General features: G+C 34.9%; 1 protein-coding gene across 1 annotated transcript; it reads left to right on the top strand.

The window, feature by feature from the left end:
* The first annotated feature begins 49,748 nt into the window (after positions 1-49,748).
* Positions 49,749-68,994, top strand: LOC127554926 (macrophage metalloelastase-like). The gene is made up of 10 exons (XM_051986884.1): positions 49,749-49,851; positions 51,590-51,834; positions 56,641-56,789; positions 56,893-57,018; positions 59,162-59,323; positions 59,884-60,019; positions 61,922-62,055; positions 63,022-63,181; positions 65,233-65,336; positions 67,834-68,994. The coding sequence occupies exons 1-10, from the start codon at positions 49,771-49,773 to the stop codon at positions 67,932-67,934; spliced, it is 1,398 nt and encodes a 465-aa protein (XP_051842844.1). The 5' UTR covers positions 49,749-49,770; the 3' UTR covers positions 67,935-68,994.
* Positions 68,995-72,089: the final 3,095 nt, after the last annotated feature.

The following is a 72,089-nucleotide window of genomic DNA, read 5'->3' as shown; positions in this document are numbered from 1 at the left end:
TGATCATCATATAGTCAGTCTTGCTATTGCTATGTACAATGATCTCCAGGTTCTGCTTATTTCACTTAGCATCAGTTCATGTAAGTTGCTCTGAAATCATCCTGCTGGTCATTTCTTACAGAACAATAATATTCCATAACATTCATATGCCACAATTTATTCAGCCATTCTCCAATTGATGGGCATCCATTCAGTTTCCAGTTTCTGACCACTACAAAAAGGGCTGCTGGAAACATTTTTGCAAACATGGGTCCCTTTCCCTTCTTTAAGATTTCTTTGGGATATAAGCCCAGTAGAGCCACTGCTGGATCAAAGGGTATGAACAGTTTAATAGCCCTTTGGGCATCAAACTCAAGTCTTTTGACTTAAAGTTCTGTGCTCTTCTGTAGACTCTCCAACCTATCCCTTACATATTTGTCATTCTCTACTTTCTTTGAATTCGAGCATTGATCTGCTGTACTTTATGTTAGCTCCTTATGGTGCAGACCATGTGTTCTTACAATAATGCAGACCTTCATGGATGCTAATGATAATGAGCTCAGAACAACATAAATTATAAGTGCTAATTGAATAACAAGATTATTGACAAAATGATAGTTCCAATTACTATTAGAATATATAAACAACTTGACTAGGTTAAAACTAGGGGTGACAAGATCAGAAAAGTAGTAATCCATTCAGGAACCATCACAGCATCATTTGATTAGCCAATTTCTAGTAGTTCCTACGAAATGTGGTTCAGCTGTGTTACTCTGGGGAAGTTATTTGATGGGCTTCAGTTTTCTCCTTTGTAAAATGAAGCTGAACAAAATATTCTCTGAGAGTCTTTCTAGTTTGGGATATGATCCTACAAAATTACATAATCCACTTTTATATTTTTTAACCAATTTTGCAACTTATAAGTGATAGGATTTTGTGCATGGAAGTATTCTTGTCATACAGAAAGGTTGGGTTACCTCTTATGGGAAAGCATACAAGAGATTCTGTGAAGCCAGGAGAGCAAAATGGAAAAGAATTAATGTCATGAGTCATGCCTGGCTGTGTTTTTATAGCATAATACAGTAATGAGAACACATCTATTACACAATAAAACGCACCCTGGGATTATATGGAATTAGCTATATTATGATTAATCATTTTACTAGAAAAAAAACCATCCTATCTGATGTGTTTATCCAATATCTGAATAACTAACATTTAGATTTTATTGTATATTTAATATAATTTAATCTTATTATGTATGTTTAACATTCTTCTGTAGATATAATTCTGTCTAAATCATTGGCACTATGTTTCAAGAAATTTTCAGGTATGGTGGAATTTTTCTTGAAAGGCAGATTTAAATTTGTGTATTTTTACCATTAGTGACTTAATTATTAATAACTGAATTTTGAATAATATCTTATTCTATTACTGTTACTGCCTCCAGGCTTCCTGAACCTCATACTTAAGTTATATGTGTCCATCAACTAATTGAAGGGGAGAAATTTTGTTATTATTTGGGTTATTTAATTCACTCTTATCCAACACAAAAACCATTAATTAAGTGCAGATGGCATATAAGATGTCTTGCTTGCTGGTGGGGATGCAAATACAAAATGGAAGACAATATTTTTCCTCAGTGATTTTATATTCCACTGGAGACACATAATCAATCAGGCAGTTAATTAATATTAAAAACATAATTTATGTGCTCAATCAAGAAGATCAATTTTTTGGGAAGTGGAAGAGAAAAATGCAAATAATTAGATATATGAAAGCTATATATAGTCTAGATGGAAATCAGTCTAAGAAGGGAAGACAGCAGAAGCTGAGAAGACTGGGAAGGTTCTTTTGCAGAAAGGAAGATGAGCTGAATCTTGAAAGAAACAGGCAAGTCAAGAGTTGGCAAGTGTAAGCATAGCAGGCAGCCTATTACTACTAACATGGAAACTTGTTGAATAGGAGGTAAAATGGTCAGATCTAAAAAATATGAATAATCTATCTTTTTGTAGTAGCAAAAAACTTCTGGAAACTAAGGGGTACTCATCAATTGATAAATGGCTCAATATAGTAGTATATGAATGGGATAGAATATTATTGAGCTATAAGAAATGAGAAAATAGATTTCAAATAGACAAAAAAGTCATCCAGGTGATGCAGTAGCCAAAGCTCCAGAGTCAAGAAGACCTGAGTTCAAATGCAGTCTTAGACATTTGAAACTAGTAGCTCTGTGACCTTAGACAAGTTTCTTAACTCCAATTGCCTCACAAAAAAACCCCAATCAAGCACATGGAAAGACTTATATGAACTGAAGCAGAATAGACAGAGCCAAAGAACAACTTGTACTTTAACAGCTATTATGAAAATGAACAATTTTTAGGAATTTTATAAACTTTTGAAGAATGAACAGATCATACAATATCATCTTAAAAAAACAAACAACTTTGAAAGCTATAGGAAGTGTGGGTACTACAATTCATGATTCTGGAGGACCAGTGATGAAACCTGCTATTCATTACAGAGAGAAGATTTATTTAGGGAACAGAATAAGTCATATATTTTTGTGTACAGCCATTAAAGGAATTTTTTTTGCTTGTCTATGATTTTTTTTGTCAAAAGAAATTTTTTTCCCCTCCTTCCTCAGGGTAAGGAGTTGGGAAGAAAAAAGAAATAAATTTCTGTTAATTTTAAACAAACACAAAAAATAGAAGTGAACTCTTTTATTTTATTACAAGAAATGAGAATAGGGGGAACCTAGAGGATGCAGTGGATAGAGCACTAGCCCTGAAGTCAGGAAGATCTGAGTTCAAATCTGCTGTCAGACACTTAACCTGGGCAAGTCACTTAACCCCAATAACCTCACCAAAAAAGAAAAGAAAAGAAATGATAATAACTTGTAAAATTTTGTAATGTAAAACATAGAACACCAATAAAACTAGAAAGAAAAGGCATCTTGGCAGCTGAGTAGAAGAAATTCAAAGTAGGGAGACCAACAAGATGGTTAATGCAGTAATAATTCAGGTGAGAGGTTGAGAGCCTGAACTAGGGTCTGAATTGAGAGAAGGGATCAATCATATGTAAGAGATGCTGAAAATGTAGCATCAATAGGATTTGGCAATGAATTGGATATAGAGAGTGAGGATGACACTGGGTTACTAAAAGGATGATCATGCCCTTGATAGTAATAGAGAGGTTTGGAATTGGGCAAAGTTTGGGGAAAAGATAATGTATTTTCTTTTGGACATGCTGAGCTTGTAACATCTATAGAACATCCAATTAGAGATGTTCAAGAGGGAAAGGGAGGAGAGGAATGTGAATGAGCATTTCTACAGCCAGGTATAATACTAAACACTTTTTTTATTTTCACAAATATCTCATTTGATCATCATAACAAGTCTTCAAGGTGAATGCTATATCTCCATTTTATAGCTGCATCTAAGAGGCAGTTATTGATGCGTGACTTGTGGCTCAGAAAACAGACTAGGACTATATCTATGTATCTTTACATATCTGAGAATCATTAACACAGATAGCTAAGGTAATATAAAATGGGGGGGGGGGAAGGGTCCAGGACAGAACCTTGGGAATCACTTGTGGTTAATGGGAAGAATAAGTAATGGAGCCAGAGAAAGTTTACTTGGATGGGTTACAGAAGGAGTAGGTGAAAGTGATGTTACAAAAACCTAGAGAGGAGAGTAAGTAAGAGGAGCAGGTGACTGACAATGTCAAATACTGTAGAGACATCAAGAAGGATGAGGACTGAGAAAACGTCATTAGATTTGGTAAGAGAGCATCGGCTACTTTGGACAGCACAGCAATTGAATGATAAAATTGAAAGCAAAGGGTTTAGAAGACGGCAAGAAAGAGGAAGTAGAAGCAGCCAGTGTAGATAGCTTTCTCTAGGTATTCAACAATGAATAAGAGGGGGATAATAGTTAAAAAGGATGGTAGTATCAAGTGAGGATTTACATCACAATTTGAGAAGAGAGAAAGAGAGAGAGAGAGAGAGAGAGAGAGAGAGAGAGAGAGAGAGAGAGAGAGAGAGAGAGAGAGAGAGATTGAGAGAGAGAGCTCTAACACCCTGGGGAATGAGGAAAAGATATTTCTTAGGAAATTTGAGAAGAGAGGGAGAGAGCTCTAACACCTTGGGGAATGAGGAAAAGGTATTTCTTAGGAAATGGCCGCAGAACTGCTAGCTACCTCCACAACCTTAGGTAAGCCATCTAGTATCCCCGAGTCCCATTTTCTTTCTCATGAAATAAATTGGAGTAAGGTCCCTTCCAGCGCTAAGTCAATGATCCTATGATTTTGTGATCCTATGAACTGGGCCTTAAGAAAACTAATGATGGATGTAATGATGGATTCTCAGCAGAAGCTGAGCATGGCTCTTTTTATGCAAACATTTTATTTTATTACTTATTTTATTAATTTATTTTTTCAAAACATATGAATAGATAACTCTGCAACATTAGCCCTTGCAAAACCTTGTGTTCCAGTTTTTCTCCCCCTTTTCCCACCCCTCTCCACTAGATGGCAAGTAGTCCAATATATGTTAAACATGGTAGAAATAGTTACATATGCATACATATTTATATAATTATCTTGCTGTACAAGAAAAATCAAATCAAACCAAAAAAGAAAATGATGAAGAAATTAAAATGCAAATAACAACAAAAGGAGTGAGAATGCTTTGTTGTGAACCACACTCAATTCCCACAGTCCTCTCTCTGGATGTAGATGGCTTTTTTGATCACAAGATCATTGGAAGTGGCCTGAATCATCTCATTGTTGAAGAGAGCCGCATCCATCAGAACTGATCATCATATAGTCTTAATGTTGCCATGTATAATGATCTCCTAGTTCTGTTCCTTTCACTTAGCATCAGTTTATGTAACTCTTTCCAGACCTTTCTGAAACCATTCTGCTGATTCTTTCTTATGGAAAAATAATATTCCATAACATTCATATACCATAATTTATTCAGTCATTCTCCAACTGAGGGGCATCCACTCAGTTTCCAGTTTCTGGCCATTACACAAAGGGCTGCCACAAATATTTTTGCACATGTGGGTCTCTTTCCCTACTTTAAAATCTCTTTGGGATATAAGTCCAGTAGAAACACTGCTGGGTCAAAGGGTATGCAGTTTGATAACTCTTTAGGCACAGGTCCAAATTGTTCTCTAGAATGGTTGGATTAAGCATGTCTCTTTAGCAAAAAAAAAAAAAAAAAAAAAAAAAAAAAACCTGGAAATTAAGGAAAAAGGCATCTTTTGGCAAATAACCAAACAAATTATTGTATAGTTACCACTCTGTAATAAATGATGAAAGGTTGGTTTCAGAGAAATCTGAGAAGACATGTATTAATTGATGAAGAATAAATTGAGCAGAATCAGAACAATGTATAAAACAATAACATTATAATATCAACTTGAAAATCCTTGAAAACTGATAAATGATTTGATTCTAGACGACCGATGATGAAATGGGCTCTTCAGAGGTTAACTCTTCAAAGAGAACAGATTCAAGATGAAAAATTAGACTTACTTTTGGAGGGTATAGAAAATGTAAGAATTTATCTTGCTTAACTATGAATGTTTCTTATAAAGGCTTTGTTTTTCTTTTTTCCTTTTCAATGGAATATTGTTAGGGTAAAGAGAAAGGATGTAATGAGCATAGCAAAAAAGGAAAAGAGAGTCATTGAAACATCCTTTTAAAAAACATAGAAAATAAATCAGAAGGAGGAAGGCTAGAAAGAAGTACAGAGAAGTAGAAGAGCTTTAAAAGCTGCAAGTTGAACTTTTACACTTTAAAAGAAAATCAAGTAAACAATAGATATCTTCATTTTCATATATGATACTCATTTTTTTGTTCTGAATATATTGAGATTACCATTTTATGTGATGTTTAAGTTCAGAATTAAAATAAAATTTGAAAACAAAAAACTGATGTGTAACATCTGAGTGCTCTCATAATGCTCCTGTACCCACTAGAATCCTTTATCCTGGTATTGTACATATTTTTTTGTTCATTCATGTATATATAATTCAAGTTCTATGAAGTCAGGAATTGTTTCATTTTTTTTCCCTTGTCTAACAGACTACTTGATGCCCAGTGGTAGCTTAACAAATATTTGTTGAATGAATGAATAAATAAATGATTCTTTTAAAGGGACTTTATGAAGTCATTCTTTCAGATTTAGAGTTTATTGTGGTTTGAGGGTTTTGTTTCTTTCTTTCCTTTTTTTTTTTTTTTTTTGATTCATCAATATTTACATTGTGTTTATAACATAGCTACAGGAACTTCTCTTATTTTCAGCTTAGCTGTACTGACTAATGAAAATGCACTTTATCTTCCTCTTTATGTTAAATATTCTAAAAAAATTTGAGAAAAAATTATTTCATAACACATAAATACTCCATCTATTTCAGTATAGATTACAAATCTATGGACAATACAAAATTCTGCCTGGCTCCCTTGTTTGGTTTCTGTGGAAATCATTCGCTCTCAAAGAGATTGAACTATACTTTTATCCTAAACTGCTTTAAGACTCTTGGCTCAAATCTTGGGTTGTCCAGGGTAAAACAGGATGATGGTTTAGGAATGAAAGTGTAGGGTTTTAAAGCTATTATCTGCCTTTAGAATGTATTATGAGTCAAGAGGGAAAAAAGTGATGGTCAGAAGACAATTTTACCTTACTAGTAGTTTTCTTTGTGGTAAAGGAGTCATGTTAATCAATTGAGAAGTATTTATTAGGTACCTACTGTTTTTTTCTTTTCTGTTTTGGTCAGAAATCATGCTAAACACTTGGGGAAACAAAGACAGAGTCACTTATATTCCCTGAATTCTGAAGACATTATTATTGGAAACCAAAAATGAAACAATCCCTGCCCTCACAGAGCTTGCATTATATTGGATTATATATGGGAATGAACAAAAAATATGTACAAGGTAATACCAGGATGAAGGATTATAGCAGCTATGGAAGCATTATGAGAGGCCTTAGCTCAACATCAGCTTTTTGTTTTCCACTTTTATTTTAATTCTGAACTTAAACATCAACTATTAAGGAAAAATTGGGTTAAAATAAAAATCAAACCGAGACTGAGTTCTTTAACCTGACCAATCCAAAGTAAGAACAAGGATATGGTAACTCAGGTATGAGGTTTGAATACTGAACCGAAAAAGGACCATAATATGAAAGAGGTAACATGGCTAGAGGACAGGCTACTTACTACCTGGGTCCCTCCGAGAATTGAGCCACTAAGACTCTCTAAACAAAAATCTTGTACATTTTTCAACTTTTTTTTTAAAAACAATATTCTTATTTCTGTCTATGCAACATGATCAAACAAGCTGAGCTGGTGCACAAGAACTTAATTTTTTCTATCTGCCTGAAGATTGGATCAACTATTAAGAATTTTTATTGGCTTCAATGATAGTTAAGGACACTGAATCAATTGTGCTGTGTGCTAATATTTTTCATAAATCATAGATATAGCCACATTCTCTTTAGATGGAGAACACTCAAGCTGAAGCATTACAATGCTTCTCACAGTAACAGAGATTATATAGAACCTATCAATGTCTCTCACTCTTAACACTTCACTCAGCTCTTCCCTCTATTTGCTCTCAATTCTAGGAAAATTAAAAGCTATTTCCCTTGTGGGAAAGAAGGAAAACAATTCTGGGTGTTTGTTCATTCTGTTGTGGAGTCATGGATGATTCCCTCATTAGTTAAGAAGAATTCAAACTCCAAGACCTATGGGGCAATAACACACCCTGTGGAACAGTTTTTTAACAGGTGACCTATATGTTACCAACAGGAAGCAACAAGAACCAGTGCCTGAGTCAAACTTGAGAAAACACTCAGGTGCCTTGGGAAATTAATTCCTTCCCACAGTTTAGTATGATGAAGTCCCTGAAGTCAAATTTTCTCTGTACATTGCCCCAGGTTTTGGAAAGGAATAAGATCAGCATGTGGACAGTTTTCCAAATTTCCTAGGTTTAAATTTTTAAAAACCCTATGGGATGTAGGAATCTACATTACCTAATTAGTAACTTAATGTCCCTCACCCATGGGATTAGTGTATTTTCATATATTCTGAGAAAATAATTAGTTAAGTTTGATTTAACAAACACTGAGTGCTTAATTGTTACAAAGTGCTGATATGCAATGAGGAAGATGGGGAAGATACAGACTATTAGTAAAATAGAGATTTGTTCTATTGGTGTAGTAGGGAGTTATTTTTTTTTCCAGTTATGTCCAACTCTCTGGGATCTCATTTGGGGTTTTCTTGGCAAAGATATTAATTTCCAATTCCTTTTCTAGCTCATTCTCCAGATAAGGAATTGAGGCTAATAGGATTAAGCTATTTGCCCAGGGTCAAATAGCTATGGAGTCCAAGGCCAAATTTGTACTTAGAAAGATTAGTCTTCTTGGTTTTTAGCCCAGGGCTCTATCCATATAAACTAGTTATTCTAGTAGGGAGATAAGAGACACAAATCCAGATGACTACAATGCACAAGGTGATGAGAACATTAGAACACTACAAAACAACACAGATGAGCCCCACTAACTTATTACTAACAGGAAAGATTAGGGAAGACTATAGAAAAGTGGAATAAAAATAATGGACTTTAAAGGAGAGGAAAATGAGACAAATGAGACTTAGATGACTTTTTCTGGATCATACTGCTAATATAATAAGTATTTGAGGCCAGAATTGAACTTTGGTTTTCCTGACTCCATGCCTGGTGCGCTCTCCATTGTACCAGCTAGGCACCCCACAAAGGCAGAATAGATACTCATTATATATTGTATAGTGAATTATTTTTCATGGGTAAGTGGGACAAGATGTCCACTGTGGTAATCTCTAACTCTTAAATTCTGTTATATTGCCAATGGAGTGTAAGGAAAGAAAGCTTATTACTCAGTGAGAAATAGACATATGATTTGAGTTTGAAACTTGGCTTGCTAATTTAGTCAGATCCCCTCTCATTCTAAGAAATGAGGAAATTGAGGTTCGACAACTTTAAATAGCTTGTCCAAGTTCATAGAATATATAGAAACAAATAGAGCAGAGCTCAAATTCAGTTTTACTTGTTTCTCAAGTTATGGGTATCAAGGACTAATTTATTAGGATTTTTGTAAGGATAGGATAGGATAGGAGCAGCTACTTGAGCAGCCAATATGGACAGGAGTGACAGGCTACTACTGAACATCCTCTCTCCACTCCTCACCTCAAAGATCAGAAATTCAGATTATATAACAGCTGGTAATTGTTGTTCAGTCTTTTCAGACTCTTTGTGACCTCATTTGAAATATTCTTTTTTTTTCCCTGAGGTAATTGGGATTAAGTGACTTGCCCAGGGTCACAGAGCCAGGAAATGTTAAGTCTCTGAGGTCTGATTTGAATTCAGGTCTTCCTGACTTCAAGACTGGTACACTATCCACTATACCAACTAGCTGCCCTCCCTTTTTTTTTTAAGTTAACAGTTCATTATAATTTATTTTATTTAATAATTTAGGAAGTTCGTAGCCATCAGCAATTCCAGTGCAATTTAAGGTGCAATTGGAAATTCAGGAGTCTCTATAGAACTGTTAATGTAGTGAATCTTGTAGGTAAAATTAAAAATAGATATTCTTGACAAAGATACTAGAGTGATAAGCCATTTCCTTCTCCAGCTCATTTTACAAATGAGGAAACTGAGGCACACTGGATTAAATGATTTACACAGGGTCACACAACTATTAAGTGCCTGAGGTATGATTTGAATTCAGATTCCTTACTCCACACCTTACTGCACCATTTAGCTGCCCTTATCTAATAAATGCTAGCATTTATATAGCACCTTAATCTGCCAATTTGACAAATATTATTTCATTTTATTCTCATATTAAACCTGGAAGGTAAAGCTGTTATTATCCATGTTTTACTAATGAGTAAACTGTTTGGGCAGAGTTTAAGTGACTAAGTAACTAGCAGCACAATGCTAGTAAGTGTCTCAGGTTGGATTTGAATTCAAGTCTTCTTGATTCCAGATCCAAAATTCTATGCTAGCTGCCTTGTTTTCTGGAGCAGTATAGTTATTCTGGATTGGAGGATTGCAGATTCCAGGAAAGCAAAAGGGCTTTTCTCCAACCAAATCCCATTTTTTCTTCTCTATGGTTAACAATTTCTTCCTCATGCCTCTTGACAAAGGCATATGATCCTAAACTCTTCCCTTTCCTCTTCCAATTCTCCAAGGAGTTTTCTTATGATCATTTTATCCACAATGAGAAGATGATTATGATGACACATTATTAAGAGTACTACTGTATTCACCCTATAGAAAATTCTAGCTATTCAGCATCAGGGAATAGTCATACTGAATAAGAAGCTTCTCTAGATAAGCATTACATGCATATTTTTACTCCAAAACTACAGGCCCAGCCTAAAAATATGACAAAAGTGAGCTTACTCACCACGAATTGTGGATTCCAAAGGATCCAGTTAGGACAAAAGTGAACACAATCTCCTATTCTTTTATGACTTTTCTTAATATTTAGAATCATAAAATCCCAAGCTCATAGCATTTTTAGCTAAAAAGAACAACAGAGACTATCTAATTTTGTTCCTTGGTTTTACAGTTTCATAGTTGAATACACAAGTTATATTAAATAATACACACACACACACACACACACACACACCCCTCTGAAATATATTAGCTGGCACAAGACAAATAGATTATAGACAGAAAGTTCTTACATTCCTTATAGCATAATTGTCTATCTAAGATTTGGGAGTATCAGTCAATCAGCAAGCATTTATTAAGTTCTGACTATGTGACAGAAATTGTGGTAAGCATTGAGGATACAAAAAAAGGGGAAAAAATAAACAAATAAAAATTCTTGTCTTCAAGGAACTCACTTTCTAATGGGAGACAACATTTAAATAAGTAGGTCCATACAAGATATTAACATAAAGAATATAAGGAAACAAAATTTATATTAGAATCCACTGGCAGCAGGGATAAAGGAAGAACAGGAAGGTTTACTATAGAAAGTGGAATTTTAGCTGAGCCTTCAAAAAACGCATTTCCACATTTATTAGTGCACAAAAAAAATTCAGATGAAAACGGAGAAAATGAGAAAGAAAGAAAACAAGCAAGCAAACAACAAACATAACAAAAAAGGTGAAAATGCTATGTTATGATCCACATTCACTCCTATAATCCTCTTTCTGGATGCATTTGGCTCTCTCCATCACAAGTCTATTGGAATTAGCCTGAATCACCTCATTATTGAAAAGAGCCAAATCTGTCACTGTTGATCACTACATAATCTAGGGAAGCTGAGGGACAGAGGGGAGGTATGATCTATCATGCTCCTCAGGTAACAACAGAAGGTGAGAATGGTGTGGGTCAAGATGGAGTTCTATGCATAACAGCTGGAGACATTATTCCAGGGTACCTCTGTGAGTTCAGTTCCCAAATCCCCCAATACAATTTGATAGATATGGATGGTTCAGAGATGACAAGTATGGATGGTGTCTATTTTTCAGGACTTCCATATTATTAATATTATTATTAAATATTATTAAAATGGGGTCACTGACCCCATTTGGGGTTTTCTTGGAAAGGTACAGAAGTGGTTTGCCATTTCTTCCTCCAGCTCATTTTATAGATGAAGAAACTGAGGCAAATGGGGTTAAGTGACTTTCCTAAGATTACATTGCTGATAGATGTCTGAGGCTGACTTTGAACTCAGATCTTCCTGACTCTAGGTCTAGTGCTCTATCCACTGCGACAGTAGTAACAACTTTGCTTTTGTTATTTAATGCTTAATATGGCTCCTGGAGCATATCAATAAACATGCTCAAGAAGCCATTTGTGAGAAATACTTATATTTGTAAAGAATATGAGACATCAATCAGTGCCTAAGGACCTCACTTTGGCCTGGAATTAGATAATCTGTCCTTTTGTGTGACTATGACATTTATTCTACGTGTAGACATGTGAGTATAGTGAGTGCATTGTTACTATAAAGTACCAGGTCATACTTGCTAGGCCACATTTATGTAGGAAATAGAAAATGGGACTGATCTAATAGGACACTAGGGGATGTACCCTTCCAGAGTTACATCCTGTCTGTTCCTTCTGCTTCATGAAAAATCTCCATTGGCTTACAAAGGAATGCAAAGCAAGAGAGGCTATCTAGGGACAAAAGGAATAATACCACAGAAATGTCCAGAAATACTTCATTGTGTGGTAATGATGGCTTTGTTGCTAATGAAGCTTTGGTTTGTTTATAGAGATACTTTACAACAAAATGCACTCATGATTTATGTATCTTCCCGACGTCAGTCATTATAAATCCCACACAAGATTCAGCTTGTTCTAAGTCTGTATTCTTGGGTAGGATGCCTGACTTTTTCTCCTCAACTTTGTACCTGTTTTGTTGTCATTTTGGTGGCAGAATTCTATTTTTTTTTACTATTTAGATTTAGACACCTGTATTTCTAAATAGATTTAGTTATCTATCATGTGTAGCAAAGTCAATAGTGTAAAAATGAAAAAATATTTAAAGGTTTATGCAATAGAAGAAAAAGCAAATTACTTTCATACGTATGAAACTCTGGACAATTTTCATTTTATAGTAAAGTCAGGTTTAGATAACTATTTGATGTACCTTTACTTATTATCTATCAGAATTTTATTTTTTAATCTTTCTAAATGACATCTATATTCCTTCATAGCTCTAAAATGTTATAGATCTATGATTCTTGAGTTTAAATTTGGAAAAATATAAATTGATACTTTTAGGGAAACAGAATTACAATGATATTTATAAACTTTTTTAGTCTAGAAAAGACTTGTGAGAATATGATGGTTTTTTTCTTTCAAGTAATTGAAGAACCATCTTATGAAAGAGGGCCCCAGAGGTCAGAACTGGGAGAAATGGGTAGAAATAGGAAAAAGGCAGATTTAGGTTTTGATATAAGAAAAAAAAAAATCCAAACAACTTCCTGATAATCATCATTGTTCATTTGCTTTCAGTTGTGTCTAGCTCTTTATGACTTCAATTGAAGTTTTCTTGGCAAAGATACTAGAGTGGTTTGCCATTTCCTTCTCAAGCTGAGGAGGATGAGGAACTAAGCAAGCAGAATTGAGTGACCAAAACCCAGGGTCACACAGCTATGTGTTTGAGGCCAGATTTGGATTCTGGAAGATGTCTTTCTCTTTCCTAGTCTAGCACTGTTGTCTACTGAGCCACCTACTTGCCCCTTCCTCACAGTTAGTGATACCTAAAGGTAGAATGTACTACTTTTGGTAGAAATTGGGTTCTTTTTCATGAGAGATTTTCAAGCATAGCATGATGGCTACTTTTTGGATGTGATAGAAAAGGAATTCTTTTTCTATGAGTTAGGATGGCTTCTGAGGTCCATTCCAAATCTGAAATTCTATTGTATGAATCCAAGTTTTAGTTCAGGAAAGCAACCTAGGAATTATTGCAGAATTGTTCATGAACACTTTGGTCCAATGTGCTTCCATGGTCAAAAAGAGATCAGCAACATGTAAGGAGTTTGTGAATTATTGTAGCTCTTTTCAAGGTCACCAAGATCATTAAATCCAGTGAGTTTGTCCTGCTTCCCTTCCTTTTCTTCACTAACATCAACTGCCACTTTTGACATTAGAGAATATTAGAAATATCAAATAATTATCAAAAGATTACCTAGTATATCAAAGATTACCTAGTATAACATTGTCACCTTACATATGAGAAAATGGAGCCCTAAAAGAGAAGTGAGTTGTCCAAAGTCGCACTGCTAATCTATCGCAGAGCCAGGACTAGAAGAATCAGATCTCCTGAATTTCATTACAGTGATCTTTCTGATATTCCTTTGTAAAATCTCTATCCTTTTTTGGTTTCTTTGGCATAGTTCTTTCTTCCTGCTATGATTACTTTTTTTTCCAATGTAGTGCATTTTAGAGTCAATGGACATGGATTCAAATTCCAAGTCTATAAGTGGCTACTTATATAGCTAACTTTTCTGGGCCTCCGGTTCTTCAAGGAAGGACTTACCCGACTCTAAGGTTTCTTCTCGTTCTATGATGTTACAATTCTATCTCTGGCATCTAGGACATTCTGTCCTTAACTTTCCTAGCTTTCCTCTCAGTATGCTTTCCTCCTTAAATATTTTACCTAATTCCTGGTATAATTTGAATCAACAAAAAATATATTGTGCTTTCTATGGACAAAGGACTGCTCCAGGTACTAAGAGATATAAAATGATTTACACCTGAGATAATGTTCTTGACCTCAAGGAGTTATAGTTTAGTAGAGAGAAACAAAACATAACTGTTAGATTGACTTAGTGACCTATTTGTCCAGTTCTGGCCTCTTCCAGGCTCCTGTATTGTAGTTCCAATACTTGATGGACATCTATAGTAGGAAGATTCTGCCCAGGGGCAATCTATAGCAATTAGAAGGAAGCAGATTTAATTTCCATATAAGGAAAATGTCCTCACTTCAACTGCTGTCCTATTAAATCCTTAAATGGGCTGCTTTATTTCATAATCCAGGCAAATCTGGTCACCTCAGCATCATTTCTTATACTTTTGCCTTTAAGAGAACTGAACTAAAATTGTTGATAGTAAATAACTCAGCATAAGAGGCTAATTGAAATCAGAATCATAAGCACAAGTGCCTGACTCATAGTAAACGTTTAAAAATGTTTGTTGATTAATGGATTGAAGAGTTAGATCTGAGAAGGACATTAAATATAATAGGATCATGGCATTTAGAAATAGAGTGGATTGTAAAAGTAATACCATCTAACCCTTTCTTTCTTCTTCTTCTTCTTTTTTTTTTAAGATGTACAAACTGAAGTCTGTATTGTGGAGTTATTTACTTGTGGTCACACATCAAGTTGGTGGCAAAAACAGATCTAGAACCAAGATCTCCAGACTCCAATACAATTCAATAAGTATTTAAGTGCCTATTATGTACAGGAAACTGTTGGTAGTAGGAATGCAAAGACAAAATGAAAAATAATCCTGCTCTTGCTAGGTTTACATTCTAGTTAGGAAATAGATAGTATAAAAAAGAGATGTTTGTCTCTGTGTGTACATACATATATGTGTGTGCACATATACATACATATATTTGTATAGTAATTTTTAAAAAGGGAGAAGTCAAACAAATGGAAGGATCAAGAGAAGCTTCCCAAAGGAGATGATTTATGATCTGAGCTTTAAAGGAAGCCAAGGTTCCATGAAGTAGAGGTGAGAAGGGAACATTTTTAGGTGAATAACAAATGTTTTCCCTTTATTCTAGCCCCCCAGTTGTGCTTTTAACTGTATTTTTAAAGTAGATTTTTTAAAGCTGATTAAATTACTACAATTACAACAATAATGTCGCAGCTATCTCAGAGTAGGACTGACTATCTCAGAAAGTGACAACTTCTCTCTTCCTGGAAATCTTCAAACAAAGCTTGGCTGATTACTTGTGTGTAGGCTGAACCCTAGAACACAGCTCCATTATGAGAAGATAGAACTCAGGGGCAACTTAAGGAATTCACACTTTATTTTTTAATGGTAAAGGTATCACTTGGGACATGGGAGTGGAGGAAGACCAGGTAGTTAGGTTCCTATTTAAATGATCCTACTAACTAAGTGTTAGGGTAAATTCTAAATTTCAGTACCCTGGGACCTTTTAGGTACTGTGTTTGATATTAGGGATACAAACACAAAGAATGAAATAATTTCTACTTAAAATGAGCTTATATCTAACAGGAAAGATAAATACACACACACACACACACACAAATATATAGATAAAGTCTAGGTAGTTGAGAAGGAGAACACTAGTATTTAAGAGATCTGGAAAGATTTCCTGAAAAAAAAATGGTATCTGAGCTTGTGTTAAAGGAACATAAGAACTCTAAGACAGAAGGAAGGATAAAATGCATTTCAGGTATGAGAGACCGCTGATGCAAAGGTGCAAAGATGGGAGCTTTGTATGTAATGTACATACAATGGAATCACAGAGTGTGGCTAAGGGAGTAATTTCCAATAAGATGAGAAAAGTGAGATTGAGGCTTAATTGTATATGAGTTTAAAAGAAAAACAGAGGAATTTATACTTGATCTTAGAGATCAAAGAAGTCTTTGGAGTTAGTTGAATCACATGCTCAGATCCACACTAAATGAAAATGATTTGGTAGAAGTGTGGAATGGACTCTAATAGGAAGAGTTGGACCTGTGGGATGAAGAGAAAAACAGGAATCCAGGATAATTCTGAGGTAACAAACCAAAGACATTGGAAAGATGGTGATGGTACTTTTGACAGGGATTAGAAATTAGGGAAAAGATAAATTCAGTTTATATATATATTGAGTTTTAAATAGAGACAACAGCCTTTAAGACATTTCTAGGAAATAAAATTTGAAATGTTATATCAGTATTTGTCAATACAACATAGGTAATTACAAAAAAAAATATCAACAGAGAAGAGAAGAAAGCCCAGTACAGAATTTTGGAGAGCAACATTGGGAGACATGATATGGATGATGAACCAACAAAAGACAGCTAGAAGTCAGAAAGGTAGGAAAAAATACCAATCAGGAGATATGAAGGTATGAAGGCATATAAAGAATGAAAAGGTTAAGTGACTTGCTTAACTTGTAAATGTCTAAGACAGGATTTCAAAGCAGATCTCCTAATGCCAAGTTTAGTATTCTGTTCACCATAATGTTCTGCCTCCTTATGGATTTACATTTTTGTCTTTCCAATTAGATCATATAATAATTGCCATCTCTTATTCTTTTACGTCTCCACAAAATCTAGCTCGGTATTCTGGACAAGTGAATACTATTATGATGAAAAGTAATGGCGGGGGGGGGGGAAGCAATGGAAATTTTTAAAAAGCAAACAAATATAAAATCCCACCAATGAACATATCCAAGATGACATTATGGGATTGAGTGAGGATGATCTATCTTCCTGTTTTGTTTTTAAAACAACCACTAGAAGATGCGGAAGATATGTCAGCTTTTATGTGATGACTCACCCTCTTCCTGCCCACTTCTTCCTTAAAAAGGATATGATATTTTAAATATTATCTTAGAAAACATTTAAAAACCATAGCTTATCTTAAGAAGATAGCCATAAAAGTCCATGATGATTCTTCACACTAATTATTTTCTGTGGAAAATCAAACTGTTTGAATTGAGACTTTTCTGGGATCCCTATTCCAATGATTAGTTATATATTTATGATAATTCCACTTCCCATTTATGTGTAACACAAATGATAACATCAGTCATACATCTGGTCTACCCAAGGTCAGTTTTTTAGCCAGATTTGGGAGGGAAATGAAAGAGAATTCAGACCTTTGCCTGGAATGAAATTCACAAGAAGAGGGCATTTGATGGAAAGATGCTATTTCTCCAGATCAGACAGGGGCCCAGGAATGAAAGACTAAAGAGTCTCTGATGTCTCATTTGGTCTCAGTTGATTCTATGATCTCATGAAGCCTAGCAAAGACAAGAGAGCAGTGAAGGGGGCCAGGCCTGAGCTCAGACAGAGAATATATGGGGAATTACCTGGTTTCTTCTTCCCACTCTGGAGGTCATGGCTTCACTCCTTCAACCAAAATATCTTGTGGTAGCAAGAAAACAGCTCAAACCAGCTTAATCTCAGACCAATGCTCTAGAAATTCTTCCTTTCGGGTAATCCCTTCCAAACTTCCTTGTTCCCAACTTGCCAGTTCACCATCCTCCTAGTCATGCAGACAAGTTCATAGTTTTGGTATCATCCTCTCCCATATAACCAATTTTCAAATTTTATCAAATCTTCCTTTACAGAATCTCTTCTATAATATCTTCTTTTTCCTTAAAACTAATTTAGGATCTCATTACCTCTTGCTTGAACTATTATGATAGCCTTCATTCTATCTCTCTTCCTCAAGTTTCTCCCCATTCCAGTCACTTTCTATTAAGCTGTCCAAATTTTCCTAAATCACATGTTAGCTCTCCACTCAGTAAGTTCTAATAGTTCTCATGGAGTGATGGAGTCAGGATGTAGTATTCTCTATGGTTCACAGGGAGAGCATAATTGATCCTTTTATCAACTTCTTCTCAAACTCCTCCAAGGAAGTTTGATTAGTACCAGGAATGGGGCAGAAATTGGTCCCTCTGTTCTCTTTAGAGAGAGGGGGTATTGGTCTAGAGTTATACCTATTTGGTTCTTTATTTGCCTCCTTATAGCCAAAGAAGTTTTATTACTTCTGGGGAAAATAGCTAATGTCCTTATATTATAAACATGCAGCATGATATAAAGTCAGAATAATAAAGCCTTTATTCCAAAATCTAAAGAAAAATAGCCCCAGATTTCAGAAGCCTAAACCAAAAAGTTCACATGATTTTTGTCACATTTGCCCTGGGAACCAAGAACTTCTGTGTCTGTTTCCTGCCCATTCTCAAAGCCACAAACAACCTTCTTCGTCATTGAATCTGTCTTAGGGATCCTGATTGCTTTATCCTCAAACCTCCCATTGCTTGTGATCTCTCTCCAACCTGGAAGGTATAATGGAATTATATGTGTAATCCATGCCAGTCATTAAATAGTCAATTAATAAATTGATTAAGTGTATGTCATATGTGAAATACTGTGCTGTTCACTAAGAATTCAAAAGATAAAGAATTGAAATTATCCCTGCCCTCAAGTATCTTGTGTTCTTATATACACATATAAGAAAATACAAAATGTTTCCAAAGCAATATGATGTAAAATACAAGAGAGGCACTAACATCTGGGAAGATACAGACAGGCCTAATCATGAAGGATGTTGTTTCTTGAGTCAAATTTTAATGGGAGATAGGGAATCTAAAAGCCAATCAAACAATTATAGATAGCGCAATTAAAGATAGTAGGTAGGACATCAGGTCTGGAATCAGGAAGAACCAAGTTCAAATACAGCCTCAGACACTTACAAATTGTGTTATCCTTGACAAGTCATTTAACTGTTTGTCTCAGTTTCCTCATCTGTAAAATGAGCTAGAGAAGGAAATGGCAAACCATTCCAGTATCTTTGCCAAGAAAACCCACATGAAGAGTTGGACACTACCCAACAACAGAACAATAATAACAATGTTCCAGCCACTGTGCTAAGTACTAAGGATCCAAAAAGAGGCAAAAGAAACATTCAAACTAATGTGTAAACAGAATAAGCTAACAAAATAAAAAGGAGATAATTTAGACAGCAATGGAATTAAGAGGTATTGGGGAAAAGTTTCCTGTAGAAGGTGGATTTTAGTTGAGATTTAAAGGAAGGTAGGGAGATCAAGGGATAGACTAGAGTAGGAAGAGTGGTCCAGGATTTGGGAATAGCCAGAGAAAATGTCTGTAGTTGAATGCTAGAGGTGAGGAGATCATTACACGTATCAGAAAGCATTTAAGAAGGGTAATTTTGTTCTAGAAAGCCTAGAGGGAGGGATTCTACTGACAGGCTTTTGCTTGGATAAGGTATACAAAGAGGGAGGGGGCTTATTATCATCAATAAGCTGTCAAAGTCAACTTCTACTATGCTATGGTGGACTCCACATTCTAGAAGAACTCATGGGCTCCTTTACTTAACCATAACAATCTGAGTTTAGCTTCTTACACTTTCCTGGAGCCAACTGCTGTCTGTCTCCCCCTATCCCAGGGAGTCATTCTGAGAAGATTTAATTAGGTTGACCTTCATGTTTACTTGAGTATGTCTGGTGAGATTTCAGAATCTTCTATCCCAAATAATATCCTCACTTGCTTGATCTATTATGGATATATGATAGCCATATATCAATGGATTTAATTGACACTTATATGCATCCATCCATCCATCTGTCCATCCATCTGTCTGTCAGTCTATCTCTCTATCTGTATTTAATCAATTGAGCAAGATTTCTATAGTTAGAGATAACAGTAGAATACTTTGTGATGTATTAAGTCACTTTCTACTGAAGGTGTTCAAGTAAAAGCTGTGTTTTTGTTTCAGCATTGAAAATGATAAGACTTCCAATTCCAAGATGCTATGTAGGATTCTTCCATTATCTTTCTAGATTGTAAGCTCCTTGAAGGCAAAGACTGCACCTTGTACATCTTTCTACCTGCCCTAACACTTAGCAAAATGTCTTATAAGCAGCAACATTCAAATGTAATTTATGGGAAAGGTGGTCTTTAGTTTTTATAAATGAATTTAGTCTAAAACCAAGCTGTCAACAATTAAAAAGTTTCTTTTGATGAAGGAGTTCTGTAAGTGAGCTCAGGAGGGCATTACTCAAGCTGTGACAGGTCGGGGAAGAGCCTGGAGGTGAAAAGGGCAAAAGTTTTGGCATAGTTTTATGCCTGAGTCGGATTTAACAGAAATTGGTAATTAAAATAATCTTATCATTCAACCGGAAAAAAAATAGTCAGTTTCCCTTCCTATGATTTACGAAGATTAAAGAAGATGCAATACTTTCCCTTATCCTATACTGTCTCTGTTCACACAAAAAAAGAAAAAAAAAAGGAATCAAAATTACTTTTTTTAAAGTTACAACATTTAAAAGAGAAAGAAAATAAAATATTAGACAATGACTTTGTCTAACGACCAATTATTCAATAAGCATTTATTAAACACTTACTATGGTCTTAAACTATGCTAAGTGCTAAGGATTAAAAGATAAATAAAAACACAGTCCCTACCGTCAAAAAGATATACTAATGGGCAAGACAATCTGAAAATACCTATTAATATATGGCATATAAAAATAAGATGGAAGGGAATCTGAAATCCTACAAATTATATTTAAGTGTAACTGCTCACAAGACACTAAGACAAGTAAAAAATGTATAAAATACAGTCCTTGACCTCAAGAAGCTTATAATTTGGCAGGGCAATTGTAGAACCCTACTTACCATCTTGGATCATAAGTCTAATTCTTTTCAATGTCATTAATCAAAAGCATAGCCTTTGCTTGAACATTTTCAATGAAATGTGATTCACTACCTCACAACATCCACTATTATCCCTAGTTGTAGAAGTAAAGACTTGTTCCCTTGTTTAAAGTATATGTATCTATGAAAAAATGCTCTAAATCACTATTGATTAGAGAAATGTAAATTAAGACAACTCTTGAGGTACCACTACACATCTATTAGATTGGCTGAGATGACAGAAAAAGATAATGATAAATGTTGGAGAAGACATGGGGAAAATGGGACACTAATGCATTGTTGGTGGAATTATTAACTGATCCAGTCATTCTGGAGAGCAATTTGGAACTATGTCCAAAGGGCTATCAAATTGTGCATATCCTTTGATTCAGCAGTCACTCTACTGGGCCTGTATCCCAAAGAGATCTTAAAAAAGAGAAACCCACATGTGCAAAAAAGGTTGTAGCAGTTTTTTTTTGTAGTGGCAAGAAACTGGAAAACTGAGTGGATGCCCATTGTTGAAGAATAGCTGAATAAGTTATGGTATATGAATGTTATGGAATATCATTGTTTTATAAGAAATGATCAGCAGGATTATTTCAGAGAGATCAGGAGAGACTTACATGAACTGATGCTGAATGAAATGAGCAGAACCATCATTATTATCATCGGCAAGGAATTATACATGGCAAGGAAGAGACTATGTGATGATTAATTCTGATGGATGTGGCACTCTTTGACAATGAGATGATTCAGGCCAGTTCCAATAGACTTGTGATGAAGAGAGCCATCTGTAATCAGAGAGAGAATTATGGGTACTGAGTGTAGATCACAACATAGTATTTTCACCTTTTTTGTTGTTACTTGCTTGCTTGATTTTTTTTCTCATTTTTCCCCTTTTGATCTGATTTTTCTTGTGCAGCATGATAAATGTGGAAATGTGTATAGAAGAATTACATTTGTTTAACCTGTATTGTATTACTTATCTTTAGGGGAGGGGAGAAGGAGAAAGGGGAGGAGAAAAATTTGGAACACAAGGTTTTGTAAGGGTGAATATATTTTTCATGTATTTTGAAAATAAAAAGCTATTATTGAGAAAGTATATGTGTTGGCTAGCAGGCAATGACGTTATTTGGGGTAGGGGATTCTGCTCTCTAGTAGATCTGGAGAAACTGAAGTCCAGGAAGAAATGACTTGCCCAAGGATATTTATTGATTTGGAACAAGAGGATTCAAACTTGGGTCTTGTTTTGACTTCAAATCCATTGCTCTTTTCAATATATCATTCTCCCTTACAGAATCTTTTAAAAATGTTTTTGGAAGAGGGTTTCAAGAGGAGGTGATGTCTATATTTGTGATTTCATTGTTATAATTCCCAATGTGGAACACCTCTCTAAAGATAGAAATCAGCAATCCATTCATAATGTATAGTCTTAAAAAGTAGCCTAAGGAAACCAAGAAATTAAGCAACTTTCCTAATGTCACGGGTATGTGTCAGAGGATACTAAGATTATAGAATTTTAGAGCTAGAAGAATGCTTATCTCATCCAACTCATGATTTCAGAGATGAAGAAATCAATTTGCCGAAAGTCACCCAGTTATTTAGTGAAAGATCCAATTTTCTGGTTTTGAATGTGGTTCTTTGCTCTTGGCCCTCCAGCAGCTCATTTGATCCTCACAACGATGCTTTGAAATCATTTGGAGGTATTCTGATCCCTGTTTTACAGGTGAGCAAAATGAGAACTGGAAAGGGTCAGCCACAGAAAAACTCAATGTACAGAATCACAGAATCAGAAGGGAACCTTGAGGAAGCCATCTGGTTCTAGGAATGAGGATGTCTCTCATAATTATCTTCTTCTCAATCTCTCTCTTCCTCCTCCCTTTCTCTCTCTCTTTCTCAATATAGATAGATGGTTAGATAAATATAAATATAGATGATCTATAGATAGATAAATGATCTATATATGACCTATACTTTAGAAGTATCAATTCTGCAACTGCATAGATAATTAACCATTAACCATCACATTTATGCAACTCATCTGCCAAGATGGTCTAAAGTACCACATTGATAATGTTTCAGCTCCTAATGTCTTTCTCTCCCAGATCTCTTTCCATCTTCTTTGTGTATCTCATGTACTCATATATTTCCAGGTTGTCCCTCTCCTTAGGATGTATTCTTGAGGGCAGGGACTTTGCTTTTACTTGTCTTTAAATCCTTAGTACTTAGCATAGTTTAAGACTATAGTAATTGCTTAATAAATACTTATTGACTAATTGGTTGTTAGACAAAGTCATTGTCTAATATTTTCTTTTCTTTTTTTAATGTTGTTATAACTTTTTAATGTAATTAATTAATGTAATTCAAAATAATTTTGACTCAGTTTTCCTTTTATATATGAACAGAAACAGTATAGGATAAGGGAAAATACTGCAGCGGGAATAAGGGGGCCTACATACTACAGTGGTGGTATCAAAACTTAAATAGAAACCGGGGGCCACTAATCTATACATAAGGACCCCTGATGGCCACAAATTGACTTTGTTTTAAATCATGATGATATATTTTTATTTGAATTTTTGTTTATTTTATTAAACATTTCTCAATTACATTTTGATCTAATTAAGTGAGAGAGTTTCCCTGAATTACATTTGACACCTCTCATCAACTTCATCAACTATAAAATGGTGAGATTGCTCTATAATCTTTATAATTCCTTCTAGTTCTAGCAATATGATCTGTGATGACCCTGCACAGTGCTTAGACAAGATAGTGGCATGGGACACAGAGAATACACTTTCTCAGGATTCTTCCCAAATGTGTTCTTGGGGATTTCTGTCCCAATCTCCTTCCAGAAAATATATACATTTACCCAAACATATTGACTCCTCTCTTACCTGGGGGTTTCCAGTTAAGTTGCTGCTTCAAGGCTTTTGTATGTTCTTAAGTATTTACTTAGATAATGAAAAAGGGAAAAAATCTAGCTTAAAAATAGGTGTTTACTTTAAACTAATAGTTTGTTATTCCATTATCCTTCCAAGGTAATAAGTTTGGGGAGTTGTTTGGTACAGGGAAAACACCATTGTTCAAAATATAGGGTTCTATGTTTCATTGAATGCTAGAGTACATTTGTGAAGACCTTCTCCCTTCTACATTGAATTTGAGCTTAATGACATAAAATCCTTTACTTTACCATCTCTGAGAATGACACTTATTGCCCTAAGACCTTTCCTCTTGTGCCATGAAAACCAACTTTTATCTTCTCTTATATAAGAGATCTTTTTTGTGGTTGCCTTTCTCTTTCCTCTCTTTATAGACCAGATATCAGATTAAGGCAACAGGCCTTAGTCCTGCAAAAATAGTAGCAGCACATTTTGCCTAAGATGACAAATCAAATCTTGTTCTAATATAGTCAGTGTTGAACTTTTGTTTTGTCCTAAATATTAAAATCAGACATTCAGGTAAAGATCTTCAGCCCATTTAAAGGGCCTTGAATATTAGGGGTAAAAAACAAAACAAACTTTTGTAGGGTTCACCTAATTCAAAGTCTAATTTAGGTTAATTAGATGAAAGATCAACATGATCTATTAAGGAGACTTGCTTCTGAAGTGGCACATAAAAATGTTTATTGAATTGAATTTATTGATTAGAATCATCATCATCATCATCAACATCATCATCAATGGTTTCTGAATTGAAGACTCAAAGAACCTCAGAGCTGGGAGGGCTTCCAAACTCCATCTAGGCCCACTAATACCAAAATATAAAAAAAGAGTTGTTATACTCTCTACATCTCTACAAGTTGTCATCCAGCCTCTACCTGAAGTCCTTTAGTGAGGGGAAATCCATTACTTTCTGGGTCAACCAATTCTGCTTTGGGAGAGCTCCAATTATCAAATAGTTTTTTCTTCCAAAACCCACCCCCCTAAATCTATCTCTGAAATTCCCACCTGTTGATATCAGTTCTACTCCCTCAGGTCAGTCAGAGCATTTGCATGGTATTTTACACTTAAAAATGCTTTTAATCAGTGATATAATGACTCTTGAAACAGCCCTGTGAGATATATCATGATCTTATAATATCTATTTTAACAATGATGAAACTGAGACTCAGAGAAGTTGACTCCCTATGCTCAGAAGTCAACAATAACACCTCTAGAAACATTCTAAATTATTGATTAAGACAATCCATTAACTATTAAAGCTTCCTCTCCTTTGCCTTGTTTGCATCATGAATTTCTTGAGGGCAAAAATCACTGATCCAAAATGAACTTCAGATTAACTCCTATGGCAAATAATCACCAATTTTGCATTTGTAAAGATTAAGTGGATCATAGATCTATAAAGCATCTAAAATCAATCTCATTATTTTACAAATGAAGAAATTGAGACCCAAAGAACATATATGGTCGACCTATCAGGAGTCAAAAAAATAGTTAACTTCAGAGGCACTATTTGAACTTTCACACTCTACTTACACAAACCAAGGATTTTTCCACTGTACCAAACTGCCTCCGTAGGATTTTTACTACTATGTTAAACATATTGAAACCTAAATCTTTGTTTTGCTGTTGTTTCCTTCCTCCCTTCCTTCCTTCCTTCCTTTTTCTTTCTTCCTTCCTTCCTTCCTTCCTTCCTTCCTTTCTTTCTTTCTTTCTTTTTCTTTCTTTCTTTCTTTCTTTCTTTCTTTCTTTCTTTCTTTCTTTCTTTCTTTCTTTTTCTTTATTTCTTTATTTAATAGTGCTTTTTAAAAAATTGCTTGTAAAGATAGTTTTCAACATTTATTTTTGTAAGATTTTTGAGTTCTTATTTTTTTCTTCCTCCCTTTCTTCTCTCCCTCCAAGAAGGCAAGTAAATGACATAGGTTTTATATACACACACACACATATATATATGCACTAACACACAATCGTTTTAAACATATTTCCATATTAGTCATGTTGTGAAAGAAAAATCAGAACAAAAAAGAAAAAAACATAAAAAAGAATAAAACAAATAAAAAAGATGTGAAAATAGTGTACTCCAGTCCACATTCAGTCTCCATAGTTCATTCTTTGAATGGTGGCATTTTTCCATCCCAAATCTAATAGAATTGTCTGGGATCACTCTATTGCTGAGAAGAATTAAATCTGTCATAGTTGATCATCACACAATCTTATTGTTACTATGTACAATATTCTCCTGGTTCTGCTCACTTTACTCTTTGCTATTTTTAATGAGTACAGAAACATAGTTTTTGTGGAATGTTATTAGCTTTAGACCATATACAAGTCTGCTCTCTTGAAAAGCTATATTTGGCCCCCAATTACTTAAAGATCATAGATTTAGAGCAAGAAAGAATGAGTGGAATTGGGACCTATTCTTTTGGTTTTATTTTCCCCAGACCCATTGATTTATGATCTCAAAATTTTAAAAAAGATCAACTTTGCCATTCATTGATATGATCTGCAATTTTTCTGGAAATACAGATGTTTCTTATTTTTGCAGATTTCAACCCCATGCAATGTTTCTGCAGAGACACCACCAATTATTTCCTTTAGCAAAAATAAATCGTCTTTTTTCTCATTTCTTCCTTCAAATCTACCTTTATTGTCTGTTAGCAGAGTTATTCAAAAGATGTCATTAGTTTCCCAGATAATAAGTTGACCGGCATTGCAGAAAATCAGTAGCTAAGGTCAGATTACACATTACCCACAGCAACTTTCAGCAAAATTAAGCATATTTTTTTTTCTGCCATGGCTATTGTTCTTTACTGAATCACAAAATCCTGGAAGGCATTTGTCCAAATTTTTGCCCATTCTAATCTTCTTTACCACATATCTGATCAATAGTCATCCTTTTTCCATTGAGGGGGAGACTTCCAAGAACTATGTCTTATTCTTGGACATTTCTGGTTCTTCGGCATTTTTCCTGGAGTTGAGCCCAAATCTGATTACCTTTCAGACAGTGGTGCTCAGTGGGCAGCAGAAGGGCAAATGGCAGAGGATGTGAGTCCTTTGGGTGAAAATTCAGGTCAGATGGAAATGCTGGGGAGGCAAAGGGCATAGCTACACAGCAAAAGATGTAGCCCATTGGATCTTTGGAGGGGCAGATAGTGAAGTAGAAGGATTTCAGTTGATGACACTCTGCCAATGCAAGCAGGATGTGATACTAAATCCTTGACTTGATATCTGTGGCTTAGATCCAGGTTTGATTTCTATGTTCCATTATAGAGTACAATGGGAGGAATAATGAACTTGGAATCAGAAGACTGGAGAGTGATTCAGAGTTTTGCCTCTATCTAGCTGTTTATCCCTGATTCAGTAATTTTCCTTCCTTTGATCATTATTTACCTCATTTGTAAAAATCATCATCATACATTGTTGGTGGAATTGTGAACACATCTAGCCATTCTGGAGAGCAATTTGGAACTATGCTCAAAAAGTTATCAAACTGTGCATACCCTTTGATCCAGCAGTGTTTCTACTGGGCTTATACCCCAAAGAGATACTAAAGGAGGGAAAGGGACCTGTATGTGCCAAAATGTTTGTGGCAGCCCTGTTTGTAATGGCTAGAAGTTGGAAAATGAATGGATGCCTTGACAAAGACTCAGTTTCAATTGATAAATGATGGACAGAAGCAGCTACACCCAAAGAAAGAACACTGGGAAACGAATGTGAATTATTTGCATTTTTGTTTTTCTTTCCGAATTGTTTTTACCTTCTGAATCCAATTCTCCCTGTGCAACAAGAGAACTGCTCGGTTCTGATCACATATATTGTATCTAGGATATACTGCAACATATTTAACATGTATAGGGCTGCTTGCCATCTAGGGGAGGGGGTGGAGGGAGGGAGGGGAAAAATCGGAAAAGAAATGAGTGAAAGGAATAATGTTGTAAAAAATTACCCAGGCATGGGTTCTGTCAATAAAAAGTTATTTATTAAAAAAAATCATCATAATAATAATGCTTGTACTTCATATCTTATAAAGTTAAAATTCTGTAAACGTTAAGGTGCAATATAAACAAATTACTATTATTGATTATTAGGCTTGTGCTCTGATCAACCTAATTAAGTTTGTAATTGGCCACAATGTGGGAAAGTTTTGGGAGAAAGTTACTCTTTTGTTAATAGTGACAGCCTACCCATTTACACTGACAAAATTATAATTTTTGAAGTACTACAATTTTGTAGTATTATAAGTACTAAAAATATCCATGAATCCTAAGATTACATTGGCTTTTTTTTTTGGGGGGGGGTACTCTGCTGACTGGTACTAATCTTATAGCCAATGAAATTTATCACAAAATTCCCATTATTTATTCCCCAATTTATACTTGTGTAAATCATTTTTTATCTTAAGTGCAGGACTTTACCTGTGTCCACATTACCATTTATTGATTAGATTTATATAATATTTATTGAATTATAGCTTAATAATACTGCTTGTTGAAATTTTTATGAGGTTGTTCTTGTTAATAAATAGTTATAACACTATGTAATCTATAAATTCGATAAGAATATCTTCAAATCAAGAACAAAATAGTGAACATGGCAAAATTAAGAATAGTCTCCATAGGGGTCCTGCAAAAAGAAGCTAACAGTCCATTAATTCAAACTTTTTTGTATTCATTCAATCCAATAGGACTACCTAATCTCTTCTATCATCTAGCCTCTACATTTTTTATAATCATTACTAAAATTATAAGGGATAGTCAAATATCTTACTAAACTCAAGTTACATTTTGTTGACAGTGATTTCCTAAGAGTCTAGTAAGCCACTAAAAAAGATATAAGATCAGCTGAGCATAACTTTTTAATAAATCTATGTTTTCCTAGTAATCGCCACTTTTTTTTCAAACTGCTCACAAATTATTAATTTTTTTAATTAAGAACATTTTTAAAAATAACTTTTTATTGACAGAACCCATGCCAGGGTAATTTTTTACAGCATCATCCCTTGCACTCACTTCTGTTCCGATTTTTCTCCTCCCTCCCTCCACCCCCTCCCCCAGATGGCAAGCAGTCCTTTACATGTTGAATAGGTTACAGTATATCCTAGATACAATATATGTTTGCAGAACCGAACAGTTCTCTTGTTGCATAGGGAGAATTGAATTCAGAAGGTAAAAATAACCCGGGAAGAAAAACAAAAATGCAAGCAGTTTACATTCATTTCCCAGTGTTCTTTCTTTGGATGTATCTGCTTCTGTCCATCCTTGATCAATTGGAACTGAGTTAGCTCTCTTTATCGAAGAGATCCACTTCCATTAGAATACATCCTCACACAGTATCGTTGTTGAGGTACATAATGATCTCCTGGTTCTGCTCATTTCATTTAGCATCAGTTCATGTACGTCTTGCCAGTCCTCTCTTTATTTATCCCGCTGGTCATTCCTTACAGAACAATAATATTCCATAACATTCATATACCACAATTTACCCAGCCATTCTCCAGTTGATGGGCATCCATTCATTTTCCAGCTTCTAGCCATTACAAACAGGGCTGCCACAAATATTTTGACATACAGGTCCCTTTCCCTTCTTTAGTATCTCTTTGGGGTATAAGCCCAGTAGAAACACTGCTGGGTCAAAGGGTATGCCCAGTTTGATAACTTTTTGAGCATAGTTCCAAATTGTTCTCCAGAATGGCTGGATGTGTTCACAATTCCATCAACAATGTATCAGTGTCCCTCTTTTCCCACATCCCCTCCAACATTCCCCATTATCTTTCCCTGTCACTCTAGCCAAAAAGACTAGACAGGTGTGTAGTGGTATCTCAGAGTTGTGTTAACAAATTATTAATTTGATAATCTATTCTAGAGTTTTGCTAGGTAATCACGTCCAGCTTCTCCCATAAATTGTTTATAGAAGTCACTATTTTTCCTTTATGAAAATTTGTCCTGTTTATAATTTGAGTCTACTTCATTAAATCATATTTTAAAGTGTCTCGAAACGGCAAACTCTCCAATATGTCAATCTTGCTCTTTGTTCTTCACTGTATTACCCCATTATTAAGATAAACCAAGTATTTTTCCTTTACTTGTCAATACTATTTAAAAAGCAGAGTTTTCATCATTTTGTTGCTACAGAAACTCCTTTCTGGATGCCTTTCTATACCTCACAGTTATAAGACATAATTTCAGAGAGTTGTTTGACATAACTTAGTCTCCATTAAGAAGTTACCATGTGTGAATGGAAGGGCCTGAACCTAAACATGGCTGACCATTTCTTCACTATGACATGTATTATTAGGGTAATTTTAAAACAACTATCGACTAGGCTCTTCCCAATGCCCGGTTTAAATATAATTTTTAATTGACTATTTTGGGGTGTGTCAATGCATTTTTTTCAGAAATCTTAAGTGTATAATTGCTGTCATCATTAAAATATTATTTGAAAAGGCAGGCAATGCAAGAGGACATATCTGTTTAATAAATGTTTATTAAGCCTTCACCATATGGAAGGCACATAGGTTCTGAGAATACAGTGATTAAAATTGCCAATCCCAGACCTCAAAAAGCTAATTTAGTTCCATCAATCTAAAATGTTTCATTCATCACAATTAAGTTCTCTTTCTCATTATCTGTCAAATATCTTCCAAATACTTTCTGTGGTATATTTATCTTATAATCCTTGTAAAATTTGAATAAATCATTTAATGTTTCCGAGTCTAATTTCCCGATGCATAAAGTAAGTTGGTTGAACTAAATCTTTAAGATAAGGGCCAGTTCCTGTACACTAAAGGAATTTTACAAGTGGTTTCTCTCAATCTAAACAATTTATCAATTTTATTTTAAGGAACAAAAATATTCTTCCTTAAAACAATTGACAAAGTTACATTTTTCTTACTCTATGCCTATTTACTCCCATACTAGAAATAATAAAAGCATCCTCTATTAGTCCCAACTTTAGTTTTCATGCTATTCTTTTAAACAATTTACTAACTCCATTCCATATTTAGGTAGGAGGTGCTCAGGCTCTCAGAAACTTGCAAAGGAAAGGAAATTCAGTAGTGGTTTACTAAGAGGAGAAGAATTTAAGGCTTTATAACAGCCAAATGTATTTGCTTCACATTTTAGCTCCCTTCCAAAAGTTCTTATGAAGAAACACTTTGAAAACCGTAGGATTTGGAGTTATTTCTAAATAAGCAGGATTTGTAGATATTGAGAACATAGGTGTGTCCCACAAATATTCTGAAGCTAATAGTAGCTCTAGGGCACTACCTTCAGACTGTCATGAATAAAAGTATGATGAATCTGAGGGAGTCATTGCTAGCTTGTCCTGTGAGCTATCAGACTCTGATTGACATAAAAGAAAGCAAAACAGGAAAAGATCACGTAAACCATGTCTGCATTTGGCATATCTGGCCAAGGAAGAACATTTAACATTTTTAGCCTTTTGATAATTACATTTAAAATTTTCTCCTTTTTCTCCTCCTTCTCTTTTTCCTCCTTCCCTCCTCCTTATCCTCTTCCTTGTCCTCTTGTTATTTTCCTTTTTTCTCCTTTTCTTAGTCTTCCTCTTCTTCCTTCTCCTTTCTTTCTTTCTCTTTGTTTTTCTTTCTTTTTTCTTTCTTTCTTTCCTTCTTTCCTTTTCCTTCTTTTTCTTCTTCTTTCTTTCTTTCTTTCTTTCTTTCTTTCTTTCTTTCTTTCTTTCTTTCTTTCTTTCTTTCTTCTTCTTCTTCTCTTTCATCATCTTCTTTTTCGTCTTTCTTCTCCAAAAGAATGTGATGGAGAAACTAAGTGCAATATTTTAACATCAAAGATACAAGAAGATGTGTGTACTCAATATACCAATAAGGCAATATAGATGTCACCAGACCCATGCTTCCAATTCTGTCCCATAAATCCTTATCCTGGACTTGTGCACAGTATAGAATGCCATGTTTAACTTGTGATGTAGGTATTTCTTTCTGTTCTCTTATACTTCATTCTTTAAAACCATGACATCAGTAAGATGGTATCATGACTTACCAGTAAAATGGTTTTAGTGGAGAAGGACTATGGAAAGTCCCCAACCTCACTTTGCCCTCCAGATCCAACTGGGTCCAGTGGCAAGATATAGATCAAGGTGATAAGAGATGTGCATATGTATGTATGTGTGTGTGTATGTATATATACTACTTCAATAATCTCTTTTTATTTTTTTTAAATGTGAAATCAAAATTTTTTCCTTCTTTCCTTTTCTCCATCCTCTGAAAAAGTAGGCAAGATGATATTGATTATGCAAATAAAGTCATGTAACATTTCCATATTAGCTCTGTAGGGAATAAAAAGAAAAATGAAGCAAATTTTAAAAAGTATGTTTCAGTCTTTACTCAGGATTTCTCAATTATTTCTCTGGAGGTAGATAACATATTTCATCAGATTCCTTTAGAATTGTCTTAATCGGAGTAGCTAAGTCTTTCACAGTTGATCATCCTTAATATTGCTTTTAACTTTGTATGAAGTTCTCCTGGCTCTGCTCACTTCACATTATATAGTTCATATAAAACTTCCCAGGTTTTTACCACAACCATATCCCCTCATCTTTTCTTATAATACCATAGTATTCCGTCACAATCATACCATAACTTGTTCTGCTATTTCACAATTGATGAGTTTCCTTAAAAAAGAGTTGCTATAAATATTTTTGTTCCTTTTTCTTTGGACTTTTTGGGAGACAGGAATAAAAATGGTATTTCTAGGTCAAAAGATAAGTACAGCTTGATAACCTTTCAACGTAATGATGAGATCAGTTCATGTCCCTATTTTTCCACATTCCCTCTAAAATTTGTAATTTTCCTTTTCTGTCTTGTTAGCCAATCTGTTAGGTGTAAAGTGATGTCTCAGAATTACTGTAATGTACATTTTTTTAATTGATAGTGATTTAGAACATTTTAAAAATCTGACTATTGATAGCTTTGATTTCTTCTAGAAACTGTTTATATCTTTTAAACATTTATCAATTGGTAAATGGTTCTTATTTTTAAAATTTTGTTTCAGCTCCATATGTATTTGAGAAATGAGACCTTTAGCAGATAAATTTGTTTGAAAAATCTCCCCCACGCCAGTTAGCTACTTTCCTTCTAGCTTTAGCTGTATTGGTTTTGTTTGTACCACACCTTTTTAATTTCATATTATCAAAATTATTGATTTTAATTTTCCTGATCCTCTCTCTATTTTGTTTGGTCATAAACCTTATCCATGGATTTGACATATAAAATTTTCCATATTCCCCTAATTTAAATATGATTCTCTAGGATTATCTAACTAAATCATCATATTATCTGCAAAGGGTAACAGTTTTGTTCCCTTGTTGTCTGTTTTTAATCCTTTAATTTCTTTTTTCCTTTCTTATTGCTATAGTTGAAATTTCTAATATAATATTGAATGATAGTGGTAAATAATGAATATTCTTGCTTTACCTCTGATTTTTTTGGGAAGAATTCTAAATGTGATATGTACCCATTTTGACTTTATTTTAGTCTATAGTATGAGGTGTTTTTCTATGCTTAGTTCCTTCCAACCTGCCTTCCAGATTTCTCAGCAATTTTTTTTTCAAATGATGAGTTCTTGACCTAAAAGCTTCAACAATAATTTTATCAAACACTAGAATATTAAGGTCACTTACTATTTATTGTGAGTCTAATCTATTCCACTGATTCATCATTCTACTTTTTAGTCTAAATCAGATTGTTTTGATGGTTACTGCTTTATAATATAGTTTGAAATCTGAAACTGCTAGTCTACCTTCTTTCACATTTTTTTATTGATTTCTTTAATATTCTTGTGTTTTTGTTCTTCCAGATGAATTTTGTTATATTTTTTTCTAACTCTATAAAATAATTCTTTGGTAATTTGGCACTGAATGAATAAATCAACTTAGAATTGCTATTTTATTATATTAGATCAGCCTACCTGTGAGCAACTAACATTTCTGGAATTGGTTAAAGCTGTCTTTCTGTGGAAAGTGTTTTGTAATTTTCTTCATAGTCTCTACATTTGTCTTAGTAGGTAGACTTCCAAGTATTTTATACTGTTATTCAGTTATTTCAGTCCTTTCATACTCATCATGACCCCATTTGTTTTGTTTTGGTTTTTTGGCAAAGATAATAGAGTAGTTTGCCATTTTCTCCTTCACATATTTTCATATGAGGAACTGAGATAAATAGGGTTAAGTGACTTGCCCAAGGTCATACAGCTAATAAAGTTTGAGGCCAGATTTGGACTCAGGGCCTCCTGCCTTCAGGACTAGAACGCTATCCACGGTACCATCTAGTTATTCCTGCTATTTTCATTTTTGATACTTACAATTTATATTTGTTCCTGAGCATAATAATACATCACCATTGGAGTTTATTGAATAAAGTATGATATAGTTACTTTAAGATCGTCACTTTAACAGTTGAGTGAAGGATGTACTTGTCCAAGTTATTTATTTTATAGGAATACAAGGTTCAGCAGCCTTTCAAATTTCCTATCCTAAAACAAATTTCCCTTAACTCTGTGCAAATTAAAATGTACATTAATCAAACTTAGGCCATCTGACTCCAAGCACTTTCCACTGTATCCAAACTGTTTCTTTTAGGCTATTTGATCTCTTAAGTAGGATCTCAGCCTTGGAGAATGAAACCTTTATATTTGTAGAATGTCTCTTTGCAAATTTCTCTCTTATTCCAACAAGGAACTTCTAGTGGGTGTCAGTGTCAGGAATATAGAGGTGCATGCTTCATCTCAGGATTTGTTTTTTTTGGGGGGGGGTGGAAGGGAGATGGTGGGGTGGGGAAGGGACAGTGGTGGTGTTTATTTTGCACCAAAACAACTATTTCAATGATTTTGGGAATTTTATGAGGAAACTCCTTTTAAAAATGCAGATTTGCACTTTTTCTGAAATTCCAGTCTTACAGAATTGTTTAGGGTTGCTTGAGGTAATTGAGAAATTAAATGACTTGCCTAAAGTCACATAATATGTGTCAAAATCAAGTCTTTAAATCCTTGATCCTCCTGGCTCTAAGACTAACTCTTACTCCTTCTACCAAGTTGTTCCTCAGCTAAGGATTAATTTACATTAAATCTGTCTATAATTAACCCACTAAGTCTTTTCTACTAAACATTCATATTACATAGGGAAAAATCTTGAGACCCATGGAAGACAGGGATCCAGGGCTGACACTGTCCAAGAACAAAATGATGCATTTAGCTACAACTTCCTTGAAGTCTATCTCTTGGAAATTGTACATGATGCATGAGATTGAAGGACCCCAATTCCCAATATACAGTATGTTTTGCTAATTGCCAAATCAATGATAGAAATCCTAATCTCTAAAATTGTTAAGTGAATACGTACAGTTATTAAGAAAGGCTTCATGGAGGACATAGAACTTATATTGAACTTTGTAGTAAGAGAAGAATTTAGATTGGAGAAAAGAGGGAATTATAAATGGGGAAACTGCCAAAAACCTATTTGGGAGAAAAAGGAGTAAGTAAGTCAGTTTTATTCCATTAGGAGGTTCAGTTAGGAAATAGTAGGAAATAAGATTGGAAATATAAATTAGGATCATATCAAGTCATATATTGACTGCATCTCTACTGCTTGTGGGTTTGATATCAGAAGCTGAAATGAACATTTTTGAGTCATCCAACCCAATCTCTCATTTTCAGATGAGGTCAGAGATCCATTGTTCAAGTAAATAATGATAGAGTCAGGAATAAAATACAGATCTTTGATCTCAACTAAGTATTTATTCTCAAGTTTGAGCAATTCAGTTTTTATCATTCAGGTCTCAGAAAGTAATTAAAGTTTTGTGAGCAGAGATGATACATGCAAGGCAGCATTTTGAGGCAATGAATGTGGCAGTATCATGTAAGATAAATGGAAGAGGAGAGATATGAGAATAAGGGAGACCTGTAAGTGTCAGAGTAAATGATATTACAATTGGAAGGAATCACAGAGATCTCAATCTGACACCATTATTTTTATAGGTGATTAAATGAAGGTAAGGGAAATGAAGTTGCTCACTAAAGATTACTTAATAGCGACAGACCCAAGAAGAAAACCCAGGTTTCCGAGCTCCCAGTCCAGTATTCTTTTCAGAACCGCCATATTGGCCCTGCTTATAGAAGACATTATACTAGTTCAGGAGTGAATTGATGAACTCTTATACTTGGGTAGTAGTATTGGGAAAGGAAAGAAGGTGACAAATACAGGAAGTGGTAGGAAAGACCAGTCAGTAGTTCATGACTAACTACATGTTGAGGTAAACAGAAAGACAGAAACAGATTCCTATGCAGCTTTTCATCTCCTTAGTGCCTAGCAAAGTGTTTTGCATAGAATAAGTGTTTAATAAATGTTCAAATTTAATAAAATTTTAATTTATTAATTGTTTAATAAATGTTTAATAAATTTATTAAGTGTTTAATAAATGTTTAATTTATTGAGTGATTCTTGGGTTGAATGTAATTGTGAATCCATGAATCTGTGATAAAGTAAAATAAATTTTGCATTTTGAATTAGAGGATCTGGATTTGGACTTAAGTTTACCACCTTCTATCTGTGTGATCTTGGGCAAACCACATCAATTCCCTAGGGTTCTGATTCCTCATCTATAAAATGATAAGATTGGACCAAATGATCACAAGTAGTTCCCTTACAACTCAAAATCTATATATTTTGATATGATAATTCTACCTTGGAAGTCCCTATGTAACTGAAAGAATAACAGTACCTCAGGCAGAAAAAGGATGTCCAGGTTATATAGGAAAATCTGCCACAGAAACAATGGATGACACTCCATTTGAACTAAAGTCCTATTAATAAAAACTAGTTAGCATTTTAATGTTACTTTAATATTTCCAAAGTGTTTTACATAATAGTCATTTGATCCTCATGATAACCCTGTTGGGTAGAGACTATTATAATTCTCATTTTATGAATGAGGCAACTGAGGCTGAGAGGTTGCCAAGAGTCACACAGCTTGCGAATAAGTATCTGAAAAAGAATTTAAACTTCTTTATTCCAAACCTAACTGTTTTATTCATACAGAATAATTCTTTCATCCTTCACCAATCCCTCACCCCCCCCCCCCCCATCTAACAATCCAGATCATGAGATCTAAGTGTCATGTTGCAATGATGGTTACTTAGTCCCAGATGTGAAGGTCTATAGAATTTCCTCTTGACTAAACCTGGAAATTATTCTTTTGCCCCAAATCACACATCTACTTATGTCATTTTGGAGACTAGGAAAGAACAAGATAGAAACCATAAAAATTCTTGAAACTCTTAGAAAAAAGAGTGGCGCCACAGTGGCAAACATTGCTTCGGTTTGGTTTTGTCATTCCGGAAAGCTGTTGCTTCTCTGATGTTTGGGCCATGGTTGCTATTCCAGAAATGACTTTCCAGAAAAGCTTCCTTAATATTCATGGTCTTTTCATCTTTGGGGTGCTCAACCCCTCATTATGGACAAAAGAAACATCAGGCAAAAAAAGAGATATAGGAAAGGGATGAAAATTTGTCTCCTGTTGATTCCTGTTTGGTAGGTAATGTGGCAGAGGAGTTTGCCATACTACTGGAAGTGTTAGACTTCTGTTGAGTAACAGGAAAAAATTGGCATGCACTGTGTCAGAACCTAACCAAATAGTGCTCCTCAAGTGCCAATGATAATAAAGAGTTTGAATCTGTTATGTTATTTGCTGACTGTGGCTCTTCCCCATAGGAAAACACTAGAGTAATTAAAATATACAGAAATATGGAATACCATGTAGTGGGCTTTCCCCTGCAAATACTGGAATGGGAAGTTAATTTTACTTCTTGGTACCAACCTTATAAGAATGTTTGGATTGATTCACCAACGACTAGTCAATTTGGATACCTTCACATTTTGACCAAAGTGGCTAAGATCATAAATCTAATAAAGGGGAAGAATTTGTCTCTATCCTCACTTTGGGTGGAATTTGGGGGATTCTCCTATTTCCCATGAGTCATAGTCTCTATGTGAGCCCCCTCTACCACCTGGAATTTCCCAGGAACTGAAATGATGACCCATAAATTCTTTGCAATGAGGAGAAATAAATGGGATAGTTGTGGAGTCAGCTTTTTTCTTGAAACCAAATGAACACAACTCAAAATCTTGGAAGAAAGAGACTGTTTTTTTTTTTTTCCTGTGCTCTCTGGTTCCCAGAGGGAAGATTATGTAATTACTAATCCTAAAAGGGTAAATCTTCAACTACATTAAAAATTTATGAATAGCTCTTGAGCATCTGAGAGATGAAACAAAAGTTACTTACATAGTCAAAATGCAGGGGTTCAAATCTCCCTTGGACACTAATAATAATAGCTAACGTCTACATAGCACATATTATGTGCTAGGCACTGTGTGTAAACACTAACAATTATTATCTCATTTGCTCCTTCGAGGTAAGTGCTATGATTGCCATCCCCATTTTACAGATGAGGAAACTGAAGCAAACTGGGATAAAGAGTCACACAGCTAATAATTGTTAGATACCAAGCCTAGTGCTTTATCCACTTGGTCATCTAATATTATCTATCATTTAACCCATCACCCCAGCACTTATCCATGAGTCCTTGGGAAAGACATAATTTCTCTGAGCCTTATCTGTAAAATTAAAAAAGCTGAACTCTGATCTGTCTTCTAGCATTAGGATTGAGATCTTAATTAAAAATAATAGACCCACAAGCCTTTCCCTCTTATGTCCAGATATTCATAGGATTTTTTTTTCCTTTATTCAACTCAGAATCACAGGTGGCCAGAAGCCTAGGTGCCCATGTAGCTGTAGCTTACATACAAAGAAAAAAAGGATCCTGAGCAAGTCATTTAACCCCAATTGCCTCAGCAAAAAAAAAAAAGAAAGAAAAAAGAAAAAAAAGAAAATCTAAAGGGAATGTTACAAAATTACTAAAGATAAACATTTATCTTTAGGGGAAGATTGAAAAGGAAATTTTGAAGACGTCTCCTACTCCATTCCTGTGTAAAGATGGGAGTGTCTAATGTGATAGCTTGTGTGGGCAGGTGTTTGAAGCACTCCAGTAAGGCAAGCAGCCAGCTGCCAACTGAAAAGCAATGGGACACTATTGAAATTATCCAAAGTGGAAGTGTATTAATAAATGAATAAAAAGTATTCAGCCAACATTTCCTATGCACCCAGCACTGTGAAAAGGCTAGGTGATAACAAATAGAGAAAAGGAGACAGTCTAATTGAGGAAGGCAACACATGAGTCCAGCTAGTGGGTAGATAGAAAGGACAAGAGGTAAGAAGGGTTCTTACTGATGGCAAGAGTGGTAGTTCTTTCCTAAAATAGGGTATCTGCCCCACAAGGACAGCTCCCACCATGAGAAGGGTTAGTGGAGAGGGCTAGAGTGGAGAGGGGATTCCGGATTCTCTTTGACACAAGGCCAGTGAGGGGGTTTAGAGTGTGAGTAGAAGGGGGAAAGGCGAAGGGAATATTTTCAGGAAGGCTGCAGATGGGATCTGGGGATGGAGGAGGAAGTAGGACCCTTTGATAGATGCCAGCTTTGTCTGTAGCTTCTGGATTCTCCGAATGATGTCCAGGGTTTCCTAAAGAGAAATAGGGCAATGCTATACCCAAGATACTAACCAAGTGATCAGAATTGGTCTGTGACATCTATATGGAATAGCTTTCATAAAAAGCCACTGTATGCCCTTCTTAAGAAAATTAAACTTGTAGATCATTTGTACTTATTTTCCCTCCCACTCCTGTTGAATTATGTTTCCTTTTTTTTTTAATTGCCAATACTGGTCAGGATTCTAATTTTTTTTTACTGGATCTGTGATTTTTTCAGTGTTAGTACAATTTCCTATACTATACATTAGGGTATTTGCCCATTATGGTGCACTGTTAAATTGTATGACAGTTTGAGAGAGGCATCTGGGACAGAAAGTTGGGATCTGAAATCAGGTCTTCCTGACTCCTCTTCCCAACTAGCCCTTTATCCATTACACCAGGCAGGCTCACCTCAATGAAAAGTGAAATATTGCTTTGAAATACTAAAATGTAGATTTTACAGGACTACTCCTCCTCATACTTTGGATTTTCTCTCTCAATCAAAAAGTCATCACAATTTATAGGACATGGTTCCTCAATGCAGTGTTGCCACATAATTTATAGAGAAGAAGAAAAGAAATAGGCCAATGTTCTTACCTTGAACGTATACCCAATGATATCCCCAAATTTCTGTACCTACAGTTATGAAAAACAGATGAGGGGAGAGGGTTGGGGAGCAAGAAAAGAAAAAGAGTCTTAAAAAAAATTGTTCTCATCAACCAATTAGAGGCTGCCAATTAATGACATTGGTCTGATCTAACCTCCACATGCTAGTGCTCAACCTAATTTCTAGGTTGTGGAATTTATGGAAATAACAACTCCAAGATACATTAGTTAGCTAACAGATTTTTTAAAATTTAATGCAAAGGAGAAGCACAGAGAAATAATATATATGAATACAAACTCAATTCTATTTTTAATAGGGTTTTTTTTTGTTTTCCTTTACAGAAAAGAAAAAAAATTAAAAAGAAGAAAATAATTACTACATCAATAAAGTACAAGAATATATAGGAATACAGAAAAAACAAATTCATAGTAAGTAAAAATTTACTTCAAAAATATAGATAATATATGGTAGAGCAACAGAGCAACATAAAGATGATATAAAGTACAAGTAATTAAATATAGTTAAGAAACATCTGTTCAAATAGAATACAAAATAGGTAGCTTTTTTAAAAAAGATATGCATTGTTATCTATTTTGCTTACTTAAGTAAAACTACAGTAGTCTTGTGATTGCTTAGAATCAAGATGTAATTTCTCATATCCAAAGTTAATTAAAATCATTCCAGCTATATTTCTTTCTGCTCTTTCTTCTCCCAAAAAAGGCAGATGGGAAGCATTTCTCAAGAATACAGCAGAACACAATTGGGATTCTTTTATCTTGATTCTCACTTAGAGATTGTATTACTTTCTGTCATTTTTACCAATTTGTTCTTCTTCTAGGGATTTCCAAGACCTACTATGATTCCCCTGGGAGAAATATCAGTACAGTATGAAATCTATCATTCTGGAGCTCACCTATTGGTCATAAACCTTTGGGTTCCACTTGCAGTTCTAAACACCATATTGTGATTTTGACTATTCAGGAGCCCTGAATTAGATTATTCCTGGATGTTATTGAAACCTGGAGCTCATGAAGTAATTTAGAAAGGGCAAGGATATGGATCATTAGACTTGGGTTTCATTCATTGCTCTGTTATTTATTAACATATGACTAAATACAAGTCATTTTACTAAAGTCTCAGTTTCCTTATCTATAAAGGAAAATGGCAATATTTGTGCTGTGAGGCAGTATGGCATAGTAGAAAAGTCCTTGAAGCCAATTCCAATTCCTTCTTTTAACACATAATGGCTATGCAAATTGGGAAAGTCCCACACAACCCCTTGGAGTTCTAGGTAACTCTAAGTCTGCTCGACTACTGGAGGGAGTTTTGTTAATAGAGAATGTAATGTAAACAAAGATCTACTATATTTCTATTCCTGTCATTAGTGTTAGCTATTTTATAGGATAATTGTGAGGAAAACTCTTTGTAAACGATAAAGGATTACATAAATATGAGCCATTTTCATTATTATTACTTATAGCAGTAATCTTAATAGAATTAATTCTTCATTTATTCTTTAATTAATAGAAATATTAACAGTGCCTGCTCTCTCAGGTATCTGCTTATTAGTGGGGGCCATAAGTATTTCTTCTAAGCTTTTTACCTTCCTAGATCACAAAATCCATCAGTTTTTGCTGTTTATACTTCATGATTAAAGGAATTAAATATACAATGGCACCTTCTTACACACTTCTATCACATGATCACATAAGGGGAAAGATCCCTGTGTTCTAGTCCCAGTCTTGCCACTGTAATCAGTCAGCCAATCATTTCAAGGCTTAAGCACAACACTAAGAATACAAAGAAATGCAAAAAGACAGTCAGCTGTCAAGGAGCCCAAGGTCTAATGGGAGGAGGGAATCTGCAAACAACCATGGAAATAACAGTGTTGTAGGATAACACAATCTATCTTATCAATCTATAATATTCATGGGAATCAACAGAAGGTGGGCACTAGCATAAAGGGGCATCTGGAAATATTTTTCATAGAACATGAGATTTTGGCTAGAACTTGAAGGGAGCTGGAGAACCAGTGAACAGAGATGAGGAGGGAGAGCATTCTAGGCATGGGGGACAACCAGAGAAAATGCTCAGAACCATGGGACATGGGAATGTCTTGTACAAGGATCAACAAGAAGGCTAGTTTCTGGGGAAAAGAGATGGGAGAAAGGTATAAGAAGACTGGAAAAGTAAGAAGGGGGCAATTTATAAAGGCTTTCAAATATCTCAAAGAGAATGTTATATTTGGTACTGGAGCCACTGAAGTTTATTAGAGTTGACATCGTCAGACATATGCTTTAGGAAAATTAATTTGACAAGTGAGTGGAAGATATACAGAGTGGGGAAAGATGAAATAGAAAAATCAACCAACTGCAAATATCCAGGAGTGAAGAAATGAGGGCCTGTTCCAAGGTACTAGTTTCTAAGGCACAGAGTAGAGAAAGGGGTATATATGAGAGATATTATCAAAGTAAAATTGAAAGAATCTTGAAACAGATTGAATGTAGTGGGACAAAAGGAAGGAATTGTGGATGACTTCTAGGTTGTGAGCCTAGGTGATGCAGTCCTGGAAAGTTATTTAACCCCTGTCTACCTTGGTTCCCTCAACTGTTAAATGGAGATAATAATAACACCAATCTTCAAGGTTGTTGTGAAGATCAAATGAGATAATATTTGAAAAAAAAATACTTAGCACAGTGGCTGGAACATAGTAAGCATTATATCAATGCTTATTCCCTTTCCTTCCACCTACCTTTCCAGCCTGATTTTATGTTCCTCTTCTTCCAACTCTTCTTGTTCTGGTCAAACTGGCTAGACAGTTGTTCCCTTTAAGTGACATTCCATCTCCCAGCCCTATTGTTGATATTGAAACAACCCTACTTTCATCTTCTCAGAAATTATGTGAACCACTTAGAGATGATCCTAACTCCATCTCCTCATTTTGAAACTTGGGCCAATCAAGATTATCTTTCTTTTATATAGAAATAGCATTTCTTTAGTCTATAAAAAGGAGCACACAGATTAAAACAGAGGCCAGGTCCACCAATTTGTGCTGTCTGGATGTATTCCTTACTTTGCTTTAATTGATTAGGTGAGGCCCTAATCTAGATTTCTTTCAACACTGATAAGAGGTACTTCAACAACAACATGACTTCCATCTGCCAACCTTTGTGTAAATGGGTAACATATTTTTGGAATGCTAACCCACAGAGTACTTGGCTCCCTTTGAAGCACATATCCACCTACACAAGACCTTTCCTAATTTCCTTCTCCCTCTCCACCCCACCTTCTTCTCAGTATTGAAAGAAATCTAGATTAGGACCTCACCCTGATCAAATAAGGCAAACTCAGGAAGTAAAAGGAAGGAAAAGACCTTTATTTCTGTTCAATGGACCAATTCTTTGGGGTTTTCTTGGTAAAGACACTGGAGTTGTTCGCCATTTCCTTCTCCAGTTAATTTTACAGATGAGGAAATTGAGATTAGCAGGGTTAAATGACTGGTCCAGGATTACACAGCTAGGAAGTGTCTGAGGCCAGATTAAACTCTATCTACTGTTCTTCCTAAGCTGCCACACAATATAAGCTGCTGTTTTTCCTTTTCTATCTCTAGGGCTTAGCTCAGTGTCTGATTCAATATAGGTACTTAAAATAGGTTTGAAGATCTCATTTGTTGAATACACAAAAGTTGGATATCACTATGACTTAAGTGCCAAAAATGAATTTTATGATTGGTTCATGCTCCTTGATATCAGAGAAGAAAGAGATCCTCATGAAGTACAGGAACTGAGGAGTGTTTCACGGAGGGGATGAAATGTGAGCTAGCCATAAACAGATGAGTGAAATTTGCCAAGTAGAGAGAAAGGAGAAAAGCTGAATAGATAAGAGGGCATTCTAATTGGGAAGAAAAACATGGGCAAAATCCAGGAGGACTCATTTGACCGATAATAAAGCAATATAGTATAATTTTTAAAAAATGACTGAAGTTATCAGACTTGGTTCCTATTGGAATCCTTACAAAGTATTAACTCAGAGTTGATAGAGACAATAATTATCTAATTTAGCATGGTTCAGTATGATTCATCTGATCTTACAAGGAGATGTTATGGCCAGAAGAAACAAGGTACTAAGTGGCACTGATAGAAACAATGCTTGTGTTCACCCCTTTAGAGAGCTCATATAAGCAAGAAGCTCTTAGGGCCAGAGAGCACACTGAGAGGAAACCCATAATCCCACTCTCGGATCCCACAATCATACTCTCAGAGAAGGAGCATAAATAGAGCTTCAGTAGCCAGTCAAGTTAGTCCAGAGAGAAACCCTCTCTGGGAGGCAAGAGAGATTCATTCCAACTTTCATCGTGGTGCTGACTGGAGACATTCGGAGTTGAGCTAGAGGAGTCAGATCCATTCCATTTTCCACTTTTGTGCTGGCTGGAGGCTGAAGAAAGTAGAGGCAGAAGCAAGGGACAATCTGCAAGAGCTCTTGGAACCAAGCAGAGATATAGGCCTCTAAGCCCAAGGAAAGAGATAAGAATAAATGTTTGAACTTTTATCACCTGGTTGCATTTGGGTGATTATTACTTTTAACTGAAACAAAGGCTGCCTCCAGAAAACCTCCCCAAGAAACTTGCTCCCAGAGAGAATGATTATATTATATTAAAGAAGAAAAACACCACAGGTTCTAATTCCCCTCCAATACTTATGACCTGTGTAAACTTGGGGTAATCACCTAAGTTTCCTGGGCTTCCATGTCCTGACTGGAAAATAAAAGTTCTTAAGCTCCTTTCTGACTGCATCATTGAGCCTTTAAACTATCTTTAGTGTACATACAATTATTCATTGTTGTCATGTAAATTAAAATACATTCTTGCCTTGTAATTATACTATAGAAAATTTTGTATTTATAAGGAAAGTTCTAAATAAACAAAATTATTACTCATTTATATAGTCATAGACTTATATGGTTTTATATACTATTTATACATAGTATATTATGTATATTATATATTATATATAGTATTTGTTTAGAAGGTAATTTTATATTCATTATATATAATATGCATATTATATATAATGCATACTATATATTATAATTATATATTCATAATATATATTAATTATAATCCTGTGAAATGAATAGCATAAGAATAATGTCCCTATTTTACAGAAGGGGAAATAGAGGCTAATTAGAGGAAGTATTCAAATAAGCTTTGAGATTTGCAAAAATATTACTTGTATTATTTCACTCAAGCTTTATAACACTCTGAATGTTATAGATAGAGGGATACTAGTACTAGTATCTCCATTATCAAGTGAAGAGACTGAGACTCAGAAATAAAATGTTTTATCCAGTGTTATTTAGTAAAAATTAGAGAATAGATTCAAAATCAGGACTCTTTAGGTCTGGGTCCAGCATGCGATCCCCTACTCAACTTATGTCTCACCAGATGGTGATTCATGTTTCTTCACAAAGTTTATTCATCCCTTGATAGCTTTAGTATTAAGAACAAGGAAGGAAGGAAGTCTTTCTCTCTTTCTAAAAAGTAGATAGTCTCATTGCTGGACTAGGTTGGAAAATCCCAGTGCTTTTTTTTGTTCACACGAAAGCATGAGTGAGACTTATAGTTTTTGTTGGGGGGGAGGAGGGGATAGAGATTGTAATAAAAGGAAGAAACTTCCTTATATGATATTACAAAGAATTAACTTCTTGCTTCTCTTTTCTTAGGTGAGGTGAATAGTACACATTCTATACTGAGATGTTACTGCTTTTTCTACAACTTTCATTGATGCTTGTCACCCCCTCACTTTCTGTTCTCCTTAGTCTCAAAAGGCAGAACTAGAACCAATTGATGGATGTTGTTACATAAGGTCAGATTGTGTGACTTGGAGTAATTTAATTTTGGTGGATGGGCTTTGTATTTGGCATAAAAAAGAAACTGGATCCAAATCATAATTCTGCTTTCTATTATGTGTGAATTGGGTCACATGCTCCCTGAGCCTCAACTTTCCTCTTCTATAAAATGAGTATTTAAGATTAAATGAGGTCCCTTCCAGCTCGAATTTTCAGTAAAAATCAAACTTTTCTAGTCATCAGTTGCTTATCTAACTAACCCTCCAACTTTTATGGTTTATGTCCTAAGACATGGTCTCTGATTCCAGCGGGCTCTTCTACCTCCTCTTCCTCTTTCTGGACCCTCATGTGATTCACTTTATATAATTTATATTCTGGTTTAAGGGAGGGCTGGACTTCCAAGAAAAATGTGTAGGTGGCTGCCTGCATAAGATGAGTTCCCAGAATCATAGGATATGAGGCCATCCTACTTGACCTGTACCTGACAAAATGCTTTCTCTATTCACCATCACTGACAAATTCTCATCCAACTCCAAAGAAGACCCCATTGCTAGAGAAATTCACTATCTCTGGAGGCAGCCTACTGCATTTTGGGAGAACTCTAATTATCAGGAAATTTTTCTTCACATCAAACATAAATCTACTTCCATAAGACTTTCATCCTTTGCTTATAATTCTATTCTCTGGGAACAATTGGGGAAAGGGGAAGGGTACAAGCATTTTTTAATTGCCTACTACTGTCAGGTACTGTGTTAAGCACATTATAAAAATTATCCATTTGATCCTTACAATGACCCAAAAAGGTAGGTTCTATTAAGATCCTCATTTTATAATTGAGGGAATTGAGGCAAGTAGAGGTTAATGGATTTGTCCAAAATCACATAGTTACTAAGCACTTGAGACTGGATTTGAAATCAAGCCATCCTGACTACAAACTACCTAGTTGTCTAACAGGTAGGTTATAAATCTAATCTTTCCACTACATGACAACCTTTTAAATACTTGAAGATAGTTATCACATCTTCCCTGAGCCTTCTCTCCCTCTAGAGTCTCTGAGTAGGAGCTTTCCCAACTACTAAGCCCTAGCACCTGGAATTCCATCAATTGAAATAGGTTTCTTTACATTTGAAATACTTTTATCTCTTTTGGAGTTCCCTTTAATACCACAACTAGGTGTTTTTTAAAAATTATGTTTTATATTTTTAATTTATTTAAATTATTAATTTTTAAAAATTTAACATGTTAAATAATTAAATTTTAAATAATAAATAACTTAATTTATTTATTATTAATTTATTTAAATTATCTTGATTATATTTTAAGCAGATTAGTATTTAGTGAAATGTTATATCAGATGATTGCATTAAAGATTGTCCTATCTACCACCCTCACTATCACCAGTGTATTTTATATACTGATTACATTATACAATTGTGGCATTTACCTAGTCCTGTGATACATATGAATGAATACTCCAGGTGTTTACAGGAAGTATTGACAATTAAACACAGTGGAATGTCCTGGTCTCTGACTCAGGAAGGTCATTGTTAGTGCTCCCAGACCCAAGATCTGCCTCTAAAGAGGAAACTCTTTTATCTATCACCTATGACCTGGTAGGCCAAATGGGATCCTTTGACCTCATTTGCTTTCTGTTTTGTCTCTTCTCAGAAAGTGTTAATAAATGTGCTCCAGGGCAAGATGTCCCTAGCTTTAGAGTCTTTATAAGGCATTACACATTTGATCACCTACCTAGAGTTCTCTAGTTCAAGTTTCTTATTTTACAGATGGGGAAACTAAGGCTGAGGTAGGGTAATCAATTTGCCTAAGCAAGTGATGCTCACATTAGTATGCAAGATGCTAGTGCAAGATGATGGACCCTTTAAAGATGATGATCTCTGTCTCCCCCATAATATTTGGTGAGGCTGAATGGAGGAAAATCAGTGAATGAGATATGGTACCATGGAGTCAGAAAACTTAAGAATCCTAAATCTGTTTCTTATTAGTTATGGGACCTGGGAAAAGTCTCTTTAGCTTTTTAAGTTTCCATTCAGGGAAGTAATGAGAATGAAAAGTAAGTATATGTCCATATATTCCCCAAATTCAGTTTTTCAAGAGTTAGATGATATATATGACAGATATATTTTGAACTTTGTCCTAACGATTCTATTTCTTTAGCCACCAAAAAAAGGCAAAATGTCGGAATAAAGAGAGAAAACACAGTTTTTGCCATTTATTAGCTGAGTGAAGAGACAAAGTATTTTATTCCTTTGGGCCTCAGTTTTCTCATTTGAAAACTGAGAGAGTTGAACAAGACATCCTTTAATGTCCTTTCCAGTTCTCCAATTGTGTGGACAGGACGGAGCCGGGCAGACATTTCCTGGATAAAGATATTGAGACATAGGCAAAATTATAGCAATAGATAAACAGTTATGTCTTTGTAGTGTAATGCAATGGGAGAAAAAAAAAAGGTACTGGATTTTGCCTGAGGGCATCTGAGTTACATTTTAGCTCTATCCCTATTATCTTTGTGATCTTTGAGCAAATCACAATCCTGGAACTCAAGAGTTGGTTATAATGGATAGAGTGCTGGACTGGATTAGATGGATCTGGGTTCAAACAGTGCCTCCGACCCTGACTGTACGGCTTGGAATAAGTGATTTCCCCTTTCAAGACTTCGTTTCCTTGTCTGCAATAAAGGGGCCTCCAGGGACTTCTAGTTTAATATCTAAGATCCAATGATCATTCCCTATAAAATGTGAGATTAAATGATTTCTGAGACCTTTCTAGCTCTAATTTTTATGCTTCTGAAGCAATATACAGAGGCTCCAGTGTATGAACGAAGTTGTGAGTTGTCATTGCTAACTGACTTTTCTCTTGTTTTCAGTTGTATTCACTCATATCTGACCCTTGGTAACCCTTTTTGAATTTATCTTGGCAAAGATACCACAGTGGTTTGCCGTTTCCTTCTTCAGCTCATTTTACTGACTGATTGTACTAGGGAATTTAAAATTAACAATCACTTATGAAGTATTTATTCTCAATCAACAAAAAAAGCAACATTTATTAAGAGTCCACTAAGTGCTAGGAATACAAAGAGAGGCAAGTCCTTGTCCTCAGGGAGCGTGTTTTTGTTGTTTGTCTTTTGTTCTTGAAGAAGACCAAGACTTCAGGGAGGTGATGCTGTGAATTGGACTTCACCTGCAAGTGAATTGGATTTAAGGGAAGGAGGGACAGCATGCAAATAAAAACAGAACAAAATTAGATGCACATAGACACACATCTGTCTATCTGTCTAGCATATCTCTGCCTCTGTGTCTGTCTCTCTGTCTTTCTCTTTCTTTTTCTCTCTCTCTTCCCTCCCTCTCAAGCTATAGTTAGGATAAATAGGAAATAATTAACAGAGGGAAAGCACTAGAATTGTGCTGGGGGAAGCGTCCAGTGAAAGATGGGATTGGAGTTGGGACTTAGAAGAAGCTACTCTGTGCAAGGCATCAGAATGTAATAAGTGTTTTGTAACTGAACAGAAACCAGAAAGCTAACTTAATGCCATATTTGAAAATGCAAGAATACTTCTTATCTGACTGGCAAAGGTAGGACCTTAAAGCTACTTGACTTGTAGGTCCCTTATGTTTATATCAGAGGATATTTGTGGGTCTCTTCCTTGTCCTGGAAGAGAGCTATACATGTGCTTACATGCCCTGGTGACAAATCAAAGGATGATATGAACAATGAGTCATTCCAGTGAGGTTAACAAAGCCAGTCCAAGTATATATAAAGAGGGACCATTGGAGAATCTTGTATGGAAAAGGAAGAGGGTGACCTGGCTTCAGCTAAAAGGCAGAATGAAGCTCTTTCTGCTAATATTGATTGTATACGCCTCCATCTCTTCTTTCTCAGCAGCCAATGAGGTCACATTTGCAACGGTAAGTTTTTTCGTGGCAGTGAATAAACAATTATATGTATTCTTTTTTTTTTTCCCTGAGGCAATTGGGGTTAAGGGACTTGCCCAGGGTCACAGAGGAAGGAAGTGTTAAGTGTCTGAGATCAAATTTGAATTTAGGTCCGCCTAACTTCAGGGCTGGTGTTCTATCCACTGCATCAATTAGCTGCCCTCTATGTATTCTTTGTATGTCGTGCTTTGGCGGAAAATTAGTCAATGGCTTTATTGTCCAATCTAGGTGCTTACTAAATATTCAGTTACAGTAGATTCTTAATGTTGATTTGCTGATTTTATTTTGAAAAGCATTAATTTAAAAGTGGCATGAAAAAGCAGTAGAAAATTCACTAAATCTACTTAGGAGACTAGTAATTACTCTCCACTCTGTTTGCCAAATAGGAATTTTTTTAAGCTAAAAAGTATTGGTTTTGAAGTAGCATTTTGAGCTGGGGATAGAGAGGAAACTATATTCCTAATTTGTATGTTTTGAAAAAAGGAGGGAAATGCAATCATGAATTGGAGATGTGATAATACATGGAGATATATTTTCACCTACAATATTTATATTCATCTTTGGCATGTCAGTCCCCTCAATCCTGGCAAACCATCTGGATAATCCAGTTCATCCCACTCCCAACTGTTTTCTCTTTCATTGCTGTTTCTCTATTTGTCTTACTGCCAGAGGAAATGGAGAGATACTAGGATCAATAGGAATATATTTTTTAAAAATTGTGTATTTTCCTCTTAAGGTTAATAGACTAAGGAACATGTTTGTATGTCTATCTCTTTCATGTGAATTTGAATTTCTTTTAAGTTTCAGATGAAATATTGTTCTAAAAGGATGCATAAGCAGCAGAGAAAGCATATCAGAATCAAAACATAATCAAGATTGGAGGAGTGATAATTTAGTACAAGGAAACCACCACAGTCCAAGTGAGACTACCATAGTCAGTACAAAGTTTCTAGCCATCTGATGGAAAGATAGCATGACTATTTCTTAGATTCAGAAAGAGGTAGCATCAGGTTCTCTTTTCTGACATACAATCCATGGAACTAGGGACAAGTGACTTAATCTGTCAATGCTCCAAACAATTCTTAGATTACAAATTATAGAACAATTGTTGAGAAATCACAGACTGAAAACTCTATTCTACCATGCCCCTACTTCCCCAGAAAAGAGAACTGGGTGTTAGATTTTATCCTGCAGTTCACCATTCTGTGGTCTTAAGACAGCAAGGATGGATCAAAGGTCCCATGGTCAACTTCTCTCAGCCATATGTTCATAGATGAAAAAGTAATTTCCTAATATATGACTTCCTTCTCACTTACCAAGAGAGCCATCCCTTTTAAGAAAGAATTAAAAAGAAAGAGATGCTGGAAATAAAAAACAATTTAGCAAAACTAACCAACATAATGGCCACATCTGAGAATTTATATGATATTCTGCACCCATGTTCTTGCCCTCTGGAAATGAGAGAGGGAGGGAGGGAAGTATATTTTCTCATCTCTTCTTCTGGACCAAGATTAGTTAATATAATTACACAGTGCTCAGTTTTATTCACTTGTCCTTTTCATTTACATTGATGTATTTGCAAATATTATTTTCTTGCTTCTGTTTACTTAATTTTGAACCAATTCTTTTCATTTTCCTATGCTGATTAAATGAGAGTTGAGAGAAGTTTACAGGGGGGATAATTTCTTCTTATGTTTCTTGCTTTCCTTAGACTTATCTTGAAAATTTTTATGGCTTAAAAATGGAAGTAACACAGTTGAATAAAGTAAAAGGCAATAATCTTTTCGAGCAGAAGATTGAGGAAATGCAAGAGTTCTTTGGGATAAACGTGACAGGTATATTGGATTCAGCAACTTTGGAAGTAATGCATAAACCTCGATGTGGAGTTCCTGATGTTCATCAGTTTAGTGTATTTCCAAATCGACCAAAATGGAAGAAATATGATCTTACCTACAGGTAACATATTTATATGTATAGTAACACTTGGCTTATCTGGAAATAATGGAACCATCCACATTTTAGGACATGGAGCTACAAATGCTTAAAGTTTTAAATATGAGATTGAAAATGTCCCTTGTTTGACCAAATTAATTTCCTAAAGCTCAAATACTAAAGGTCATGATAAGGGGTTATGAAACCTGTTGTACAAAATCTTGAGTTTGTTTGACTTATTGTTCAGTCATTTGTCAATCATGTCTGACTCTTCATGATCTCAGTTAGGGTTTTTTGGTGGCAGATAGTAGGGTAATTTGCCATTTCCTTCTTCATCTCATTTTACAAACAAGGAAATTGAGGAAAACAGGAATAAGTGACTTGTTCAGGATCATACAGCAAGTTTCCCTAAATTTAAGAAAAGCATTTAATAATGAATATTTTGTTATATTTATGGAAAAGATGTAGAGACATGAGCTAGATGAGAGAATAATTTCCTGGAATGATTGTGTCACCAGGCTTAAAGAGTAGTCATTACTGATTTTATATTGACCTGAAAGAATGGCCATAGTAGAATGGTCCAGCAATATCTGCTTAGCCTATGCTATAGAAATTTTTTTAAAAAAATCAATAACTTGGATTAAGGAATAGATATCATATTTATAAAAAGAGCAGATGATATAAGGGTGGGAGAAATAGTTCAATGGGTGATAGAGGAAGATTTCAGAAAGTTCTTGACAGACCGAGTTACACAGAAGTCCTCAAAGTTTTTAAATAAGGGGCCAGTTCACTGTCCCTCAGGCTATTGAAGGGCCAAACTATAGTAAAAAAAAAAAAAAGTTGTTTTGTGAGCCTTCAAATAAAGAAACTTCATAGCCCTGGGTGAGGGGGATAATTGTCCTCCTCAGCTGCCACATCTGGCCCACGGCTGTAGTTTGAGAACCCCTGGACTAGAATGTTGGGACACATTTAAGAAGATGATCATTATGAGATACATATGAAATTTTACAAAAAAAGCAACTTGGTAGAAGAAGAGAGATTCATGAATAGACAGCACTTTGTAAAGATTTGGGGGTTTTAATGGAACTGTGAACTTCAGATGAATCAAATATATGATATGGAATTTTATTTAATTTTAGACTGTCTTAAGAGAGGAAGATCATAGAGGAATAAAGAAGTAATAGTTCTACTTATAGTCTACCTTGGTCAAAAAATATTTAATATATTACTACCACATTTGGAAAAGGATATTAATATGCAGTAGAGAACAATCAGAGTGGTATAGAAATTCAACTTCATGTTCTAGGAGGATAGATTAATAGAATTTATGAAGAGCACAATAGTTGTTCTCAAGAATATGAAGGTCTAGCACATGACAGAGAGATTAGTCTAGTTTTATTTTATTCCATTGGGTAGAAGTTTTAAGAAATAAATTGAAGACAACTTTTCTAATAGTTGGAGCTGTCCAAAAGTATATCAGATTGCCTGGAAAAAAGTGATTTTTTTTTTCTCTTATCATAGGACACCAAGTGAAGGTTAAATAGCACTTAGCAAATTTGTAATGGACTATATGGCTTCAGAGATCATTTCTAACTCTGAAATTCTCTGATTCTGGATCTTATTCTTGCTAATGGCTCTTTCTCTAGTTCTATCATTCACTTTTCTATGTCCTTCCTCTTTCCTAATGTTCTTCATTGTTTTGATAATAATTATAACTAATATTTATGTAATGCTTACTATGTGTTAGATACTTCATAATTATTATCTTATTTGATCTTCACAACAATCCAGCAAGGTAAGTGCTATTATTATCCATATTTTATGGATGAAAAAGGTGAGGCTTTTTAACAGAGGTGAAATGTCTTTTCTAGGATCACACAGCTAGTATATAGCTAAGACCAGATTTGAACTCAAATCTTTCTGATTTCAGATCTAGCCCTCTTTGGAGCACCTGAATTTTCTCTCCTTTCATTATTGTATCCTCTCCTTTTATTTCAATCTGCCTCTAGTCATATGGCTCTCCAATCAATATATCTATGAATCCTGATTTCTCTCCAGAATTACTTTCTAACTATCTTTTGTATATCAATTGGATTTGTCTTAACCCAAATTCATCAACTTTGTCTCTCTCTGTAACCTATTATTCTAGACTTTTTTATTCCTCCCAATGGTGCCACAATTTTCTCAATTACAAAGGCTCAGACTCTATAGTTCTACTTTTAGTTTTCCTTTGCCTCTAATTTCCAATTAGCCACCAAACCTTATTGCTGTCTCTCTTAATATCTCATCCCTATTCTATACTATTTAGTCTAGCTGCCACCAACCTAGTTCAGGCCAGAAGTGAATAGTTATGATGATAAAGAAGGAAGGGGCCCCTGAATTCCATTTTGGACTACAAATTATGTTGTAAATAATGATTGACTAATCATTAGAGACAACCCTTTATCAGTGTGTTTTCCAAGAGCCCCACCTGTTCTTAATTTATTCCAGTTCAGGCCCTTATTTTTCTTTCCTCTGAATTATTGAAATCTGTTCCTAACTTGTCTCCTCCTCTCCTATCATTGCTGCCTACAATCCTTTCTACATTGGATATTAACTGAATTGTCCTAAAGCAAATCTCTGATCATGTCATCTTTTTGCTTAGATCTGCAGTGGGCTTCTTATTGTTTTTAAAACACTAATCCTGCTATTTAAAGCTCATCATCTGTGTATCTTAAACAAATTATGGCATCTTTCTTGACCACAGCTTTTTTATTTATCTGTTAATGAGTGCTTGAATTGGGTTATTTTGCAGGTCCCTTCCTGTTCCAGGACATGTTTATTTGCTTGCTTTAAAATTATCCTTGAGCTTTTCTTATTAATATATTTTTTAGAGGCAATTGGAGTTGTGACTTGCCCAGGGTCATACAACTAGTGAGTGCCTGAGGTTGAATTTGAAACTAAGTTCTCCTGGCTTCAGGATTGGTACTCCATCCACTGTGTCATCTAGCTGCCCATTTTCTTTTTAATCTTGTCTTGTTACCCCTACTTTATACATTCTACACTGAAGCCAAATTGTCCTACTTACTGTTCTTGAATACTGTTCCATAATTTTCCCCTTATACCTTTTCTTACCCTCTTCCCTGTGTTTAATACTTTATTTCTTTTTATCTGGCTCCTATACTTCTTTCAAGTACTTACTTAACTTCCTTCTAGTTTTCTCTCCTAAGACAGGAGTTTAATTTTTTGGAGGGGACAGTGAAATGAAACCTATAGACCTGTTTTCAGAATAATTTTTGTAAAAAAAATAAAATACTTAAGATTTGAGAGAAATGACCATTAATAATCAATCCTGGGGGAGATCCAGGCTTTTCCCCTTCTCTATTTTTTTGTTCAAAACCCAGTTTTTGAAGGATAATACTGACCTTTGCCAAAAATTTATCCCATCTAGACCACCTTATCTAAGGTGAATTCCTGCCCATGATTCACTCAAGCAAGTCTGGGTGGAGTGAGGTTCTTTGTCCAAATTGCCCAAAAGTGGGGTTGGCCTGAATATAGAGATTGTATTTTTGTCCAAGAATGAGTCATTTTTCTCTGTCCCTCATCGGAGTAAGCCTACCTCTCACTATAATATTCATTCTTTAATTATTAACCAATCAAAGTTGATTGTCTTACTCAGGAACATCCATTCTTTCAAGAGCATATAAACTATGATCCCACTTCTGTGAGGGGTCTTTGGCATTCAGGAGCATCACTAATCATTTTATTAATAAAATACTAGCATTATTAGTAAAATAATTGATTACCCAGAAATTATATCTCTTTTAAAATGTCACTTATTTACAAAGGAATCCAAAAGTTATAATTTTTTAAAAAATGTTTCCAGACCAAAGGTTAAAAATCCTTAGGGTAAAGCATGAGTAATCTTTAATTAACATGACTTTTTGGTTTTGGGGTGTGTGTGTGTGTGTGTGTGTGTGTGTGTGTGTGTGTGTGTGAAATCAAGGGGATAAATTGTATAAAGAACTATTCAAGCAGAACCGTATGGACCATTGTTAACAAGTCAATATTTCTGCCTACCCAATGACCCAATATAGCAGAGGCATTGTGATTGTAGTGCAATTTTATATTAATTGTCAGTGATTGAGCCAGAATAAAAAGTTGGGTAAAGTCAACTAATATTTGTTAAGTATTTACTAATTATGTGACCCTGGGCAAGTCACTTAACCCTATTTGCTTCTGTCTCCTTATCTGTAAAATGAGCTAGAGAAGGAAATGGCAAATCATTCCAGTATCTTTGAAAAGGAAATTCCAAAATGGGGTCATGGAAATTCAAACATGAAACATTGCTTACTTTCTCTGTGACTAGAGGAGAGGCAGAAAGGAAAAAGATAATTTGGAACTGAAAACAAAAAAAAATTCTTTTTAATATGAAGCATTTATTTACAAGGCATTGGATTAGATGAGGGAAATACAAAGAAAAAAATGAATTAATCCCTTGTTCAAGAAATTTACATTTTATTAGGGAGATTAGAAATGTATACAGATTAGTAACAATATAATATATAATAAAGAAATACAGATTCATTTCAAGAGGGACTATGTGCTAATAATTCATAATGAGGAAAGTCTTTGGGGACCATATTGCATCTAAAAAAAAAAAGATTTCCTTTTAAAATAACTAAAGGAAACAAAACTTCAATTATCTGTAAAATTTACTGCTATCAAATTATCTGTAAAATTTACTGCTATCAAATGTCTTATTGCCCCCTTCAATAGTAAAAGAATGAGGTACTCTATTTCAATATCAAACAATAACTTTCATTGTTTTTCTCATTTTTAAAAATAAAGAATAAAGAATTATACTCCTGACATTTCCAAAACTGAGGTGGATTATGCCATCAAGAAAGCTTTTGAAGTATGGAGCAATGTAACCCCCCTGAGGTTCAAAAGGATTTATGCAGGAGAAGCAGATATAATGATATCTTTTGCATCTAGAGGTAAAATAGCCCTTAAGATGTTATACTTACTTTATCCAGATAATTCTCAGTATAACTGATAATATGAAGAGAAGAGCTCATTTTTGTATTTTTTCCTTCTAAGATCATGGTGACTTTTATCCTTTTGATGGCAGCCATGGCACCTTGGCTCATGCCTATGCTCCTGGTCCTGGTATTGGAGGAGATGCTCACTTTGATGAGGATGAAGGCTGGACAGTAGGCACAAATGGTAGGTTGAAAAAAAAAAACTCCTCTTATTGTGTTTGTTCTACAAATGATACCAGAGAACTCAGATTCAAGTTCCTTTCTCCCTTTTTCCCCTGCTTCCTTCCTTGCTTGTTATTTTCTCTTCCTTTTTTTCTTTTTACATCCTGCTTCAGGTCTTTATTTTTTCCAATAATATTTCATTTTTCCAAATACATGCAAAGATAGTACTCACCTTTGTAAAACCCTGTGTTCCAAATTTTTTTCCCATCCTTCCTCCTTTCCCCCTTTCCAAGACAGCAAGCAATCTGATATAGGTTGAACATGTGCAATGCTTTTAAACATTTTCCATATTTATCTTGCTATGCAAGAAACTAAAGATCAAAAGGGAAAAAAACACAAGAAAGAAAAAAAAAGCAAACAACAACAAAAAAGTGAAAATACTTTGATCTGCATTAAGTTTCCATAGTTTCTCTCTCTGGATGCAGATGTCACTTTCCATCCCAGGTCTATTGGAATTGCCTTGTGGTTCAACTCATAGTTGAAAAGAGCCAAGTCCATTACAGTTGATCAACACATAATCTTGTTGTTACAGTGTACAATGTTGTATTGATTCTGCTCACTTCACTCAGCATCAGTTCATAAGTCTTCCCAAGCTTTTCTGAAATCTGCCTGCTGATCATTTCTTATAGAGCAATAATATTCTTTAACATTCATATATCATAACTTATTCAGACATTCTCCAACTTATGAGGATCTATTGAATTTTTAGTTCCTTAACATTACAAAAAAGGGCTGCCACAAACATTTTTGAACATGTGGGTTCTTTTCCTTTTTTTATGATCTCTTTGGGATATAGTGCTGGATCAAAGAGTGCACAATGTGATAGCCCTTTGGTCACAGTTCCAGATTACTCTCCATAACAGATCATTTTGCAACTCCATCAACAATGCATTAGGGTTCCAGTGTTCTCATATCCCCTCCAATATTTACCAATATCTTTTCCTGTCACCTTAGCCAATTTGAGAGGTGTGAAGAAGTACCTCAAAGTTGTCTTAATTTGCATTTCTCTAATCAATAATGATTTAGAGCATTTTTTCATAAGACTAGAAATGGCTTTAACTTCTTTATCTAAACATAGTATGTTCATATCTTTTGACACATTTATCAATTGGGGAATAATTGATAGTCCTCTAAATTTGAGCCAATTCTTTATATATTTTAGAAATGAGGCCTTTATCAAAACATTGGTTGTAAAAATTTCCCCATCTTTCTGCTTCCCTTCTAAGTTTGCCTGCATTGGTTTTGTTTGTGCAGAAACTTCTATATTTAATGTAATTAAAATTATCCATTTGGTATTTCAAAATATCCTCTTCCTTTTTTAGCCATAAATTTCTCCTTTCTTCACATTTCTAAGAGGTAGACTATCCTCTTTTTCTTTCACAAGCATTTAACGAGTATTTACAATAAGCCAGACACTGTGCTAGACTCAAAAGATAAAAGGCTAAAAATGAAATAGAACATGATCTCACTGAGAGAATGGAGAGAGAAAGAAGACCCGGAATAGAGCTCTGGGGCATCCCCACAGAGGAGTCAAGATTAGATGATGCCTCAGCAATTGAGACTGAAAACTAGACAGATATATAGGAGGAGAATCAGAAGAAAATGATGTCACACACAAAAAAGGAAGAGAGTATCTAGGAGAAAAATTAGAAGAAAGTAGTTTAACCAAAAAACATGGAAGAAAGAATATAGGAGTAAGGAATGATAATATTTTTACTGGCTAGAAAAGCTTTTATAATATTTTTACTGGCTAGAAAAGCTTTTATTATCAGAGATCTTTACTTTTCAAAACCCATATACCTAAATAAAACATAAAAACTTGCCTTTTTCTCTCCTTCTTGCATCCAGTCCCTCCCTTTTCATCTTCCTCCTTGCTGACTTCTGGTATGGGAGCTCTTGAAGTAGCTGAATGGGGCCTGGAAAGCAGAAAGGTTGAAAGGAGATAATTTAGCTAGATCACTGGTCATTTGCACTGGGTAACTGTAATAGAAGATCCCCAAAGTTGTGGTACATATCTAGATCCATTTTATTTGTATAACTGTATCCTTTATTTAATACTTGCCTATGAATGTCATTGATTTTTACCTAGACTGTTTCTTTTTCAGGATACAGCTTGTTCCTTGTTGCTGCTCATGAATTTGGCCATTCACTAGGTCTTGATCATTCCAGGGATCCACAAGCTTTAATGTATCCCACCTATAAAGGCATCGACCCCAGGCAATTCCGTCTTTCTCAGGATGATATCAAAGGCATTCAGTCCCTCTATGGTAGGCACCATAACATCTTCCAATATCTCTTGCAAACATGAGGGAATAAGGTCATGGAATCACAAGATTAATAATTACCTAGTCCAGCCCTCTGATTTTGTAAATGAAGGCCTAGAGAGATGAATTGACTTTATGAAAGTCATCCTTTCAACTAGTGGGATGTTTCAGGCCTAGAACCTAGGGCTCCTATCTCCCAGACCAGTACATCTCCTACTTCATCAAACTAATTTTCCATTTTGAAATGTGTCAAACAGAGGAGTAATTCCTTTGGAAAAGTTGCTAGAGAATTCAGAAAGTAAAATTGAGATAAAGTAAATGAAAATAGGGCTTCCTTTTTTCATTTAGCCAGTAGAAACTATTATATAAAATCATGTCAAGTAATATTTTTTTTAAAACCACCAATCAATTAGTTGTTTCAGAGATAGAATAGTTATTTCCATTTCATTATTATTCAAGAAAATGTGTCATGTTTTAAAACATCCCATAGGTTTCATCCTATGGTTTTCCTTATATGGTAGCATATAAAGATTTTCAAATATATCTGGGACCTGTTTCTTCAGGGGGTCCAGTGAATCGTCCTTCTAGATCACCAGAATTACCTTCCAAACCCACCACAAAGCCAAACACCTGTGGCTCCTTCATGACATTTGATGCCATTACTACACTCCGAGGAAAAATACTTTTTTTTAAAGACAGGTAAGTCAACTTTTGAAATAAACTTGCAGGACTTTAGAATTATAAAATTATAACTGTTTGTTCAGTTCAGGGCTTGGAGTCCTAGATTCAAGCCTGCAACAGACATGTAGCAGTACTACCCTGGACAAGTCATTTAACCTCTCTCAAAATCAATTATCTCCTCTATAAAATTAATAAAATAAAGTTGTTCTTAGTATCAAATGAGATAAGACCTGTAATTTTCTTTGAAAACATTCAAATGCTATGTAGAAAGATTAATTCTTATTACTTAGCCCAACTCTATACATAGCTTGTTCTTGTATACAGCTTATTTGTATATAATTGTTAACTCCTTATCTTCCCCATTAGATTGCAATCTCCTCGAAGACAAGGACTATTTTCTAGATATTTCTAATGCTTAATTTAATACCTGTTATGCAGTAGGTTTTTAATAAATTTTATTGACTGACCCTTTCATTTTACAAATAAGAAAACTGAAGCTTATAATGATGAGCTGACTGCTATGAACTTACTGGTAGTAGGTAGTGATGGCTAAATTTTAAAGCCAATTCTTCTAATTCTGAATCCAGAAAACCATATTCCTTTACTAGGTTGTAATTTGTAACCTAAAACTTCCATTTTACAGATAAGAGAACAGTTTTAGGAAGGTGGAGAAAAGTTTGCACAGTTATTGGCAACTATGTCAGTGGATACCAAGTTCTATCTATATAGTGTCAAATAAAGCATTGGGGAAAAAAGAAAATGTTAATTGGTTGATTACTTCATCTAATGATAATCAGTTTAACTGACTTTCTTTTTAGTTAAGTGGACTAAATGTTTTAACATTAGATGAGATGAGATCTGTGTAACATAAGAAGAAAGCTTGCTTTTAAAGCATGAAAAAATATTCAAAGCTATTCAAAAGAGGCAATGGGGGGAAGGTTTGGGGCTTGTGTCTCATAGGAACAAAAGCAGATTTGTTTTTTGACAATAAAGTTGGAAACTTGGAAGAACTTTTACCATTGGGCCATATAAACATCATCCTTACCATCACTGTCCTCAAATATTTGTCTTGCACATTCTATTTTTCCACATCTATTATTCTATTTTATTCTTTCAACTCTGTGAATTAGGTGGGACAGGTATTATCATGTCCTTTTAAAAGATGAGGAAACTGATGTTCATATTTGATTAATGTTACATATATCGCTGGGCCAACATTAGACTCTGTCTCCTATACTAAGCCTAGGCAATGTCCATTTGAAGTCCAATGACTAGGGCCAAAATAATGATGAGTATATGCTCCCAATCATCATCATTTTTGCCCTCATCAAGAATTAGCCTGATTCCATGCTGTTGAAAGATTTCAGGTGCTGCCAGAAGAATTACACTAGACTGACCCTTATGGTCAAGAATATCAGTGTCTAAGACAATTGTGACCTTGGACACAAATGCACAGAGTATAAAGAAGCACAAAAGAAGCTTTAACCAGTATAGGAATGACAGGAAATGTATGCACTTTGGTGGTTAGTCAACAGTAAGCACGTCTTTAGTTTTCTGAGAAGCCTTTAGAGTATCATAGGACTATTTACAATCCATGGTACAATGTCAAAGGATGAAATAAATGGGAGCTGCTGCTGCTGCAATACCATTGGAAGGATGGAAAGGAACATTTTTCAAGTACCTATGATATGCTAAATACTTTATATGTTATCTCATTGGATGCTCACAATAACCACAGAAAGTGTATATAATTGTTATTTCCATTTTATAGTTGAGGAAACTGAGGCAGACAGAAGTTAAGTGACTTTTTTTGGGTCATAAAGTGTTTGAGACCAGATTTGAACTTCTTGACACCAGAATTTAGTCATTTGAATGCAGAATGAACTAATTTTTCTATCTTTACATTTTCTTTCCTATCAGGTTTTTATGGCAGACACAGCCTCAGAACCCAGAAGTGAGTGTTGATTTGCTTTCCTCATTCTGGCCATCCTTACCATCTGGCATTCAGGCTGCCTATGAAGTAGAATCTAAGGATCAAGTTTTTCTTTTTAAAGGTAACTTCACATATTTGTATTCTTTTCTTTCCATTATTTTTGGCTGTGAATACACTTAAAGGAATTCAGTGTTAAGGGAATATTAATAGTTTTTATATGGTATGGTATTCTTAACTGATATATCTTTTGAATATGCACACTGTTTAGGACAATGACTTTTCTGCTGTGAGCTAGCATCCAGAACAGCCCCAATACTTAGATCCTATTAATACAAAATCATAATCATACAATTGGAAAGGATTTTAACAGACATTCAGTCCAACTCATCTATCTATGAAGTCCCTTCCATACTTGAAGATCCCAAATAAAGGGGATTCTACTATCTAATATAAGATTATTTTAAAAAATAAAAATAATGTATGAAAAGTAAGATGGTCATATTAATGGAAAATAGTGCCTTATTTAGGATAGCTTACTTTGATCAAGAACACTGTTGTTAATTCAAATAGGTTTCTTAATTCTCAGTGTTTTTACAGGTCCAAAAATATGTATATTTCTACTTTCCAATCTACTTATTAAAAATATAATTTCACTTTTATTTTTAATATGATTTACATATATAATATTAATGTAGTCCTGCAAATGAATGAAAATAAGATATAAATTTTTTATAAAATTTTGTAATTATTTTATAAAATATAAAATATAAAAATATTTTATAAAAATTGAATATAAGACTGAAAATACTGGCCAAAATCTTTAAAAAATTAGACATCATATAATGATTTTTTTTAATTGCGCATGCTACCCTTCTCAGGGTAAATTTCTTCAAGCTATTCATTATTATGGAAAAATGGAAAGGATTTGGGTCGGATTTATGGAATAGATTGTTGGCTAATTATTGCAGGGTTGTTACTTTTTTAAAATCCATATTTTAGATTTTATTAATTCTTCCATTTAAATTCCCATTTGGATCATGGGCAAAGAGGAAAACTATTTTAAAATAAAGTTATTTTTTCTTCACAGATAACAAGTACTGGGTGATCAGAGGAACTACTCTGCTAACACAATACCCAAGAAATATCCATTCTTTGGGCTTCCCAAACTATGTGAAAAAAGTTGATGCAGCTGTTCATAACCCCTTTACTGGGAAAACCTATTTCTTTGTAGGAAATAATTACTGGAGGTGAGATTTTTTTAATACCTTTGCCTTAAGAATGGAAAGGCAGAATTGGTGAGGAGTTGGAGGCTTCTCCTTCAATCTTCCAGTCCTATAATAAAGGGAGAAGTCAACAATTAAATACTAGGCAAGACAACCTATGAGTGAGGAGAGCAGTTTTATAATTGTTGTAAAGACAGAAAGCTTAGTAGGCAACAGTCTGAACTTGGACAGAGAAATCCAGCTATTAGAGCAAATGCTGTTATTAACTGGAGATTCTTACACAGTGATAACTCATTTAGTGCCAATTCTGGCATATAGTAAGTTTTGTATCCTCTGAGTTGTAAGGGAAGAAGAGAGAGAGGAAGCATGATTCAATAGGAAAAACAGGGTACATAACCTGCTTTCATTTCCAATTGTTTTCCTTTCTCCTTTCTCTTGAAAGAAAGGTATTCCAATGATGGATACAAAAGAAGAGAATTCCCTTCCCTAGTTTAGTGAAATGACTAGATAATTATTAATCCGATAATTATAAGAAGACAGCCACAAAAACAGAAAAGAATGGATCATGCCCATTTGAGACAACTCTCTGAAGAAATGATGTAGGAGCTCATGATCGTATGGTTCTCATTAACAAATATTTAATTTGCAATAATCCTATAAAAATATTGTACATGAATGTCACTTCTAGTTTATAGATGAAGAAATTGAGGGTCAAAGAGGTGATATGACCAGTCTGTAGCCACATAGCTAGTAAATACCTCTCTGTGTAAGGATTAAAATCTAGATCTCCTGATCTTAAAAAGACATTGTTTTTACTGCCATGTTACTCTTTTTTGGAAAGATCATGGGACTATAGATAACAGAACTAAAGGAAGGAAGGAAAGGAGAAAAGGAGGGCGAGGGGAAAGAAAGGAGAAAAGAATAAAGGAAAAAAGAGGGAAAGCAGAGAAGGAAGGTGAGATGACTGCATTAGCACACTGCATACCTTAGAATCAGGATGAGCAAAAGTCCTTAATCTTTATTCTTGGTCTTTAGGCATAGAAGTGAAGGGGATGGAAGCAGGATCTCTGCAACCGCCTCCTCCCTCGTCTACTGCCAAAATGTGACTCTGGCTAGTCTTACTCCACCCCCTAGTCCCTTCTACAATCCTCTGTATACATCAATCATCGAGCCAGCACAGGACAGTGGGAAGGACCATTTTCCAAGCATATGCTTATAGAGTATTGTCCAATCTGTAGTTAGCCTTAAGTGCTCAGCTGTCCTCACCTCAATGCATCACCTCAAGAGTTTCAGCCCTCTACAGGAAGGCCTCGATCTTTTTTTATGAAGTACTTTTTAAAATTTTACTTTATGGATGAGGCAATTTGGAGTTAAATGACTTGCCCAGGGTCACAAGCTAATAAATACTAAGTGTCTAAGGCTATATTTGAACTCAAGTCTTCCTGGCTCCAGGGCCAATGTTCTATCCATTGTACCATCTAACTGTTCCTCTTGAGCTCATAAAGAATTTCTTTTCACTATGTCATTTTGTTCTTTTTGGAAAGAGTGCTGACTGCCAAGATCATGGCACTATATATACAGAACTAAAGGAAGAAAGGAAGGAAAGGAAAGAGGGAGGGAGGAAGTAAAGGGGGAAGAAAGGAAGGCAGGAAGGAAAGAAAGAAGAAAGGAAAAGAAGGAAAGGAGAAAGAAAGGTAGAAAGGAAGGAAGGCAAAAAGGAAGGAAGGAAGGAAGGAAGGAAGGAAGGAAGGAAGGAAGGAGGAAGGAAGGAAGGAAGAAGGAAGGAAAGAAGGAAGGAAGGAAGGAGGGAAGGGAAGAAGGAAGGAAGGAAGGAAGGAAGGAAGGAAGGAAGGAAGGAAGGAAGGAAGGAAGGAAGGAAGGAAGGAAGGAAAGAAGGAGGAAGGAAGGAAGGAAGGAAGGAAGGAAGGAAGGAAGGAAGGAAGGAAGGAAGGAAGGAAGGAAGGAAGGAAGAAGAGAATGGATCTAAGTATCAGAGAGTCTTTGGGGGATTTGAGGATAAATTGATTATTATCCAGATTTCTGATGAAGCATTTCTTCATGATTTCTTTGCGCAGATATGATGAGAGGAATCAATCAATGGACAGAAATTATCCCAGACAAATTGCTAGGGCATTTCCAGGAATTGGACCTAAAGTGGAAGCTGCCTTTTACCACAACAGTAAGTATTTTGAAGCTATTTAGAAAACCAGAAACTTCTTTGAAATTCTCCAGTTAAAGGACTCTGTACCATTATGTGGTAACCATGGAAATAAACTGGCAAAGATAACACAAGTCCCCAATCCTTTCCAGGGTTCCAATAGCTAGATTTTGGTAGGGAGTAGAGGTGAGGATGAGTTGTAGATGTAGATGTAGGTCTAGGTATTTTCTGGGACACTCTGTTAGTGTCTCTCAAATTCAGAGGAGCTTTCACTGAGACTTTACCTTCAGTTTCCTAGAATCTGTTCTCAGCTAAATTCTTGAATTCAGTGGCCAAGAGAGTATCTGATTATATAGGACATTACTGGGAAAACTTCACTCCCTGATAGGGGTACAAGGGAGTATGCCTTGAACAATCCCTAAAACTGGGTTTTCCCACCCTTTCTCTTTTCCTTAAAAGTGCTGGCATTGCCTCAAAGATCTGCAGAGCTAGCAATGATCATTGGGACCTGTGACTTAAGACAGGGGAGCCCCAGATAAACAAAGAAAAGACAGGCTTGAATTTGGTGTTCGTGATATATAGAAAGAATTTTATAAATACTGACATAAGAAATTCCGCTGATTTTTGGCAGCAAGGATCCAGATAGAAGTAGGATAATCTTAGTAGGACACACCATTGTCCAGGGATCTAAAACTCCTTTTTGCATTACAAATAATGACTACTCATGGGTGGCTCCTTTGTTCACTTACCAAGTACAGGAACTCTTCCCACAAAATCTCCTAATTAGCCACTCACCCTACCATTATGACAGGGTAATCTCAGGGTTCTATTTGTTTCTTTTTATTTCTGTTTAAAATTTCCAAACATTAATTCCAAAATATTTCAAATGAACAAGTTTGACAAGTTTTCACACCCATAATTTCCCTTCTCTATGAAGAAGGAAGGGAGGTTCCTTTTCTCTTCCCTTATCTTCTCCCAAGTCCAAGTTTGATCACTACAATTTCAGTCCTGCATATTTATAGTTATTTTATCCCACCAACTGGGTCAAATCCAATTCCCTTTCTGTGAAACTGCTCACAGGTTTAGATCTATCTATGAATATTTTTACTCTGTTGTACCCTCACTTCCAGCCCAAAAAGAGAAAAATTATAGCCATTCTCATTAAGAAGCATTGGGCATTAAATGATTTCCAAAATTCTAAAAAATACAAGTTGGATCCTTTTCAAGATTTAAGAAAACAGAAAGAGATATATATGGGATATATAGATGTCAGAAAGCTGGGAGAAACTATTAATACATTGGATAAAAAAGTTAAGGTACAAAATGACTTGGACAGGCTAAAGCAATGGTCTTAACATAATAAAGATAATATCTAATAAGATAAAAGTAGAATTGTGTAGCTTTTTTAAATCTACAGCAAAGGTACAGAATAGAAAAGGAGAGAGAGAGAGACAACATTTGGTATGAAAAAGTTATGGGTTTTTATGAATGGCAAACTCAATATAAATCAACAGAGAAGCCAAGAAAATGAATGGAATCTTATACTTCATTAAAAGATGTACATAGGGTTTAACACAAAGACACTGAAAATCTCAATCCTGATCAACTCTGGCTCTGCTGTAGTTAGACTAAAACTGAAGCATTGTATTGGCAATACATTTAGGAATGTCATTGATAAGTTTAAAAATTTCCCAGAGAAACTTAAGCAGGATGTAGAAGAGTTATCTTTGGGGTTTCTAATACTTTCCTGATTTCTAACTATAAATGTTACCATGTCTTCTTTTTTCCCCCAACAAAATAAGAAAGGATTTGAATTATATGCTCATCAATTTGAAGGAACTAAAGAAATTTAATCTCAAAAAAGATTAGATTTTGGGAGGAGGTAGAAGTGAACTGTCTTCAAGTATTTTAAAACTGTCCCACGAATGGATAAATAAATGAATAAGAAAGTATATATCAGGTGCTTATTATAAGGCAGGCACTAAGCAGGGGCTACAAAAATTAAGAAAGGATATCATGGCCTTCAAGGAATTTATATTCTACACAGGAAGAGAGCATATAAAGTTAGAATTGGAAAAAGTAGAAAGAGAGAAGGCTATGGAGTCTCTGAGAGAATTTGGAAATGGTTAGGAAATGGGGTAGCCTGGTTTAGGGAAACATAAGGTAATTCTTTACCTTTCAGAGCCCAGGATCTTAGGGGGCAGAGTCCAAGTTCCTGTAATGGGAGGATATAGAGTGTAGACAGCCTGGTTTGGAAATTGGATAAAAGATTTTTGTTTGATGTATATAAAACTTATGAACAATTAATTAGTTAACAAACACCTAGAATGAAATGGGTTGGGGGGAACTACCAAGTTCCCCAACACTGACTTAGTTTGGGTGATCATTAGCTGAAGATGTTATAAATGAATTTCTTATTTACCTAGGCTAGCTTCCATCATACCTAATTCCTTCCAACTCTAAGAATCCATGATTCTGAGAATGTAACAATTTATATTTGTTTTTTCTTTCTTTGTAGGACATTATTACTTTTTCCAAGGAACCAAGCAACTTGAATATGACGTCATTTTGAACCGGGTTACTCGTGTTCTGAAAAGCAACAGTTGGTTTGGTTGTTAGAAACAGTACCCATGGGCTGATTCAGGCCTGATACAATTAACTTGAGTTCCTTAATTTATTGAACATAAACTCTTTGCTCAGAATTGTACTAGGTTTTTCCTACTTTGATAAAACCATGATTTATTTCATATGTATATAGTGATTAAGAGGAAAAGGGTAACCTTCCCTCTACTAATACATCTGAAAGAATTCTTATCCTTTTCAGGAAGTAAAATCTAGTCTACATTAAAAACATAAACCTACATATATATATATATATATAAAATTAAATATATATATAATTAAATAATCCCCAAGCAACTTAATGAATAAATATGAAAAACATTTTTAAAATTGATTTAGAAAGTAATGAATGAAAGTCTATTTTTTTAGCACTTTACCCTTTCAAAAGCCTCTGTAGTAAATTGAATATAATTTTACCTCCCTATTTTTAAATTCAGCCATTTTTAAGAAGAGAAACATCTATAGCCCAGGAGAAACTCAAACCTATCACTATAGGCTTTTGTTCTGAAACTGTGATTTTTATTTTATTTTTTGATGTGGAGAGTTCCCACTGATGCTGACCCTTTTTCTGTAATTTATAATCACAGAGAGCTGCATAGAGGTTCTGAAAAGTCAGGTGATTTGTCCAAAGTCACACAACCAGTAGGTGTCATAGATAGAACTTGAATTTGAGTCTTTTTAGCTCCAAGACTGGTTTCTAGTCCCTGTCTCATTATTCCTTGGTATCTCTCTGGCTCACAGTAAAAGGCTTAATTAAATACAACCCTTCTACCTTTAACCTCAGACACAAATTGTTCACGTGAAAATTCAAATTTATTTATAGTTGAATCAAGTGCATACTTTGAAAGTAAGAAATTCAAACTGTCTTCAAGGTCAAAATGTCACCTTTAAACATGTAATCAAAGTGAAAAATCTAAGAGTATAATTTAACTATGTAATTTATTGCTTATTATCCTATTGTATAATACCTAAGTTCCTAATTATTTTTGTCTTTTAACTATATTTACAAAATGTTATTATCATGTGTTTTGTTCAGAAATAAAAAATTTTAAAGTCATACTTTGTTGGATTTTTTTTGATCTAACATATCAAGTTATGTTTTCAAAAATCCCTATTTTTGTCTCTGACTTGTCTAAATAAAACAGCCTTCTTTGTTTTTAGACTTAATTATCTGTAGATGAATCTGTGGATCAAGTCTTCTAAGATGGGAGGTTGGGAAAGTTCAGGCCTGATTTGGTCCCTTGCAATGAGGTGTCAGCTCAGAATTTACCTTAGAACTTCCTCAGGGGTATTAGAATGCGTCAGTTCTTCCAGCTCTCATTTCACTGTAGCAGGCAGTAGATGGGAGTGAGATGAAACAGTTGCTTCTAGTTTAACTTGTTCTCAAAGCTCAAGGTCACAATAATAACAATTCACTTATCTTTAGGACTGAAGGCTTTCCAGCTGTTTTTGTCACAATACTACTGCAAGGCAGCTAAGTATAAGTAAAACTATAAAACTATTGTACTCAAGAAATTTAGGTTCTTAGGGATTAAGTGACTTTCTCATCATCACACTAAGAACATATTTCTGAGCCATGTTTCGAATCCAGCTGGGATTCCTGATGGCAAATCTAGGTTATGTATCTGTAACTACTATAATGTGACAGCTAATTAAAGGGTTTAAGAAGAAAACTGACCTTTTGGCTCCTAAGGGAGTTTTGATTTCCTTCTTGTTTAACTTACTTCATGAAAAATACACCACTTATTAAACCCTACAATGTACAAGGCACAAAGATAAAGGATGGCAGCATCCCTGACTTCCAGAAGCTTACAATTTACTGGGTATTGGGTAATACATGTACACAGATATGTAAAATGCAAAGCAGAGTATGATGAAAGCAAAGAAGAGATGGAGTTTCAATCACAATATTTCCCAATAGCAAGATGGGATTCTCTCATGATTCTTTGAAGAACTTATATTTAGCTGAAACAGGACTTTAAGAAATACTTTCATGATTGTTAGTATCTTCATTTTGGAGGGCTAGAAGGTGGGGCGCAAAACTTCTCCCCAAACCCTCATTTACAGAGAGCTCAAAGCCCAGCCAGTTCTTCATTTCCCCTCAGTTTTTCTGTTAGGTTTTGATTCTACCATTATTCTGCCCCCCAAGTCAGATATCCTTCCCTTACTTTTCAACTTTCTTTTGTGTGTTCTCTTCTTCCAATAGAACAAAAGCTTCTTGAGGGGAAGCACTATTTTTTCTTGTTTGTATCCCCAATATTTAACACAGTGTTTGGTGCATAGTAGCACTCAATCTTTATCTTAGTTTATTGTGTTAGGTCACTTTATAGATGAGCATCAGTTTCACAAGTGCTTTGATTCATTACTGCCCTTTCATCTTTCCTGCATCATCTCCACTGTTCTAGGTTTCCAGTTTTACTGTATTCCTCCCTTCAACATAACCTTTCTACCCCCAATCAAAGCAATCTGTGGATTCAGTTCAGACTTCTCTCTCACATTTGAAGGTAAGCTCATTTCAAGTAGTAGTTGTTTCATTATTTGGACTTATATTGTCCAACACAGAGCACAGTACCTGGTCCATAGTAAGTACTTAATAAATGCCTGTCAATTGACTGACTGAATACTCATGGGCATGTCTCTCCTGGCCCAAAAATAAGGAGGAGGATAGAAGAGTGAAGATAATGTCATTTATTGCAGAGTAAACCTAAGGATACTTGACCTTCATCTTTTGATTATGACTACGTGAGGATTGGTGATGCATGATATCAAAGAAAACTCTTGACAATAAATAACTAATTAAGGTACTGGTGAACCAACAAGAAGAAAAAAGAATAGTATATTTAGTTTGACTACATAAAAGAAAAATGAATTGTCATATATATTAATGGCTTATCCTTTGTGACTAGTGACCACACAACACAGTAATGATTCGGGTGCAATTGATTGAGACATGAGACTTAAGTTCAAATCTCTTCTCAGATACTAGCTAGCAGTGTGACTCTGGGCAACTAAAGATCTAAATTTCAATTTTTTGTATATTAAATGATAGCATTGGATCTAATTGGATCTAATACATCTTCATCTGTGATTCATAGATTCCCAATAAGTATACAAATATATTTCATAGAGTCCATGCATTTAAATAGGAAAAAAAATCCTTATTTTCACTGACCTCTAACCAAAATTTAGCATTTTCTTCAAATTATAAGATTAAAAAAACACATTACTCAGAAAAGGAGTACATTGGCTTTATCAGACTCCAAAAGGGGGTCATGACACAAGAAAGATTAAAAATGTGGTCTAGAGGATAATCTCTAAGGTTCCTTTCAGTGTTACCATTATCTGAAGTAAAGAGCACATGCTTCTACACACACACCACACACACACACACACACACACACACACACACCAGCAAATATGTTTGATTTTGTTGTCACTTTAGATGACAAGCATACATGTCTCTAAGTATGTATGTGTATGCAGTTAGATAAATAAGTAAATAGCTAGATATACATGTACACACATACTGACTATATATACTCAATTATATATATATGTACTTAGATGAATCTGTCTATCTATCCATACTCAGTTGGATATATTTTTTATACCAATTCTGACAGAAGTGAGGTTCAACATATGGAAATGTGTTTAAAATGATTATACATATATAACCTATATCATATTGTTTGCTGTCTTGGCAAGAAAAGGAAGGAAAACCAATAAGATCAGGAGTGAAACAAGGTTGCCCACTATCACTGTTACTATTCAATATTATTTTAGAAATGTTAGCCTTAGCAATAAGAGTTGAGAAAGAGATTAAAGGAATTAGAATAGGCAGTGAGGAAACCAAATTATTCCTCTTTGCAATTCCAATTTGCATACCAAATTATGATGGTATACTTAGAGAACCCCAGAGATTTTACTAAAAAGCTATTAGAAATAATCCACACCTTTAGCAAAGTTGAAGGATACAAAATAAACCCACATAAGTCATCACCATTCTTATATATATCACTAACAAAATCCAACAGCAAGATATACAAAGAGAAATTCCATTTAAAGTAACTACTGATTGTATAAAATATTTGGGAATCTATCTGCCAAGGGAAAATCAGGAACTATATGAGCAAAACTATAAAGCACTTTCCA

This window comes from Antechinus flavipes, chromosome 3, assembly GCF_016432865.1.
Source record: "Antechinus flavipes isolate AdamAnt ecotype Samford, QLD, Australia chromosome 3, AdamAnt_v2, whole genome shotgun sequence".
Taxonomy (NCBI): domain Eukaryota; kingdom Metazoa; phylum Chordata; class Mammalia; order Dasyuromorphia; family Dasyuridae; genus Antechinus; species Antechinus flavipes.
Note: the sequence above shows the minus strand (reverse complement) of the source record. Positions and strands in the feature narration are given on the sequence as shown.

Coding starts and splice junctions, on each gene's coding strand:
- LOC127554926 (XM_051986884.1), top strand. CDS start 49,771: ATGAAGCTCTTTCTGCTAATATTGATTGTATACGCCTCCATCTCTTCT. Junction 49,852..51,589: donor ATGAGGTCACATTTGCAACG/GTAAGTTTTTTC, acceptor TGCTTTCCTTAG/ACTTATCTTGAAAATTTTTA. Junction 63,182..65,232: donor GTAGGAAATAATTACTGGAG/GTGAGATTTTTT, acceptor TTCTTTGCGCAG/ATATGATGAGAGGAATCAAT.